Genomic DNA, 72,089 nt, shown 5'->3' on the forward strand with positions numbered 1-72,089 from the left:
CATTGTAGCTGGTGCTCAGTTAACAATTGATGAAAAGCTAGAGGTAATGGGACAAGGTCACATAAAATTTCAGGACCACACAAAGGATATAGGCCTTTCTGAATTAGCTTAAAACCAACAGATGGCTTTACACAGAGGAACAAAACAACCTGACACAGATTCTTAAGAAAGACACCTATGGCTCCTTGTTGATCATGCTGAGCCTGTAAGGCAGCACTTGTGGAAGTAGGACGACTAGTAAGAGGCAGGCTAAGAAAGCTTTGGTGGTAGGAGTCATAATGACAATGGTAGTGCCAGCTTAGAAGTAGTTATGTTCTGATTGTACTTTGTGGTTATAACTGACAGAATTTTCAGATGACGTGTTTAGAAAGTAAAAATAGGGAACTGGAGAGACAGCTTAGCTGTTATGAGAGAGGTATGCTCTCAGAAGACCTGACTTCCCAATGTCTAAATTCAGCTCCAGCTTTGAGGTCAACTGTGTGCCTACACACACCTACAAATAACAAAAAAAAATATTCAAAATAAATCTAAAAAATACATCAAACTTTTTTCAAAGTAGAAATAAAGAGAAAATTCGCAGTGGACTTCAAGGTTTTGTTTTTAAGTCATTTGAAGAATGGTATTATTTATTATACTGGAAGAAAAAGAAAACCTCAAAAAGAGGTTTGGGTGAAAGAAATCAATATTCTAGCTTATGACAAATATAGTTTGAGAACCCTAATTTATTTGTAAGTAGAAATACAGAGAAATCGTGTGTGTGTGTGTGTGTGTGTGTGTGTGTGTGTGTGTGTGCGCGCGCGCGAAAAGCTGTCAAAAACAAGTTATGAATCCACCTAAAAAGTAAACAGATCAAGAAAAAAGCTTTAAAAATTGGATTGTGCCAGTCATGGTGGTGCACACCTGTTATCCCAGCACTCAGGGAGGCAGAGGCAAGCTTATATCTGTGAGTTCAAGGCCAGCCTGGTCTACAAAATGAGTCCCCACCTCTTCTCCCATCTGGTTACACTCCTTTTCTGTCTCTTATTGTAAAAGAATAGGCTTCTACATAACAAAACATAACAAAATAAAATACAATAAGATAAAATAAAAACCCATAATGAAGTTGGACAAGCCAAGTCGACATAAAAATAAAACAGACCCAAGAATAAGCACAAAAACCAGAAACCCAGGTGTTTTATATGTTTCTTGTACCATTTTGTAGTGATTTCCTTCTTTTAAAATTAAAAAAAATTTAATTTATTATTATTTATCCAGATTACATCCCAATTGTTACCCCCTCACTTGTATCTGTCCATTCCTACCCTCCCTCCATCTTCTGACCTATATCCCTCCCCTAGATCTCTGACATAAGGAGACCTCCTCCCCCACCATATGACCACAGCCTATCAGGTCTCATCTAGATAGCCTGCTTCCATTTCTTCTGTGTGCCCCTCTCCACCAAGGGGAAGTGATCAAATTGAGGGCACCAGAGTTCATGTCAGAGGCAGTCCCTGCTCCCCCTCATACAACTGTGGAGAATGAGCTATCTGATGGCTAGATCCGAATAGGGGGGGTCTAGATTTACTGCATGCATTGTCCTTGGTTGGTACAATAGTTTGTAGGAATTTTTTTTCTATGATGTTGTTGAAAATATTTTTCTGGGGCTTTGAACTGTGTTTCTTTCTCTATTCCTGTTTTCCTGTTATTCTTAGATTTGGTCTTCTCATAGTGTTCCAGATTTTTTTTTTTGATGTTTTGTACTCGGAATTTTAAAAAAAGATTTAACATTTTCTTTAACCAATGTATTCATTTCTTCTATCATATCTTCGCCACCTGAGATTCTTTCTTCCATCTCTTCAATTCTGTTGGTGAAGCTTGCCTCTGTAATTCCTGTTCAAATTACCAAATTTTCCATTTCCAGAATTCTCCCGGTTTGGGTTTTCTTCCTCAGTTCTACTTCCACATTCAGGTATCCAACAGTTTCATTCATTTCCTTGAATACTTTGTTTGTGTTTTCCTGGAATTCATTAGGGGATTTATTCATTTCCTCTTTAAGGACCTCTACTGATTTAAGGTCTCTTTCTTGTACTTCAACTATGTTGGACCACTCAGGGCCTGCTGTGCTACGGTTGCTGGCCTATAGTGGAGACATATTGTCCTGGCTGTTACTGATTGTGTAGGCATCTGGAATTGAGATGATTGTAGGTTTAAGTGATGACATCCGGTTTTGTCTCTGTTGGGTGTGTGTTTTGTTCCTTTGTTTCTGTTCCTCTTTGAACTCTAGGAGAGCGTGGTGGCTGTGTGCTGCCTGGTAGGAATTGTCTGTGGACCTTTTCCTCTGGCCTGCTCAACTGGTATGTTCACAGAGGCTTCCTGCTGGTGTTGGAGGCTGACATAATGGGATAAGTTGGGGGAAGGACGATTGGGGGAGAAAAATCTTTGCAGTTCATTGGAGATGGGGTCAGAGAAGAAAATGAATCCATAGCAAGTTTTCTGCTATAGAGCTAGGGATGAGACTGAGGGGGTTGGATCTGCAGCAGCAGAAGGAGAAGTATGGATCTGCAGCAACCCACTTGTTTCCATGGTAGGAGAGGCTCTAGTGTCAGCATAGGGTGCCTGATAGATTTAGGGTTAAGGGCATCCACTGGAGAAGGGCAAGGTGGCCACACATGTTCTGTTGCAGAGCTGGAGTTGAGACTAGGGGATTGAGTCTAGAGGAACAGAGGGAGAAGAGAAGATGTGTAGTCACTCTGCCTGTGGTCATGAGTTTAAGTGAAAGCCATCACCTCAGTGCTACATCACTTGTAGTGAAGATGCCAAGGAAGCAGGGAGGTTAAGTGAATCAATATTGAACGATGAAGGTGAAGAGAAGTAAGTGTGTTGAAGCAGTTAAAGTGATAGAAAGGGGAGTAGTGTTACCATGGAATCCAAGCTGGGTGTGGAGGGATGTGACACCAAAGAATAAGAGTAGTAAAAAGCTGGTAAGATCATCCAGTAAGAGCTCCCTGCATGATCCAAGAATTGTTTGGAGTTGAGGGATTAGATGTGGAATAGTAAGTGCCAGGTAGAAAGTGACACACCTAAGCTTAAGATTGTGTTGGAGGCAAGTTCTACTATGTAACTGCTAAAGAGAATGATTGAAGTAAGCAGAGATAGCACCAAACCCTTGGAGGGTTCAAAGGTCTGAGGCGCTAGAGAACTAGAAAGATCACCTATTCTGGACATCAGAAGTACTAAGAATTGTAATACTTAAGATAAAAGAAGAAGAGGTGAGTCAAGTGCTTAAATCTTTGTGCATTGAAGGAGCAATAGAACAATATATATGTGACAGCAGCAGGTATTTTGCAGAAGCTATCTGTGATGCTCGTTGCTTTTGTTTAATTTACACATAAGTCATTTTTGTTTAACTTTTCCCCAATTGTGGTATAAGCTCATGGAAAAGACCATGTCATCTTTTTTGTAGCTAAGCTGGTGTTAATCCTCCAGTTAGTTTGTAGATTGACAGAGACAGAAGGATCTTTCTTTCTTTCTTTCTTTCTTTCTTTCTTTCTTTCTTTCTTTCCACATGCAGCAGCGTTTTGCCTGCATGTATGTCTGTGTGAAGGTGTTTGGTATCCTGGAATTGGAATTACAGGAAGTTGTGAGTTGCCTTGTGGGTACTGGGAACTGAACTCAGGTCCTCTGGAAGACCAGCCTGTGCTCTTAACTGCTGAGCCGTCCCTCCAGCCCCAAAGAACTTCTTTCTTAAGTCTTTTCCCCCTAGAATTTCTAAAATAACAAAGAGAATGGAGGTCTGTTAACAAAACTCCAACTAGCACATTATCCACAACTCCAATTACTGGCTATACTTTTTTTTTTAAAGGAAATCAAGTCACTATTGTAAAAAGACTTGTGTTTCCATGGTTTCCATGATTACTGTTGCAATGTTCAAGATAGCCAATGTATGGACTCACCGTAAGTGTCAACCAACAGATGAGTGGATTAAGAAAACACATATATGCAATGTAACATTTTCCAGTTATAAGGGACAGCTTTTGCCATTTGTAAGAGCGTGGATGAGCCTGGGTGAACATTATGTTTAAATAGTTAAACAAATATATAAACTAAACCAGGCACAGGAAGGCAAACACCATGTGATCTCTCACATATGTGGAAGGATAGTGATGACCAAAAGGCTGAGGTGTTTGAGATGGGGAGTAGGAATACCTGAGGACTGTTTTCAAAGGATGTATATTCACAGTTAGATAGAAGAAATAAACCATTTGTAGGGATGAGGAAATGTGTTACTGGTTAAGAGCATTTGTGGCTCTTGCAGAGGACCTGGGTTTGATTTCCAGCACCCATATCGTAGCTCACAATCATCTGTAACTCCAGTTCTAAAGAATGTGGTCCCCTCTTCTGATCTCTCTGGGTACTAGGCACACATATGGTGCACATATATAAATACAGGCAAAACACTCAAGTGCATAAAATAAAATAAGTAAATCTAAGAAAGACAGATCACTTGTAAAGCCAGCTGACCATAGTCAATAATGTCAAACTGTATACTTTTAAAATGCCCAGGGAGTTGGTGTTCTATGCTATCACCACAAAACTTATAGCTGTGAGAGGCAATGTTTCTGTTAATCAGCTAGTTTTAGCCATTCCTCAATGTTTGTATACTTTAAGCCAACATATACATAATAAAAAACACAATGTTGTCAATTAAAAATGAATGAGTTGGGGAGGTGGCTCAGTTGATAAAATATTTGCCATGCAAGTATGAGGACTAGAGTTAGGGTCACCAGAATGCACATAAAGCTGTCCAGGCAATTGTGAAGGCCTGTGTTTAATCCACGTATGGGATAGAGACAGAGAATTCCTGGGGTAAGCTAGGTAGCTACACCAGCTGAATCTGCTAGCTTTGGGTTCAGGGAGAGATGCTGCCTCTGCAAATAAAATAAAGAGTGATTGGGGAAAAAAGATGCATGACTCTGTCCTATGGCAGGCATGCACACACACACAAACACACACACAGGAATACACACAAATGAGACAGAGAGAGAGAGAGAGAGAGAGAGAGAGAGAGAGAGAGAGAGAGAGAGAGAGAGACTGCAGTTGTGTTTCCAGATATGTCCCAGGACTTGTAGAAATCACATGCATGTCTGAAGGTAACACCATCATCAACTCAACATTATTGCTTATTTTCAGTGTCCAATGAAAGGAAGCCTCTAAGTCCAAGCAAGAATGGTTTCTTCTAATCTACAGAGTTTTAGGCCAAAGATCAGGGCTTAGGCAACTCAAGCAGCTGATGTTTCTGGTGCTTTAAATTTCACTGTGTGTGCCAATTGTAGCAATCAGTCAAGAAAAAGTTTAAGAAACTCTACAATAAAATGATGGTTGGTTGCCTAGTTGGATTTTCAAAAAAATGTTTACCAAACCGAACCTGCAGAGGAAAGGGTTTTATTTCAGCTCCCAGACTGTACTCCATAACCCATCACTGAGGAAACCCAAGGCAAGAACTAAAGAAGAGACTATGGAGAAATGTCGCTTAGTAGATTACAGCCTATTTTGTTCAATTACCATTCTTTGTTTATTTTTTGAGACTGTGGCTCTCTACGGGGTCCTGAATATCGTGGAACTCACCCTGTAATCTAGGCTGGCCTTGAACTCACAGCATCCTGCCTCCCTCTGCCTCCCAAGATGTGCCCCAGTACAAATTAACTGTCATTCTTTTTGTTTGTTTGTTTTTCCGAGACAGGATTTCTCTGTGAAACAGCCCTGGCTGTCCTTAAACTCACTCTGTAGACTGGGCTGGCTTCCAACTCACAGAGATCCACCTGCGTCTGCCTCCCTAGTGCTGGGATTAAAGGCGTGCACCACCATGGCCCAGTTTAACTACCATTCTTACACAGCCTAGGCCTATCTGTCTAGGGAAATCACTGCCTACAGCAGCCTGGGCCATTCCACATCAAGAAAATGTCATCACAGACTTCCCCACAAAACAGTCTAATGGAGGCAATTTGTCCGTTGAAGATCCCTCCTTCCAAGTAAGTTTGTTAAAAAAAAAAAAACAAGTTGACAAAAAGTAATTAGCACAGTTGGTATGGTTTTACCAATCTTAGGCATTTTCATATTTTAAGAACAGGAATATGGGTGGATTGGGGTCCAGGGGGTTCTGCTCAAACTATCGAACTAACCTCTACTCTGATGTACCCAATGGACAGGACATTCTCCATAGTTATGTGGAGAGTGGGGACTGACTCTGACATGAGCTCTGGTGTTTCATATTTGACCACCTCCCCTTGGTGGGGAGGCCTGGTGGCACTCAAAGAAAGAATAAGCAGGCTACCAAGATGAGACTTGATAGCCTATGACCATATAGTGGGGGAGGAGGTCCCCCTCGGTCATAGACCTAGTAGGAGGAGAATAGGCTGAAAGTGGGAGGGAGGGAGGGAGGGAGGGAGGAACAGGAGGATACAAGTGATGGGATAACAATTGAGTCGTAATCTGAATACATTAATAAAATTAAAATAAAAAAAAAAAGAATGGGAATAGCTGGGTAGTGCTGACACACATCTTTAATCCCAGCACTCCAGAGGCAGATGCAGGAGGATCTATTTAGTTTGAGGCCAGCGTGGTCTGCAGCGTAAGTTTCAGAACAGCCAAAGCTATGCAAAGAAACTCTGTCTTGAAAAAACAACAAACAATCAAACAAGTGTGAAGTTCTTTAACGGGAAACCACATCCAAGTGCAAGAGAACAGTTTTTTAATAATGGAATTAGTATACCCATCATGATAACATTATAGAAGCAAAGGGCTGATATGCAGATGTCAAATTGTGCAAGTCACACTTATGGTGTAATGGGGCAATAGCAGATGTAATTAGATTTTTAACACTATAATGGTTCACAACAAATGGTCCTCAAAGGCAGTGCAGTGGCAGCAGTAGCAGCTTCACCTGGGAACTCATGAAAAGACTGAGTCTCTGGTCTTGCTCTAGACTTGTTGAATCAAACTTCAAGGCAGGCCAGCAGCACTCCGTCTTTACAAATTAGTATTCTGATAGCTTTCTGAGTTTGAGAACCACTGTTCCTCAAACCTGTGAACCTAAGCCACAGAATTTTTTTTTTAATGTGGCTGAGCTCACTGTAAGCTGATCTGTTTCATTGTATGGATCTGGTGGCTCCCTATAGCTCACTGTAGGCTGATCTTGTTCACTATATGGATCTGGTGACTACTCTGGGCATGCTCTGAATGTAACAGGTGCCTTAGTCTGATTACAATGCCAGGTCAAGTAGCAACAATAATGACTAAATAGGTAGTAAAGAAAGATACTTGTAGCCTTGTCTACAAAGTGAGTCCAGGACAGCCAAGGCTGACTCAACAACCCTGTCTTGAAAACAAAACAAAACAAACAAACAAAAGGATGTTTGAATATGGAATAGACTTTGCGCTCCACCAACCAGCCTAAAAGGTCTTTTCATGTTTACTTTTTTTTTTTTTTCGGTAGCTTTGGTTGGCCTAAAACTCACTAGGTAGACCAGGCTGACCTCAAACTCACAGAGATCTGTCTGCTTCTGTCTCCCACATCCCAGGACTAAAGTTGTGCACCACACCATCTATACCCCACGTTAACTCTTAGAGCAGGTCAGGAGTGATAAATGTGACTATGTCTTAGCAGTAAACTGCTTATTTGGACAAAGAAGAGTTGCTTTCTGATAAGCATCACAGTACTCACCTTTACTGGGTTGTTTTGATTTCACTACAAAGTATCATAAGCTAATATCTCCAGGCACTATTGTCTTTATAGACTGTCACTCATTTAAATAGGTACTTCAGTCATATCAATAAAGCAGTGTCCATCTCTGGCAAAGTCAAATTCAAATGGTTGGAAATTACTCCGCTTGTCTGCCACCTCCTTCATTAGTCCAGGAAATGAGGGTTCTGTTGCATTACTCAGGAGTCTTACGTTGGTTGTTGATTATTTTTATCCTTTAAAAGTAATAGAGATTGCATAATTTTATATGATCTGATTTTCATTCCGATTTGAAAGTCCTTCACATCAAATTAAAATTCCTGTGGGTCCTTTAACATGCTTTGAATTAAAGTTTATGATTTAATAACTAAAGGGTACGGAGGGAATGCAAGCTGACTCTCTGAATCTTTCGTGATATGGAAATTTCCAGAAGATTCACAGCCTCTCCAAATTAGTGTTTCTTGTATTTAACAGACAGGATAACGATGGGGGAGAATCTATCCCCTGAGTCAATATACCTGGGATTCTACCTAGGATTTAATGAAAGAGAGTTTAGTGCAAAGAAAGGAACAGGGGCAAGGTTGTTGTCCTTGAAGTACTTAGAAAACCAGAGGGCTAACAGAGTGGGGAAGGGGATGGAGGAATGTCTAAAAGCCTGGAAGCAGGAAGTAAATCACTGTGAATACAAGCTGATGTCCTAACTCTAAAGCAAAGACCTTTCTCTCTCCCTTCCTTCCTTCTTCCTTCTTTGTCCTCTCCTTGATTCTTTCATCTCTCTCATTTCTTCCTGTCTTCTCTCTTCCACTTCCCACCATTTCATCATCGCCTACATAATCCAACAAGAGTTCATTCGATCTCTCTTGTTCCCAATAACAGCCATCCTTAGAAGGTCGTGTGCCTGGGACTTCAGAGCCTGGCTACTTAGTGTGCTCTATGGGCCAACTGCATGGGGATCAGCTAGGAGCTTGTTAGAAATGTGGACTCTTTAGAACCTATTGATTTAGGAAACCTACATCTGCCATTTAACCAGATTCCCAGATGACTTATGTGCAACTGAAAGTTTGAAAAGTACGCTCTTAGAGGCTTTTTCCTTTGCCCACACCCTTCACCATCAAACAAAATGAAAAAATGTTAAAGAGATGTTCCCACTAAGAATTTGCCCATCATCTAGAACAGTCTCTGGGTTCCTGACCTTTACAAAAAACCCTCCCCAGAGGCCCTGAACCTTCTTCCAGGATCTATACTTCACTAATTATCCAGCAAGTCCTCAGGCCTGTAAACAGAAAAGGGAGCAGAGTGGCTATTTAGAGGGTAGAATCACTTGGATCTGTGGGAGAAGTTTGGGGGGGGGAGCTGAGAGATTCACAGCCATCACACACACAGGCCCCAAGGCTCCCTCGGTTGTAGAAACCAACTGGTAGTGTGTGAGGAAAAGAAGAAATGGCTAAGTCCGCGCCTTGTGTTACTCCAAGTTCCAGCCGGGAACTGTGCTGAGCCCCCTCAAACTAAATTCACACCTGGCCTCCTAAGTTGTTATGACAGTTTGTTTGGGAAGATAGAAGCAAGAAACCTTCTTTTATTTAAACATTTGTTAGTTTGATATGTAACTTTTAAACATTCAGGCATATGGTATGTGGGCCTCTTGTTTGTACTCTTGGCTCAGTCCTGCAGATGTTAGGGGTGAGGCTGCTCAGCACAGCATTCCCCCCCTCCCTTGTCTTCAGGAGCCTGGCGGTCTGCCTAGCTCCCTGAGCCAAGCCACATTCCTTTCTTGCTTGGAAATTTTTCCTAAACCTCCTAGCTATTCAGTGGCTTTCTTTTAGGATTTCCTTAAAGGAGCCATTTGTCTATCTCTTAATCATGCCTTCTTCGGGCTTCTCTCAGTCTCACAGTATGTGCCTCTTTGGGTCCAAGATCACACTAGAAGTAGCATTCTATGGTAAGCACCCACTCAGTGTAGAGCACCAGAGCACCGAGGCCAGGCTCTCTAACTTACCAGTTGGTAACCTAAGCCTTATCCTTGAAATTCTGATTTATTAAAGGCAAGGTCCAGAGTTTTCCATTTCTAACAAACACCCTGGCGACTCTCATGCTGGTAGCTGGTGGGCCACACTTACAGAACTGGGAAGAGAATAGCTTCCTGGTCCCTATGTGGCCTAGTTCCGTTTATAGCTCTGTCTTGACTACCAATTAGCTGTTTAGCACTGATGACACACACGTGGCTTGGAGCTTACAACATCCCCTGCATTTATTAGTGTTTTGTGGAGGACCGTAATGGGTACAGGGAACCTAATAAAGTGTAAGGCACCACTCTATTCAGGAGGAACTTGCATTCCATCCCTATTTATTTATCATCATTCAGTACTGTCTTTAATAGAACTCAAGAATCCATTTTGGTTTGTGAGCGAAGAGCCTTGTTATAATAAGACAGAACGCAAATACATGATTTCTTTTCTAGTGAAGGACAAGATACTACTCCTGAGAGAACTGTCTCTTTCCATTGTGCTACCTGAATAAAGAAGGAAAACATCTTTTTGTTTCTGTTTAGCCGGGAATTAATGTGATTACCAGCTGTTGCTCCTCACGTTCAGACTAATCTCTTGGCCTGCACTTTCTTTGATACAGCTTGGTCCTGAGATTAGAAACGTAAACAGTTTGCTGTTTAGCAAACTCCAGGCATGACTATCAAGGCTGACATCCCTGGTCCGAGAGTGTAAACCTCCCCGGACACTCTTGTCAAGGTTTCTCATAAGCTGAGCAAGTAAGGGGCCTCTGAAGGAGACTTTGTTAAATACATGGCCTTTTGTCTTCAGGACATACTGAGAGAATGAGGGAAATATGTATTTTTAACAGCTCTCCACCGCCACACCACACCTCAGTCCTCGGGCTTGTATCTCAGAAGGATCAATGCTGCGTTTGTGATTCATCATCTAACTGGATCCAATGTTAAAAAAGTCCTGATCTGAGTCCGAGAAGGGACTTGGGTCCATGCTCACTAGGAAAGAGAGACTGAAGGTCTCATTTACAGACATGGGCAGATTCTCCATCTTAACCTTTCTTCTCTCTACTGACACCTTAGGAAAGACAGAAGTGGACCTCACAAATAGTCCCCGGGATGCTTTGGGGACTTGTGAAGTGAAACCACACTGGACTGCCACACAGAAAGACCTTCTTTTGAACTTCCTGGGCAAGTTGCCAACCAAATTCTCTGGGATGATTTTAAAGTAGAAAGCCATTGAAAGCGGTCCCAAGCCTGGTTTCTTTCTGCTCCTTTCTCCACAAGGGCTCAAACTGGTGTTAGAGCCCTCACACTGGGAGAGCCCCATTCTCAGCCACCTAGCCCAGTGTGGGTGTGTGTGAGATCCCTGCCCAGCCATCCAAGGGCTGACTCAAGGACCTGAGAGGCTGGTCTGCACATGGTACTACAAGCAGCATTTCCAGCCCACACCTCCTGAGCAGTCAGCCAAGAGGGTGGATTAGGGAGTAGAGAAAAGGTGAGAAGGCAGCAGGGTAAACCAATTGTCCCATCTCTTCTGTTTCCTGCCAATGATGACTTGCAGATTTTGCCCAGACAATTATTATTCTAGTCTACCAGTCACTCATGAGAGTGCAAGGGCCTGATTTGAGGCTCTCTGCTGCACAGTACAGGTGAGGGGAAACCAAACTGGTCCTTGGTAGAAATGCTGCCTACCTAATAAATAATCTAACCCTGCTGTGGGCATGTGGCTGACAAAAAAGTGGGGATTGGGATGGTAGAGGGCCCAGTCATTAACAATAATCAGAACTTTCATCATTCCATTTAGTATTTTCTCTCATTTTCCCAGGCTGTATATTATGTACACACATACACAGAACAGGGGGCAGGGGAGTCTCACACGCATGTCATAGAACTCTCTTTGTACTGTTTACTGTTGATGGCTATCCAGACCCTGTTTAAATGCTCCTGATGACAGGGCCTGAGGTATACAAAGTCTACAGGAATAAAAATATCCCAGATACCAATCATATACAGCAGGCATACAATGCTGAACTCAGTCACACTGGATCTTGTAAGGAACCTAAGTTTGGATGAAAACAGAATTGCCTTATCAACTTACTGACCTTGAATAGCTGTTGCCTTGCAGAGTTCTTGATGTTAGGGCATTCGTACGTGATCAGGGAAACAACTCAGTTTTGCTTTGGAATGCTATTATAATCTCTTCTTTTAAAATAGATTTTTTTCATTCAATATATTCTGATTGTGGTTTCTGGTTTCCCCTCCCCCAACTCCCTCCCTGCCCACCCAAATCCACATGGTTTTTTTCTCTCTCATACATTAGAATACAATCAGGCATCTAAAATTAAATAAAATAAATCCAGAACAGGGCAAAAAAAAAAACCAGAAAAAAAGATCCAAAGAAAAATCACAAGAAACATACAGATGATGAGACACACACAGAGAAAGTCCATAAAAACACAAAATTTGAAATCATAATATATAAACAAAAAACCTGAAGGTAAAAAAATAAATGCTCAGACAAAACATTGAGACAAAATACACCTCTGAAAAGACCCTTTCATCGGCCATCTACTGTGGTTATCTTCACTATTGTTTCTTGTCTCTTCTGAAATGGCAGGCTTTTTAAAAGGGGGGTTCCAAATACCCTAGTTAGAAAATTTTTAAGTAATTTGTAATAAGGTGCATTTTAAAGGGAAATGAAGGCACACGGAAGATCGGGTCTGCAGAAGACAATTGAGGGGAAAGTGAATTTTCCTAGGGACATGTAGACTCTAGAATACCCATGTGCCATTTTTGTAATTAAACTTTCCTCAGGCATTGCTTTGCTTTATTCTGAGAAGCCTGCCTTGGCTGTTTCTACTGTGCTTCTGAGTAGATTTCAGTTCCATGAAAGTATCAGCTAGAATTCTGATCAAGTCGTCAAAAATCTGACTCCCATGGTCTCAGAAGACAATGAAAAAGAATGGTGTTTTTGCCTAACTGGCAAACTTAGAAAGGATTCTGGCTCCAGTCAGATTTTTGGAGGTTCAGTGATGTCCTGAAGGCCAATATTCTTCACGTGTAGCCTCAGCTTCTCTTTCCTCTAGTAAATGGCTTTAATTCCTTAGCTTTTTTATTTTAAGACAAGGTTTCTCTGAGTAGGTCTGGCTGTCTTGGAACTGACTTTGTAGAGCAGGCTTGCCTTGATCCCACTGAGATTGGCTTGCCTCTGCTGTTCAAGTGCTGGAACTAATGGGGTGCATCACCAACACCAAGCAAAATAGCTTTATTCTTAAACAAGGTGAGAAAACATTGGCAGCAGTTTCATTTTCTAACTCTCAGATTTAGCTAATTCAGTCAGAGCAATGTTTGATAGGAGTTACCATAGATTGACTACCTTTATTTATATCATGTGTAACTGATAAGTACTTACACCATGTGGGCATAAGCTCCAGGGATGGATTTCTACCCAAAGAAACATTTGAGTTGTTGCCGGCAGAGAGAGTAATGGAGGATTGGAGGGAAACAGAAAGTTCTCCAGAGACACAGCCATCGCTGGGACCCATACACATACACAGGCACCTAGGAAACAACCAGTATAGGCTGCTCCACCATCAATCACAAATGGACTAAACCAGGAGATTTCTTTTAATCAAATACCAAAAAGAGTTTTGAAATCAATGACACCATTAGGAAACGGATGGAGGAAATTCTACACTGGGTGTCTAGGAAAAGAAGAGAACTATGGAAAAAAAAAGTCAAAGGACATGGTATCAAAGTGGCAGAGCTACAGTGTGCTTTAAAAACCATGTGCTAATAGTAGTTGCAATGCGTTGTAGTCATGTTTATGGAGCCTGGTTTTAGATGCTATCTTGATATTATATGTATGTATCCATCTAATCCTCGCAACAACCCTATGATGTCAAAACAGTTATTATCTTCATCAACATCTCTACTGTACAGATGAGGAAATCAAAACTCAGGGAGGTTAACCAGGTGGCACAACATCACAGAGCTGCCAGATGACAGAGCTGGCATTCAACCCTCGGTGGCTCTTAACCTCCACAAAGACTATTCCCAAAGTATGAAATGAATCACAGAGATAGCAATATGCTGATGGCTCTAGGAATAAGAAATGGCAGAAGGGACGCCTATGTCATTTTCCATGGCTGCCAGCCCTAAGGACCTTGAAGCACAAAACAAAACAAAACAAAAAAAAAAAAAAAAAAAAAAAAAAAAGAAAAAGAAAGAAAAGAAAAGACCTCACTCTGTGGCAGAAGTGGAAAGGGGATAATTGTGACCAATAGCATCCAGGTGGCAGTGGACTAGGTGGATGACAGAGCAGCTGAGGGCAAGTATTAACATGGAGTTGTTGCCATGCTGAGCACTAACTTGCATGATGGCTGTATGCCTCAGTTTCTACTTCTGTGAATAAAGATGACTGCTGCCTCGCGCCCCCCCCCCCCCGCCCCTTTGAATCATTATGGAGATTAGACAAGATAATGTGAGATGAAACACTTTACACAGAGAAATTCTGTTATAATTATACTCTCTATAGGCACTTAAAAGCATACTTTTACTAAAGAAAACCCCTGTTTTCCTAAAGAGTGCTGCTATTCTGTATCTTCTGGAATCAACTTATGTTTCAAAAATTACATAGTCAATGCAGGTAATTCTAAAAACAAAGGTGAACACTAAGAAGAAAACAAAGAGATCATTTTGAAAAATCTACTGAACACTTAAGTTAAAAAAAATTAAAGATGGTTTTATTCCTGTCATTTTAAAGTTAATAATATTTCACATTAGTATTTTTTCTTATACACATATACTACCTTTATTGTTTTGCAGTCCACTTTTTTTCCCATTTAGTACACAATGAATATAGCTATTGAATTTTTTTAACAACATTGATTTGCAAAATTTTTGACCATGATCCATAGTAAAAAATTTTATATATATCATATATATATATCAGAAAACACACACACACATTCCCCAATGACTGTTCTTTCAATATACTTATTCATAATTTGCTTTTATAGTGTGTACTTTGAAAAACAATTAGTTCATTGGTTAGATAAAACCACTGCAGAGATTTGCCTTAATTATTAATAAGCCTCTAATTGTTTGAGTTCATTTATAATATTTTACATTCATTTCTTTTTCATTAAACTACTAAACACACACATATATAGCTACAACTTGCTCTCTTTCCTGGAGAGAAAGAGGCTATTTCATACCTGGCTCCCAGGCTAGGAACCTAGAGATGCACTAGACTGATTTGGTTCTTGCAGTTAGTGCCCTCTCCTTCTATGATGCATAAGCAGGTGCTACTGCCTAGAGATTAGAAGAGCCCAGGAACTCATATGATTCATATGATGGGCTTATTCCAAGTGAAGATCATAAAAGGTTTCTTTGAGGGGTTGTGTTTAACCAGAATAAATTTCTTGTGGTGAGGGGTAGGGGTTGGGATGTCTAGGATCCTGGAATGCAGGCCCAGAAAACAGCAGAAAAACATCACAGTGATGTTAAGACCTTGGCTCAAAGATGGTAAACATGACCTAAGAGCAATGGGTGAAGTGTGGTCAGGTCCTAAGAAGAGGGTCATAAAAACTGAAATTAGAGAGCTTGAAAAGGAGCAGGTCATTGTGTGCCTCCCATGTCAAATGCACTCTGATTTTGCCTACACAGTTAGTGACAGCATGGGGCAGGTGAGGACCAGCAGCAGTTATGGGTGGGAACTTTGAATGGCCAGAGACTTTGGGGGCTAGCATGGTCCTCAGCTTGAAAGGGGCTCCATACTATGCTGGCACAGCTTTTGTCCTGTTCCAAGACTTATTTTAGGGAGGGACTTAAGCTTCCAGAGAGGAAAAAAAAACACTGACTTGGCTTCAGCACCTAGCTAAATGTTTTTTTGTTTTTAATTTACTTTATCTATATTTATTTTATGTGTGTGAGTCTTTGCCTATATGTGCGTGGTACCTTCATAGATCCAAAAAGTGTCATAGCTTTTGGAACTGGAGTTATGGGTGATTGTCAGCTGAACCTGGGTCCTCTCAAGACCAGCAAGTGCTCTTAGCTGCTAAGCTGTCACTCCAGCCCCAGCACCTAGCCAAGTCTTGACACAGCAGGCACTCAGTACATGTTTATGAAGCCAACCAATGAATTTATGGGCATCCCCAGGCCTCTAGGCAAATAACAGAGGTAATTTCTGACAAATCAAGATTGTGTCTTCACAGTCTCTAAAATGTGATTCTCTGTCCTCATGCTTACACAAGAGAAAGGCTTTTATGTGGAGAACGAAGAGTCTCTCTTTCAGCTCCTTCTTTTTGTGTGAAATCACAAATAATTTCTCAGAAACCATTATGTGTTCTTTTTGGTCTTTTTTTTTTAATGAAATGGCGTGACAATTCACCAGCTGCTTTTTGCAATGAAAAGAGAACACATCGTGATTGCCAGAAACAGATGTTGAAGAGGCCTAGAAATCTGATTTTTCCACATCAAGGGCCCTGTTGTGTATTAAACTAAATTGATGGGGTTACTGGATGCTAGATTGCTGGTTTCTTTGAGGTTGCTCATTGCCTTGAAGAATGGAGAGTGAGGATGGCCATTAGAAAGGATGGGTCACAGAGGAATCTCAGATGGAAGTTTGCTGGCCAGAACCTTGTGGCATGGTATGGTTTCCATGGAGCAAACACTCTTCCCCTGCTCTGCTCTTCAATATAAAGCTTTGCCCGGAGTAAACTTGACAGGGACATTTTATTCTGTTGGTTAATGAATGCCTCTCTTGACTATGGTCCAGCCACCTAGGCTTTGAGCTTTGGGATATGGAAACTATTCCAGCAATTAGTGTAGGACAGAATATGAAGACTGAGGAGATGTCTCTGAAAGAGACAGTAAAAGTCTCCCTAAGGTGAACTCCCAAGTGTAGTCACCATATAAGAAGCCAGTGTTCTTTGTAAAAACAGTTTCTCTCCCAGGGCTGGAGCCATGGAAATGATGATTGACTACATAGGGCAGTTGGCTTATATGGAGAGGTCTGATTTCTCTCTTAACAAAAGTGCCGTCTACATTTTCTTGAGCTTTTCACTGAAGTATTGGGCGCCTACAGGACAGACACAACTCAGAAGTTTACTAATGGATGGCTTTGCATAAAGTCTATATCTGTAGAAACAGTCCCCAGAAACAGAACATGTCTGGTACTCTGTAAGACTCCTTTGTGCCCCTTCCAACTGCTCCTCTCCCCATGATAGGTCAGTTTGGTCTGCCTTTAAAATCTACATAAATGGAATCAAGTGCATGTGCTCATTGGGGCCTGGCTTCTTTCATTCAATGCCACATTTGTTAAATCCATACATATTTCCATACATAATAGTGGTTCTGTTATTCTCAGTGCTATAGAAGCACCCGCTGTGTGCACATATTTTTCATTTGCCCACCTAAAGTGTAGGCTTTTTGCTCTTTTGTTTGTTTTGAGACAAAGTCTCACTATGTAGCCCAGGCTAGCTTGAACTCATGATCCTCATGTTTCTGCCTCCTGAGTTCTAGGATTACAGACATACAACGTCATGTCTAGTCCTTTTTCTTTCCTCTTTTGACAGACAACTGGGTAATTTCTACTTTTGTCCTGGTGTAGCTAATGCTGATTTAACTATTCATTTTTGATGAATTTATGTATGTCTCACTGGTAGAGTCCTGCAAGTAGAATTGCAAGGCCATAGGCTTGAGTGTATTGCACTTTAGATGCTCTCAAATAGTTCGCCAACATGGCTTTAGGGATTTCCACTCTCTAAGCATCCTTACAGATCCCCCTGCCTTTCCATGAATATCTGATTCTGAGTGGGCAGGATTTCACTCTGATAGCATCTTCCCTACTTTCTCTTAAATAAGATACTTCTGCAGCCATAGCAGTGTAGATTTCTCAGCAGCTAAGGTAATAAATTAATCTTTACATAATGCTACCTGGGATTGGTAGAGGGATGGGTATCCAAGTAGAAGAAACTAATTTGACTATTTGTATTTGTATTTCAGGAACAGAGTTTCCAAATGCTCCAGACTCCCTAGGTATTGAAAGGTGACAGAAAGTATGAGTGACAGCAAAATTTTCTTTCTGAGGAGGATCATAAGCAGGTTCTAAATGCTGTGAGAATCGGGAAGAACTGTAGAGGAGGGTTGGATGTCTTGGCTCAAACTGTTGTTCCTTTGTCTACATTGTAGCATGGGATGATTTCCTAACATCTCTGGGCTTCATATGTCTCAGCTTCCAAGTAGAGATATTATTAACATCGACTGTATATGTGGTAGATTGGTGAGGACTGTAAGCTGATTCAGGCTGAGCTTTTTGAATAATGTACAGCATCACCAAGCTGAATGTGCAAATACTATCTCCAAGCATTGGGGTTTGCTTGCTTGTTTGTTTTATTGTTAAAGATAAGAAATGCACTTGCAAAAGATTTTTACCAATCCTACATCTGACAAAGGGTTAGTATCTAAAATATATAAAGAACTCTAAAAATTAAGCACCAATAAACCAAATAATCCAATTTAAAAATGAGGCACAGAGATAAACAGAGAATTCTTAACAGAGGACTATCGAATAACTGAGAAATGCTTAAAGAAATGCTCAACATCCTTAGTCATCAGGAAATGCAAATCAAAATGACTCTGAGATTCCATCTTACACCTATCAGACTGGTTAAGATCAAAAATTCAAGTGACAGCACATGTTGGTGAGGATGTGGAGAAAGGGGAACACTCCTCCATTGCTGGTGGGAGAGCAAACTTGTACAACCACTTTGCAAAGCAATCTGGTGCTTTCTCAGACCCAGCTATACCACTTCTGGACATATATCCAAAAGATGCTCCACCACACTGCAAGGACATTTGCTCAACTGTGTTCACTGCAGCTTTATTTGTAATATTCAGAAACTGGAAAGAATCTAGATGTCCCTCAGTGAAAGAACAGATAAAGAAACTGTGGTACATACACACAATAGAACACTACTCAGCTATCAAAACCAAGGAAATCATGAAACTCGCAGACGAATGAATGGAACTAGAAATGACCATCCTGAGTGAGGTAACTCAGATCCAAAAGGACACACATGGTATGGACTCAAGTATAAGCTATATGTTACAAGATAAGCATATTACAAATCACAGACCCAAAGAAGCTAAGTAACATGGAGGGGGAAATAGAAACTTCCTCAGATGGGGAAATAGAATAGACAGTGGGCGAAGAAGTAGAGTGGGAACTGGATAGGAGAGGGTCTGAGGAGGGAAATGAGGGGGGTCAGATGTGGTGAGATTGGTGAGGGGACATTTGAGGGTCTGCAGAGAAAAGGAAGACCAAAAAAATTGAGAAAAGAGAAACCAAAGACAGGGGCATCACTGAGACATGTTGGAGACCTGCTACAGGGTAGGCTACAGGGGGGATATGGGGAGGTCACTAGCTGAGCCTTCTAGCAGTGGGAGACCCAGAGACTGAGGAGACCACCTTCTAGCCAGGCAGGACATACAGTGGTGGGAAGGGAAACACCAATCCACCTACAAAATCGTTGAACCAAAATGGAGCCTACCTACAAGATTCATATAAATTAAGATAGAGCAGAGATTGAGGGATTGTCCAACCAGTGCCTAGCCCAACCTGACCCTCACCCCATGGGAGGGAGCCAACCCCTGATACTATTAATGATACTCTGTTATGCTTGCAGACAGGAGCCTAACTTAACTGTTCTCTGAGACTACCCACCCAGCAGCTGATTGAACCAGATGCTGAGACTCACAGCTAAGCATTAGTCAGACCTCAGGGAGTCTTGTGGAAGAGTGGAGGGGAGGATAGAAGGAAACCCAGATGACATGAACGCTGCAAGAAGACCAACAGAGTTAACTAACCTAGGCCTATAGGGGCTCACAGAGACAGAAACACCAACCAAAGAGTATGCATGGACTGGACCTAGGCCCCCTACACATATGAAAAGGATGGGCAGTTTGATTTTCATATGGGTTTGCTAGTAAGTTGAGCGGGTGCTGTCTATGACATGGACCCTGTTGCCTGCTTTTGATCACTTCACCCTAACCGGGCTGCCTTGCTTGGCCTCAGTGGATGAGGCGGAGTTCAGTCCTGATGAGACTTGATATGTTGGGGTAGGTTGGTGGTGGGTGGGGTGGTGGTGGTGGGTGGCTCCCCTTTTCTGAGGGCAAGATGAAAGGCGATAGAGTGGGAGAGAGGGACCAGCAAGTCAGGTGGTGATGGCACATGACTTTAATCCCATCACTCAGGAGGCAGAAGCAGATGGCTTTCTAAGTTTGGGGCCAGCCTGGTCAACAGAGCAAGTTCCTGGACACCTAGGGCTACACAGAAAAACACTGTCTCAAACAACAACAACAACAACAAGGATAAGTGAGGAGGAAGAGGAGGGGAGGAAACGCACTTGCTTATTCAATTACTCATCTACTATTGAATAAATATCCAAATCTGATACTCCATATGAAGCCTAACATGGAGGTCAACACAAATGACAATGGTAGTGACGAATGCTAAAAGAACTACTGTTTACTACTGCAGTGGAATTTGGAAGGCTTCTCAGTAAACAAACCACTGCATCTCACTCCTGAGAAATCTTGTGGCACCTGGGGCTTGGGTGATGGCTCAGCACATAAGAGCACTGGCTGCTCTTCTTGAGGACCTGGATTCTATTTCCAGCACCCCCATAGGCAGCTCACAACCTCTCACTTTGGTTCCAGGGCATCCCATACCCTTTTCTGACCTCCTTGGGCACTGTGTTGTACAGCGGCATACATTCAGGCAAAACACCCCTACACATAAAAAATAATAATAAAATAAAATTTTAAACTGTCTCACAAAAGGTAATAAATAAATAAATAAATAAATAAATAAATAAATAAATCTGGTGGGAACTGACTAAATGTCAAAGTTCCAAAGCTGAAAAAAGAGGGGGAGTTTTGTGTCCTTTCCTTTGAATACAATGAGTGAATGCCATTTCATTCACACATATAAATGAATCTGGACACCTCTGGGCCACAGCAGCGCCATTGTTTTTAATTCCCTCAATTTTTAAGGACGTTGTATTCATTTCTCCAGTGCTCTGTGAGCTTCTCCACTTAGATAAACTTGACTGCTAGCTAAGGGTATAAGACATTGGAAGGAAAAGCCTGCTGGAGGAGCGACATGACTTCATCAAGAATAAAAGCTAACTGTGGCTCCTTATAGTCTCTTACCTGTGAAGAAAGTTTAAAGCAGGTGGTGAATTTTCAAGGATAATGCAGCAGGCTTTGTTTACATCTTTATCGCTGGTGAACAACAGGACAGCTGGCCAGTCTGCATGGGATCATTGCTCACTGTGTGATTCAGTGGTCAAAGCAGAGCCCATGGGACCTGACTCTTGAGGCCTGAGCGTCACCATCAGCTGGAACTTCCTTATTTTTTTTCTGGCTGGTGAACTTGGCATTGCACACAGCAAGTACAGTCAATAGTTCAGTGTTGGAGCTAAATGGACACAGAAAAGGCCAAATGAGCAGTGGAATACAGTGGCAGAGAAGCAATAAGAGAAGCCATGGAGCCAGTGCTAGTGGAAAAAGAGGAACCTACTGAATATGTACAATGCTGTTTTTAGCATTTATCTACATTGATTCCCCGAATTCCTTCAACATTCCTAAGGAATATTTTCTAGCCTTATTGTGGAACAGAGGTCATCAAAGCTGACCAAATTTACAAAGGCTTAATTTGCAGAACTGCTATCAAAAATCTCCCTGCCTGCAGACTCAATTTTTAAAAATAATACTCTGCTTAACCAACAGCTGGAATGTAAACTTTAGGGACTAGAGTGCCTGCTTTTCCAGAGGACCAGTGTTCGAATCCTAGCTCCCACCTGGCAGATCACAACCAGCTGTAACTGGATTGCCCTCTGCTGGCACAAGTAACACACAGAATGCATACAGGCAAAACACTCATATAAGTTAAATTAAATTAAATTAAAAACAAAAAGAGGAAAGTGAACTTTAAGGTGCACTCAAGGTCAGTTTCCAGCATCTACATGGGTTGGATCACAATGACCCATAACTCCAATCTGATGCCGTCTTCTGGCTTCTGTGAGCATTGCAGTCATGTGCAGAAACCCACACTCGACAGGCACATACACACTTAAGTTAAAAAAAAAAATCATTAGCCAAAAAGTGAACATTGTGATACAAGGACAGTATATAATTGCCAAAGAAAGTTCTACAATCTAGTGGGGCTATTGAAATACATTTTCTTATGGTTTTCTTTGAACAGTGAAACAGACCAGAGGGAATCTGGAGATGAAATGGATAAATTAAGGTCTCTGGCCAGAGTAGGTTCTCATTCGATGATATTTCCCCTTCTATGTGGGAACATCAATTGATTTCTTTTTTTAAATTTTTTTATAATTTATTCAGATTACATCCCCACTGTTATCCCCTCACTTGTATCTTCCCGTTCCCCTCCCTCCTTCTTCTGCCCTATTCTCCTCCCCTAGACCTCTGACAGAAAGAGTTATTTTATAAGAAGGGGCTTGAGAAAACACTAGTTCAAGTTGAACCTTTTGGAAATCTGAAACTAACGTTATCTTAGTGTTTTCTGCTCAGGAAGGAGGCTACTAAGTGGAGGTACCAGCCCTTCCTCACTCCGGGTGACAGCTCTACCATTTTTGTTAAACCCTGTAAAAAAAAAAAAACAATTTGGCACTACTGTACCTTTATGTTCTTTTTGCCTGTTTTCAAATTTTTCTTTTCTTCATTTCTTTAGCTTAATTTTTAAAATTTTCTTTTATTAATTTATTCATATTACATCTAAATGGTTATCCCCTCCCTTGTATCCTCCCATTCCTCTCTCCCTCCCATTTTCCCCTTATTCCCCTCCCCTATGACTGTGACTGAGGGGGACCTCCTCCCCCTTTATATGCTCATAGGGTATCAAGTCTCTTCTGGGTAACCTGCTGTCCTTCCTCTGAGTACTACCAGGTCTCCCCCTCCAGGGGACATGGTCAAATATGGGGCACCAGAGTTCATGTAAAAGTCAGTCCCCACTCTCCACTCAACTGTGGAGAATGTCCTATCCATTGGTTAGATCTGGGTAGGGGTTTGAAGTTTATGGCCTGTATTGTCCTTGGCTGGTGCCATAGTTTGAGCAGGACCCCTGGGCCCAAATCTGCCTATCATAATGTTCTTCTTGTAGGTTTCTAGGACCCTCTGGATCCCTCTACTTTGCCATTCTCCCATGCTTCTCTCATCTAGAGTCCCAATAGGATGTCCTCCCCTCTGTCCCAGTTTCCTGGTTAGTGAAGACTTTCATGGGACATGCCCCTTGGGCTAGTACGCACATTCAGAGACCCAGAGCTTTTCTTTAGCGTAATTTGATGTATTCCTTGCCTGTTGTGATGAGACTGTTGATTTTTCTAGCCTCATTGTCAATGTTATGAAGCTAGACCATAAATTTTCCTCCAAGCACAACATTAGCTGCATCTCATAGGTTTTGCTGTGCCATACAGCCATGCGTTGTTTAATAGTGAGGACTCATTCTGAGACAGTACGTGATTTTTGTCAGCATCATAGACTATATGTACACAAACCTAGGTGGCATAGGCCAATTACTGATGTGCTCTCTTGATGCAATTAGAAAATATGAACTATTTAAAGATGCTACCAGCATAACATCACATGCTGCTTCTTGTGAGCAGAAGGGATACACTCTGAAATAATGACAAGTAGTATAGTAAATAATTGGGTAGCATAGTTATTTATTATGATTATCAATTATTAGATACTGGACATAATTGCATGTATTGGGCTTTTATACAACTGGCAGTACAGTAGTTTCATTTACACCAATATCACTGCAAATAAGTGGTATGTTGTGACAGCTAGGAGGTCATTAGAGGATTGTATTTTTTTTCTTTTTTAGCTCCAGTATGATCTTATGCAGCAAGCTCCTGGGATCTTCCTGACTTCAATCACCAGCACCTGGGATAAACATGTATCTTGCTCTTCCCAGCTTTCCAAACTCAGTTTGGAAATGCTACCTCGGTGCTTTCTGCTCAGAAAGTTTTCAAACTTCTTGCCTATCCATCAAGCACTTTTACTCCCTAAGCCATCTCCTCGGGCCCATTTGGGTTTCTAAAAGAAAATATTAAATGTCCATCTTTCTCTCTTCTAATGTTTCTGTTTGTTTGTTTGTTTGTTTTAAGGTCTACTTACTTTGCTATTGCTGAGCCTGCTCTAGCTTGATTCGGTCAATGTTCAACCTTTACTGTGCATCTACCAAAAGGGGAAGGCATTGTTTCAAATTCTTCCAAGGACGTTGGACTTACTTCAACCTTTCTCAAAGACATCTTGGTCCCTTTCGTTTCTGGCCCCTGTGTAGTTCTGAACTTCATGTTTTCTGTTGCCGTGCTGGCAGACTTCCAACAGCTCCATTTGCCTTCATTGTGCCCTACTTGTCAGAGTCTACTTGGCTTCTTAGATTCTTGACTCTGAGAATTATCTGATTCTTTTAGGAGGTGCTTGGGTGCAGGATGCCAGGTTCTCCTCGGTGAATTCCCCTTCTTTCTGGGGTCCCAGCTTTTAAAATCTTGGTTGTACTGGAAGCTCTCTGAGGCTTCCAGGCATGTTCTTTAGACCTATGTCTTACCCATGGAAGAGGTGCTTTAGTGAATGTTTGGGATGCTGCCTTAACTTGAATCAGCTGTAGTTTTCTTATTAATAAAATCAAAGCATATAAAATATAACTCATAGGGTTATTTGAAGCTGAACTACACATTAAATGTATTTGATAAGCCTGAAAGATATTTAAGTCTTTATTGTTGATGTTCCTGAAATCAAAATTCTAAGTGGACATGACAGTGTAGGTACTTCCTTTGTATAAGTCTACATGGGAATATTAATGGAAGTTATTTCTGTTGGAAACATTGATGGTTATATTTATTAATTTATTAAACTTTTGTCAAACAACTTACTCGGTTGTGGTGGTAGGAAGTTCTAGATATGTACCAACCATTTTCCTGAGGGATCTTGAAAAGGCATAATGAAATGCGTGGACCATGCTTCTTGCTTATGTTCATCTCCCTAGTGAGCAGGGATTTGTCTAAAGAATGGAAAGGGATGGATAGTATATTCTGACATCTGGGCCATTGCTGTTATTGCCAGCCCATTAGTTAATAACCTTCAGGTATTTCTCTGGCTGTTCTCTGAGCACATTCCTCATTGTTTGAAGCCAACATCATTCTTCCAAAAAGTTCTGCCTCAGCATGGTTTGCATGGTCTTTTTGAGAAGTCCACTTTAGCCATCCACAGTTGAGTCAAAGAAGGGTGAGACTGGCTTCTAATTTACAATGGCTGGCCTTTGAAAGATCAACTTTTTATAGTTAGAGCTTGTCTACTAGTCTAGTCATTTCAGAATTCTGTCATTTTGTGCATACAAAGCCCACTGTGATTTGAACATGTTTCACAGGTCTAAACAATGCAAGCACAGACCATGCCTCAAATATGCCTCAAATATAGACACTAGCTCAGAAAGGCACCAGTGTAATCCAGGAATGCCCATTAAATTTTTAGTTCCCACCAATATCTTGAATTGGAGTAAATAGCTCTTTGCTTGCCCTGATGATGAAGTGGAACACCAGGCTAGGAGAGGAGGAAATGAAAGCGGAAATCCTAGAAGCTAAAACCATGGTTTACATTTGCAGGGAGTGAGGAAAACATTGTCAAAATGTGAATAACAAGCTATATTTTTCTATTAATGAGTCAGAGCACATGGTGGTGGCTTCTGCATGACCCTTTTCCTTGCTGAAAGAAGGGATGTTAACAAAGAGCAGGGGGTGTTTCTATTATCTGTGTGTCCTGACAGCCATGTGTTGAAAGTTTGCCCTCATTTTGATCACTTGTATCAGAGCTTCACAGCTTGTCAAGAAAGAAATGGGGGTGGGGTGGAGGCTGTGGCTGGTGAAATGATTGGGCAGGTAAGAGCATGTGCAGGCAAGCCTGGTGCCCTGGGTTGGGAATAACTAAGTGGTAGAAGGAGAGAGTTGATTGTGGAAAGTTGTCTTTGACACACAGCAGACAGACAGACAGACAGACAGACACACACACACACACACACACACACACACACACACACACACACAGTGTGCAGAGTGGATGCTTTCCCACCTCAGAAAACAACAACATGCTTAAAAGCCTGTTTTTTTTTTAAAAGAAAAACAGTATTAAGTAATTAAATTCCAGTATTAAGGACACCTGTTTCAGCTTCATTGCTATTCTTAGAATGTCTAGAAGTCATTGCTCCAATCGCTCAAACAATAATTTCTTAAATAAAAAACAAGCTAATAAGGTGAGTATTTGGTAAAAGTTTATCTCTTGGCACTGATATTGTTATTGTTTGTCAATAAAAAGATGAAGCATTAAATGCTATTATTTACAGTGGCTTTTGAGACTCCATGTGAAAACTGTTTCAAGGGTGACTTACACCTAATTTTTATTTAGCATATTAATCAGATAGCCTATGAACAAATTGGCTTTTCTTTCTGTATTCTAAAAGCTTGGAATGCACATTTACACTTTTTAGATAGAATTCCTATGGTTTCTGGCTGGAATGGAACTCTCTATGTAGATCAGGTTGGACTTGAACTCACAGAGTGCTCCTGAGTGCTGGGATTAAAGATTTTTGCCACCTTACTTGATTAAAAAAAAAAAAAAAAGAATCAACTCTCTTGGAAGGAAGTTAGGCAATATGTATTAATAGGCCTCAAGAGGTCCTTGTCAGAGCAGATAAAATTTAATTCAGCTATGTTTAAGAAATAGGCAAGGCTAATGATATAACTGAGTGATAGTATAAGGCCCTGGGTTCAATCCCCAGTTCCATAAATTTTTAAAAAAACAAAACCTATAGTCTTTTGGTATCTACAGTAAAATACTACTTGTCAGCGCTAACATTGTATTGAGATGAGGTCAGGAGTCCTCTTTCTTATGAAGTTGTTTAAAGTTAACGCCATTTCAGCCGTTCTTGTTGATTCTCCTTCTTCACCCCCTCCTCTGTCTACCCCTCCCCCTGAGTCCCCATTCTGCAACGTCACATGTGTCACCCGTCCTCTCTCTTCTCCACTTAAGATCTCTTTTCCTTCTCTCATAGTTGCCTTTAAGGTACTTTTTGTTGTCGTTGTTTGGCATGAAGTTTGTTGGTTCTGGCTTGACAATACCTGGCACACAGAAGATTCTCAATACTGAGTTTTCAATGAATGGACTGAAAAGTAAAACAACCAAACCAAACCAAACCAAACCAAACCAAACACCTAAAAACCCAAAACATACTAGTTGTGATGGATGCTGTGAGTGCTCACAAGTATCTCGGGAGGCAGAGGCAGGCAGATCTCTGTGAGTTCAAGGCCAGCCTGGTCTACAGAGGGAATCCAGGATAGCCAAGGCTGTTACACAGAGAAACCCAGTCTCAAAAAACAAATTTTTAAAAAAGAAGAAAGAAAAGAATAAAAGGGGAAAAAGCAGGATGAAACACCCATTTCTCATGCTTGGAAATATTACCAACCCACAGTTCTCAGTTAAATTTTCTTCTGCTGTGCACTAAGACTGCAAAGAGCTCTGTAGCCCTATGATATGCTGGGTTCTCAGAGTACCTCGTACCCAGTGACTATCTGGTGCAACACATAAAAGCTGTCAGACTTCCTCTCAACTCAGACAAGCCACTTTAGCTGTACTGTTCCCTATGGGATCATCCAGGCCTTTGCTTGAAGGACATGTTGGCCAAGCCTGTTTCTATTTCTCTCTTCTCTCAAGTATTAGTGCAGCCCAAACAAACCTCTAAATTATACTTTACTGGGACCACAGAGGGAGTTAAGCATAGTATATGCTAAATAAAACACTAGGCCCAGCAGCCAGAGACAGGAAAGGGTACACAGTAACACAGGATTGTTTTTCCCCCAGACCAATCAATTGGTTCTTTTGTAAGCCTTTGTAGTCCTAACAGAACTGTTCTTCTATATGAACCTGTGGATAGAGATCATGGGAGGAAGTGCAGAAGGGCCTACAGATTTTTATCGATTTTATTTAGTATGGGGGCCTAGCTAAATGAGTGGACTTTGAATCAGACAGATGAGATTTCACAACACTGCTGTTTTAACTTTTCTTTCTTGGTTTGGATTTTGTTGTCTAAGAAATGGGATTCACCAGAATGACTACCTGCTTCTTATACTTGTTATGAAGGTCAAATGTGATTTTTAAAAAAAGTCCAGTTCAAAGCATGGCACGGGTTTATGTTTAATCAGAAGGAGCTTCTGTGATCTTGAGATCAGTGGAGATTTCTAACTTGCTCTGGACTGGGAAATGACTCTTAGAGGTTCAGATTTGGCCATGATCGTGTTGGCAATTGCTGAGGATCTACGTGGTAGACACTAGAGGCCCCTTCAGATTCCTCTCAAGGAGAGACTGGAAAGCAGTGTTTACTCTCTCAGGGCTTGCCTCACCCACAGGGAGCCAACACAGGTCTAAACCCTTGCCTACATCTGATGGAAGGGAATGGGAGAAAAATAAAGGGCCAGTTATTTCGGAGTCCCGTGGGCTACAAAGTCCCCTCCAGGGCTAGCCATTTCAAACCCAGTGCTACTGAGCCCACCCAGGAGAGTTGAATGTTCACTGAGATTTTTGTCCAGTTTGCCCCCTTCCTTCTGCTCTACGCTACCTATGCCTCTTTTCTCCTACATAAGGTTAGTCCTCATAAACTTGGCTTCACATTCCATCTCAGGGCCTGATGGAGAGACTCCAGTTGGCGTAGTCTGAAAGCACAACGAAAGAGTAAATGTTCAGGCTCCACCTTGTATATTTCCTACTTCTTTTCTTCCTCCCATTATCTTTCAAGCTTACTTCTCTGTGTGTATGTTTTTCTTGCCATATTGGGAGCACTGCGTTTCAGTGGCCTTTTGTACATTGCTTGTCCATGAGGTGTCAGGTCGAGGAAGAAGCTTATTTAGACAAGTTGTCAGGTTGAATAAGAGAAGGAAAAAGGCTCTCAAATTAAGACTGGAGAGATGACTCAGAGATTAAGGGCGCTGACTGCTCCTCCAGAGGTCCTCAGTTCAATTCCCAGCAACCACACGGTGGCTCACAACCATCTATAATGAGATCTGGTGCCCTCTTCTGGCTTGCGGGTGTACGTGCAGCCAGAGCAGTGTGTACATAATAAATAAATAAATAAATAGATAAATAAATAAATAAATCTAAAAAAAAAAAAAAGAAAAAATCCTATATTAATGTGTTTTCACACGCAGTCACACATAGGTAATTTATCTGGAGCCATGTTCTAGCCTGTTAGTTTGGCATAAAAGTGCTCAGACAATGGGGCTATGAGCCGGATGACTATCAGAGTGGTTTTTGTTGGGAGAAAGACAACACAATTATTTTATGGTGATTGCTGCCATTTAAATCTGTGCACACAGTTGTGGGGAAGATTAAAGAAAACGCTTTACGCAGGTAAGGGATCATCTAGCATAGCCTAGGCTGCACTATGGCACAAAAAACAAAATCTGCCCCACATGAGTAGAAAACTCAGAGGGAAAGTACAACATTTGGTATTTTTATTGATATTTGATAATTCTCTTTGCATCTTTGTCCATTCCCAGAATTGTAGCTGAAATCCAGACAAGGACAGTACAAGAGAGGCGTGTCAGTACAAGGCAAAGAGGTAAGTGAAGAGCTGTAAAAAAAAAACTTTGCAGCCTGGAAATGGCTATTTGAAAGGTTTGTTGAATCTGGTTGACTTAAGAGAATCTTGCTGAAATTGTGAAGAAGACATTACTTTAGGTCTGCAGCTGTTTCTGAGGCTAGAATTTGGCACAGTAATGGGGCTGTGACTTCCGGAGACCTTGCTTTTCCTATTTTCTCTGCCTTTTATTTTTATTCCTCCCACAATCAGAATCATCAAATGACTCTTCTCTAGTGGCTGGAGCCTGAGAGCGGAAGGGGACAGAGGAGGAACATTTCTGACAATCATTTTGTTAAGAAAAGCCAGGATTGGGAATCAAAATAGCTGTCTTCCCCCAAACTGAAAAGGCAGATAAAAGTCTCCCGATACTACAACTCCCACCCAATTGAGAACCACTTGCCCCAGACCAGAGCAGTGCAAAATTGAGCTGCAGAGACCATTTACAACAGCTCCTGTGGCCAGCCTCTGCTCTGCCACTGTTCCAGCAATACCTTAGAAAGAGGTTTCATAATTGAAGATCTAAACATTTGATAAATTAGTGTAGTGGTTTATTTTTGTCCTTTGTAAAGAGTCTGAAATTTTTTACCAAGAAATGGAAAATTGATTACCTATTAAAAGATGTTGAAAAGCGGGTGTGGCAGCATATGCTTGTAATCCCAGCAGAAAAGGGCAGACATCTGTGCGTTTGAGCCCAGCCTGGTGTACATAGTGAATTCCATGATAGCTAGAGCTACATAGTGAGACCCATTCTCTTTTTTTTCCTCCTTTATTAATTTATTCTTGTTACATCTCAATGGTTATCCCATCCCTTGTATCCTCCCATTCTTCCCTCCCTCCCAATTTCCCCTTATTCCCCTCCCCTATGACTGTTCCTGAGGGGGATTACCTCCCCCTCTATATGATCATAGGGTATCAAGTCTCTTCTTGGTAACCTGCTGTCCTTCCTCTGAGTGCCACCAGGTCTCCCCGTCCAGGGGACATGGTCAAAGGTGAGGCACCAGAGTATGTGAGAAAGTAATATCCCACTCTCCACTCTACTGTGGAGAGTGTTCTGTCCATTGGCTAGATCTGGGTAGGGGTTTAAGGTTTACCGCCTGTATTGTCCTTGGCTGGTGCCTTAGTTTGAGCGGGACCACTGTGCCCACATCTGCCTATCATAATGTTCTACTTGTAGGTTTCTAGGACCCTCTGGATCCTTCTACTTTGCCTTTCTCCCATGATTCTCTCAAATGGCTGAGAAACACTTAAAGAAATGCTCAACCTCCTTAATCATCAGGGAAATGCAAATCAAAACAACTCTGAGATTCCATCTTACACCCATCAGGATGGCTAAGATCAAAAATTCAAGCGACACCACATGCTGGCGAGGATGTGGGGAGAGAGGAACACTCTTTCATTACTGGTGGGAATGCAAACTAGTACAACCACTTTGGAAATCTATCTGGTGCTATCTCAGAAAAATGGGAATAGGGCTTCCTCAAGACCCAGCTATTCCACTCCTTGGAATATACCCAGAAGATGCTCCAGCACACAACAAGAAAATTTGCTCAACCATGTTCATAGCAGCCTTATTCATAATAGCCAGAACATGGAAACAGCCTAAGTGTCCCTCAATAGAAGAATGGATAAAGAAACTGTGGTACATATACACTATGGAATACTACTCAGCTATTAAAAACAAGGAATTCCCGAAATTTGTGGATAAATGGATTGAGCTAGAAATGATCATAATGAGTGAGTTAACCCAGAAGCAGAAAGACTCAAAGGGTATATACTCACTTATATCTGCATATTAGCCCAATGGGCATGTCCCATGAAAGCCTTCACTTACCAGGAAACTGCGACAGAGGGGAGGACATTCTAGTGAGACCCATTCTCAAAGGAAAAAAAGCTTGTATAACAGAAGATGTTTAAATTTCAAAAGAAGTTACCGAGGGGCAGTGATGGCGCACACCTTTAATCCCAACACTTGGAAGGCAGAGGCAGGCAGATCTCCATGAGTTCGAGGCCAGCCTGGTCTACAGAGTGAGTTCCAGGACAGCCAGGCCTACACAGAGAAATCTTGTCTTGAAAAACAAAAGCCAGCTAGCCAGCCAGCAAGCAAACAAGGCGTTACCATTTGTTTCCTGTTGACGGGTTTGCCGGGGTAGAACTGACTTCACAGGTGAACTTTTCTATTGTTGTCCCCCCCACCATCAATTAAAATGGGCATTAGCTGCTTTCTCTCGATTGGCTAGAATTTGTAAAACTAGAAATATCTAGTTTGGGGGGGGTCTCCATTTGATTCCTTCCAAAATAATAGGAAAATGTTCACAAACATGACATAAGGAGCAGGTCTCAGGCATCGTGGTAGGGAACATCAGAAACACAGATCTAAATAGCACCACTTCTGTAAATTATGCCTAATTATTCCTGGTCTAAGGAAGGAATAGAGAGAGCAATCAAGACTGGAAAGCAGGAGAGTAGGGAGAAGGGACTCCCAGGGTGTGCTTTTTTTTTGTTTTTGTTTTTGTTTGTTTTCCAACCGGGAGGCTGGGTGCTGACATGTACTGTCAGTAAGTCCTTACAAGAAGCAGTTCAGGTGTGCTGATAGAAGTTATAATACTGTTAAGGGAGTTGTTCAGGTCTCATAGCTAGGAATTGGCAGAGACAGAGTCTGAACACAAGCAGTCTGGTGCAAAGGATGCTCTTCACCTTCGTCCTCGGAATGCGGCAACCAGCTAGGGTTGAGCGTATGGAGGTGGTGCTCTTAAGGAAGAGTCCATGAAAACGCTTCCAATGAGATGCCGTAAAAAAATCACGAAACGAATTCCCTTGCTTATGACATGATGTGTATGTATGGAAACCTAATTAGTGCACAGGTCAGACTGCTGAGAGTAAAGCAAGAGAGCTTCCGGTGCATGGCTGCGTGGAAGAAGAGAAAACACTAGCGTAGGATGGTGGCATTGTAAGTGTTGCCATAGAGATTGGGTTCAAATCTTGATGTTCCCTGAGACAATAGCGGGCAGTTTGCTAAACAGGGTGTCAAGGTTAAGGAGGTGGAGGAAACATGCCAGTTCCACGAAGATAAGCAAGTTTCTCCGCTTCCACATTTGCAAAAGCCTCTCACCTCCTCGTGTATGCTGGGTATCGCTCCAAGAGAAAATACAAGTTGACCATAGAGGCTTCCTGAATAGAAAGTCTGCAGAGATCCCAGAGAATATGAGACCCAGGGAATACAGCCTAGGAGCTCCAGCCTTCCAGGGGCCAGCTCGGGCTGTCTGGAGCTTTGAGCCTGCTGAGCCCCTTGCCAAAGGGTCAGAGGATCTCGGCTGTGGGCAGCAGGCAGTGGATGCTGATCTGTGGGTTGGCAGTTTAGAGCTTTCCTAGTCATTGTAGCCTCTGCTTTTGCCCTGTATGCTTTTGCCCTGTATGCTTTTGCCCTGTATGCACTGTCCCTAGGCCCCTAGCTTTTTTGTTTCCTTATGTTATCCTAATAGAATCTTATAGATTCCCAGGACCCGTGAAGCCATCCCCTTGCTCTAATTACACCAATACCCATTGCCTTTCACACTTGGCTTTTGAACATGGGGCATCTGTTCACAGTAACCTTCAGGTTGGCCTAGTTTCTGCTGCTGATTTCTCATGCCTATACCAGCCCTGTCCTGTCTGCTCTATCCCTTTCTCTTTTCTGTCCTCTTTCCCCCCTTTCTGCCTGTCCTTACATCATTTAACATTTATTATGTATATTCTGCTAGAGTCAGTAAGTTATATAGATTAATGTAGTCATTCATAACTTATAGCTTATTTAAAAGTCCTGAAGCAACTTGCAAAAAAATTAGGACAAGTGCCTGCACGATAGCTGATAAACTGAAAATACTCGTACACACACACACACACACACACACACACACACACACACACACACACTATAACCTTCTAAGTCTGTATAATGGTACTTGTATATAGGTTTTCAGGGTTGGCCATACACAAAGGACTACAGACACCTGAGGAGCATGTAAAGCAGAAGAAAGTCTTTAGAGAAGAGCACTCCAACTGGCCATGTTACTTTTTATAACCTTAATTCCATTAGCTGAAAATGAGACCCATTATACCTCATCCACGGATTTCTTTGGCAACTGAACAAAAAAATGAATGTAAAAATCATATAACAAATTTCATGGTTGCTTAATAAACCACTATTAACATTGGTGTAAATAATAGAGTGGAGGGGCCGAAGAGCAGCCTCAGTGTAATCGTGAGGACCAGAGTGTGGGTCCCAGCAGCAATGTAAGAAGACAGGCATCCTTTTCTGACCATCTCCCCTGGATGGGGAGGCCTGGTGGCACTCAGAAGAAGGATAGCAAGTTACCAAGAAGAGACTCGATAATCTTAGAGCATACATAGGGGGAAGAAGTCTCCCTCAATCACAGACATAGGGGAGGGGAGAAGGGGGGAAGTGGGAGGGAGGGAGGAATGGGAGGAAACAGGGGAAGGGCTAACAATCAAGATGTAATATGAATAAATTAATAATAATAATAAAAAAAAAGAAGACAGGCATACTGAAAATGCCTATAACTCCAGCTTGGAGAGATTTGATGCCTTCTTCTTTCCTCCTCTGAGTCATAGACATGTATGAGTGTGCATTTCCTGCACATGTGTACATACGATATATACATACTCACATAGTTAATGTAAACTTTAAACAAAAGAAAGAGGAAGAGGTGAGGAGGGTAACAAGATGACATTAGCGACAAGTTAGTTAAGTATGCCTATCTATCAAGGCAGAGGGGAAAGGCCTGCCTTGGGGCTGGAGAGATGGCTCAGTAGTTAAGAGCACTCGCTTCTCTTTTAGAACCCATGTTGGATTGTCAGAACCCAGAAAGAGGCCCTCAACTCTTGGTAACTCCAGTTCTAGGGCATCCAGTGCCTTCTTCTAGACTCCTCAGGCATTGTATACATATGACAGACTGACAAACATGTGGAAAAACCCAGACTCAAATAGCATGTAAAACAGAGTGTTTATTCTGCAAAAACAGCCTGCATGCAGGGGTCTACCATCCATACAAAATGTCAGCGACCCCAAGGGAGAGCTTGCAGACTCCTTTAAGTGCTTCTAGTGGAATCCTATCTGTGATAAATGACTCTATTGGGGATTGGCTGGTACCTGTGGGGGCCTCCTGGTGGTGCTCTAGGAGGCTGTGTGACTCTAGCCACTGGCTTTTTTTTTTTTTTTTAGCAATGTTGGGTCTTCTCACCCATACACATAAAACATGTTTACAATGATTAATACCTGTGACTACATATCTTCCAACAGATCATTGGACCTTCCAAAGTTGAGCATAAAATCCTTAAATGAATGAGTGATCAACAAAGTGCCCAGTGCTGATCAGTGTTTCAAGGCACTTGCTGTATTTTAGCCACTCTGTACTTGACCCTCCTTCTTCTGTTTCTGAATGAATTTTGGATGGAGGACAAAGAGGTGAATGGTACATATTATTGAACCATAAGCAATCTAACGGCAGTGGCAATATTCATAGGTGGACTTTGGAGGAAGCAATGCTTGGGCTGATGTTCCAACATGACCTCACGTGCATTGGTAGCCTGCAACTTCCTTTGCTCATTTCATCCTTTTGCTTTTTATCAAGTCTCTGAGCGAATCAAAAGCGTGCCAACAAATTTGTGGGGTTTTTTTGTTTGCATTTTCTAGAACCAGTTCCTGATGTTTGTAATCAAGATTGGTGCTTGGTATAGCTACAGCGGACTTATCTCCTTTAGCTTGTCATAGGCCTGTAGGCTCCAAATCCAGTGGCCAGTCCCAGACGGTTTCACCCCAGTCCCATCCACACTGTAGAGACTTGGTTAATGATATAGCCCACTGATATGTGTGTGTGTCTTCCTTCTGGAGTGGTTAGTGTCAAACTCCCATTACACAGCATTTGCTTTCTGACTGTTTTGGGCTATCAGATGAGAAGTGTAAGGGTTGCCCTTGGACAAGATGCAGTTGGGTTGTGACTAGTTCCTTTCATCCTCTGCTAAACCATTTGTGTACTTGCTTTAATCTAGAGAAGACAAAAGCGGCTAAAACCCTTCAGTGGGTTGAAGGTAATACTGGCTTTCAGCTACTCTGCCTTCTCTTCTCACACACTGCACCTCTGTCCCAGTTTATATTGTTGTTGTTGTTGTTGTTGTTGTTGTTGTTGTTGTGGAAAAGGACAAGGCAAGGGTGAGCGCTGCTTTAAAAAGAAATCCCAGGCTCCCTGAAAGTGCTCAACAGATCCCAGATGCGTACGAAGTGCTCTTGTTTTGTTTTCGAATTTCAGATGTTAATTATAAGGAAGAGAATTAGGCATATAAAACAAATTACATTGGCAGCGTTTACTTCACTTGTGCACAACGGGGCCCAGGCTCCCCTAATGAGATGTGACTGCAGATCATTGTGCTTCCTGCAAACAGCCAATTGCTTCTGCTGTGGCAGAGTCTTCCTTGTGTTGCCTGAGAATTAGCTACAGGTGTAGCAGTTGACTTTAGAGAGCATCACTGTCTAGGGAAGTGTGGTTAGGTCAATGGCAGGAAGAAAAAAACGGTGGGGGAGAGAGGGAGGGAGAGGAAAAGAGGTTTCAGTGCTCGCCGGTAATTTCTATTTGCTTCTTGTCCTCTGACCACAGGCGCTTAATCCAAGAAAAATGCAATGCATCTATCTCTTTTCTGTGGAAAGTAATTTTATGGCTGCTAGCGGGTGCAGACAGTGAATGGTGTCTTCTTGTCAGTGTTTAATAATATTAATGTCTGTAGCCAAGAGCAAACACCCACTCTTCCATGGGTCGAAAACTGTTTGTGGGCTAATTGAAAAACAATACATAATGTTGTTCTTAATTAGAATTAATTACAAGACCCCAGTGAAGAAATAAGTACATATGTGAGATGCTAAGGCTTCACACTGTGATGCTAAATTTCCTTAAGAAAGCTGCTCCTTATTCTATCACACCTCCTAAACCTACAAGGTTCAACAGAAGCAGCTCTGGTAACCAGTGGAGTATCTATCTGTCCCTAGCTATCTCTCCGGGTCCTTGGTGGGCATATATTGACAATTTTGACTTAAGCATAGGTAAAAACTGGCTAATTGGTAAACTAGAAGGCAAAACATTATTAGGACTGAAGAGCATAGAGGAAGGAACTAGTTTCTTTTTTTTTTTTTTTTTTTTTTTTTTTTTTTTTTTTTTGTCCTACCAGCTACTAACTGGCCAAAGACTCTTAGGACTCAGTTCTTTCACCTGTCAATCAAAGGGTTCTTTTAGCTCAAACACTCTGTCTGGCTCCCTAATTTTCCAGTCCTGGCATTCTGCCTTGAAATTTCTAACTGTGAATTGAAATGAAAGGCAAGTTTTTTTTTGGAAATACAGAATATCCGAGATAAGTGCTCTTTATTGGATCTTTAACTTTGTTTAGGGGGCAGTCAGTGGCAATTAATCTACACAATAACCTGGTTTTGTCAAAGAAGTAACAAAAGAACCACTGAGCTAAGTCAAATGTGCAATTATTTTGCAAACAACCATTTAAGAAGTCTTGACTAAATACTAGTTCGGATGAATCAGGCTATGTATGCTCTGCAAAACAATATGCTGGTTTCATGTAGACACCGCCATTGTTTTCTGCAGGATTGCCAAAGTCCTGTTTTGAGGAGTCTGTAAGTAAAGGCCAAGGGGGAAGTTTGTGGCTAAAGAAGCCTTGGAAATGCTGAATGACAGCTCTGCAAAGTGTCTTCATAATAAGATTTTTTTCAAGTAAATATCCCAACAAGTAGTCTCATTGTTTTCCTGGGACATATATTTTGCAATATTTGATCTTATTTCATACTAGAACCCTTTTAACATTATTTTTTTTTAATTTTTTATTTATTTATTTATTTTTCTTTTTTTCCTTTATTAATTTATTCTTGTTACATCTCAATGGTTATCCCAGCCCTTGTATCCTCCCATTCTTCCCTCTCTCCTCTTTTCCCCTTATTCCCCTCCCCTATGACTGTTCCTGAGGGGGATTACCTCCTCCTCTATATGATCATAGGGTATCAAGTCTCTTCTTGGTAACCTGCTGTCCTTCCTCTGAGTGCCACCAGGTCTCCCCCTCCAGGGCACATGGTCAAAGGTGAGGCACCAGAGTATGTGAGAAAGTAATATCCCACGCTCTACTCTACTGTGGAGAGTGTTCTGACCATTGGCTAGATCTGGGTAGGGGTTTAAGGTTTACCGCCTGTATTGTCCTTGGCTGGTGCCTTAGTTGGAGCGGGACCCCTGGGCCCAAATCTGCCTATCATAATGTTCTACTTGTAGGTTTCTAGGACCCTCTGGATCCTTCTACTTTGCTATTCTCCCATGCTTCTCTCATCTAGAGTCCCACTAGAATGTCCTCCCCTCTGTCTCAGTTTCCTGGTAAGTGAAGGCTTTTGTGGGACATGCCCCTTGGGCTAATATGCAGATATAAGTGAGTATATACCATTTGAGTCTTTCTGCTTCTGGCTGAACTCACTCATTATGATCATTTCTAGCTCAATCCATTTATCCACAAATTTCGGGAATTCCTTGTTTTTAATAGCTGAGTAGTATTCCATAGTGTATATGTACCACAGTTTCTTTATCCATTCTTCTATTGAGGGACACTTAGGCTGTTTCCATGTTCTGGCTATTATGAATAAGGCTGCTATGAACATGGTTGAGCAAATTTTCTTGTTGTGTGCTGGAGCATCTTCTGGGTATATTCCAAGGAGTGGAATAGCTGGGTCTTGAGGAAGCCTTATTCCCATTTTTCTGAGATAGCACCAGATAGATTTCCAAAGTGGCTGTACTAGTTTGCATTCCCACCAGCAATGAAGGAGTGTTCCTCTCTCCCCACATCCTCGCCAGCATGTGGTGTCACTTGAATTTTTGATCTTAGCCATTCTGATGGGTGTAAGATGGAATCTCAGAGTTGTTTTGATTTGCATTTCCCTGATGATTAAGGAGGTTGAGCATTTCTCTAAGTGTTTCTCAGCCATTTGATATTCCTCTTTTGAGAATTCTCTGTTTAGTTCCAAGCCCCATTTCTCAGTTGGGTTATTTGGTTTGGTGGGGTTTAATTTCTTGAGTTCTTTATATATTTTGGATATTAGCTCTTTGTCAGATGTAGGGTCGGTGAAGATCTTTTCCCAGTCTGTAGGCTGTCGTTTTGTTCTCTTGACAGTGTCTCCTGCCTTACAGAAGCTTCTCAGCCTCATGAGGTCCCATTTATTAATTGTTGACATTAATGTCTGGGCTGTTGGTGTTTTGTTCAGGAAGTTGTCTCCTGTGCCAACATGTTCCAGGCTCTTCCCCACTTTTTCTTCTAAGTGACTTAGTGTCTCTGGTTTTATATTGAGGTCTTTAATCCACTTGGATTTGAGTTTTGTACAAGGTGACAAATATGGGTCCAGTTGCATTTTTTTACACATAGACATCCAGTTAGACCAGCACCATTTGTTGAAGATGCTATCCCTTTTCCATCGAATGGATTTGGCTTCTTTGTCGAAAATCAAGTGACCATATGTGTGTGGATTCATATCTGGGTCTTCGATTCGATTCCACTGATCAACCAGCCTGTTGCTGTGCCAGTACCATGCTGTTTTAATTACTATTGCTTTATAGTACAGTTTGAGATCAGGTATGGAGACTCCAACATTATTATTATTATTATTATTATTATTATTATTATTATTATTATCATTGTTGTTGTTGTATATTGGTATTTTCCTTGCATCTATGTCTATGCATGATGAGAGGGTGTCAGATCCCTTCTGGACTGGATTTAGAGACAATTGTGATATGCTTTGTGTGTGCTGGGAATCAAACCTGGATCCTCTTCAAGAACAGCCAATAGTATTCTCAGCAGCTAATCCATCTCTCTAGCACTTGGAACTCCTCTTAATTTATATATCAACAGCCCAAGAAACACTAATATTCTATAGAATTTGAGTAATAATATGCTGCTAGGGCCTGTGTGTTTGTGTCCCTCTTAAATTAGTGTGTTGTAATCTAATCACCATGGTAAAGCTATTTGAGGGTGAGCATTTTGAGACATGATTAATTCCTGAGGGTTCTACCCTCAATGATGGGATCAGTGTTTTTGAAAGAGATCTCAGCAAGACCCTTTTCACCCCCATCATGTGGAAGTACAGGAGGACAGTTATGAGATCATTAGAAGCTTTTCAATCCCTTGTAATTTGGGCTTGGATTCCTCAGCCTTCAGCAGTACAAACAAGAAATTTCTATTACTTATAAATTACCCAATAAAGGTATTTTGTTATAGTAGCTCAAACTGACTTTGATCTATGTTATAAAATTAAAACTGTTTACTTCACCATATCAGCCAAAAAATCCAAGCAAAACAAGTGTAGACGAAAGAATCAGGAAAATACTGAGCAATGGTGGATGTGGATACATTTTTGTAGTGATTAGATTCAAGTAAGGGTTTGAAATAGCTTACCATTAAAACTGTAGTCATTAAGCTAAATTAAATGACTTCTTTTAAGTGTCAAATGCAACACCCAGTACTATGTTAAATTTGATTTTTTGAAAGATATAATGTTATTTTGTTGTTAGGCTAAGGTTTTCATATTGTATGAGTGAGAAAGTGATTAAAAAGATAGACAATGGTGATTGTGATTTTATTTTTTCTATTTTAAGTGCTACTCAATCAAACTCTATTAATATAGACAAAAAATCTTATTTTCTTTGTGCTATGAAAACAATAGCAGGTAAATTTCTAAGTGTCACGAAGAGCATTGTGGATGTTAAGTTGTTGTTATTACTGATATGAGCTGTGCCTGCACTAGCAAAAGAAAATCTGTTTTATAAATGACCATTAAATAGTAATTTCTCTAGAGAATAGAGAAACCACTGCAATGTACTTAGTAACACAATAAATAAAGATGCAAGGGTCACAGGTTCCCAGAATAAGGATATTTCTTATGTGGTGGGTATATTATTTTTCTCAAAATCATGATATATATATGTATGTCCATCATGCAAGCATACACCTTAGGGAGATATCTTAAGATGAGTAAGAGACTTTATTCCCAGTATAGTTTGTGTGCTTATTTCTTAGAGCTACCACACAAAACTCAATTTATTCTTTTCTATTTTGTTTAATAATGTCTTTGTTCTTCTTTCTTCCTTCTCCCAGTTGCTTGGCACCCACTCCCAACGATGTCAAAAGATGGCAGAAAGGAGAGAAAAAAGGGTGTTGTTTTTTTTTTTTTAAATCATGGAAAAATTTATCCGCAGAAGCTTCCTTGAATGCCCTGTAATTTTGCTCTCAAGTAGGATTTTTTAAACCCTAGCGGAATGAATCTTTGTCTCCCAGGGAAGGGGGTAGTTCCCTTCTCGGGTTAGTCAGAGCTCCTGGCTGCCTCACACCACAACTATTTCTCATCATAACGGTGACTGTTATGCTTCTACTTGAAAAGACATGGGATTTATGCTGTGCAGCGTGCACGAAGGGGACACTGGCCTGTAAAATGTGATTGATAGGATTCTCAGGGAGCTGTCTGAATGCCACATGAGTCAAAGGCCTGTGTCCTCACCCCCACCTCCCACCCAGGCCCCTCAGCAAGCTGACCCACTGGAAATGGATTTGATCACCTGAGGCCAGCAGGCTACACCTTTCAATTTCATTCAGTTCAGTTGTGGTGCCGTAGACCCGTAGCATCGCAAGTTGTTTGGGGGGCTGTCTGTGAGCTACATACACCTTTGCCATTGGCTCCTCCTTCCCAGCAGTCAAATCTTAGCTTGAAAAGGCGGGAAGAGCACTCTTCTACTTCCAAAGAGATGGCAGAAGTGAAGCCTAACTTGTATTTCATATTGTAATGAAAGAATGGTCACACGCCAGCAGGATATTAAAACCATAAATAATATCCCAAAAGATGGCTTTGCAAATGTTGTTTTCTAAGAGAAATCTTTCCTTATGCTCTGGATTAGGTGAGCGACCTCTGCTACGCAACGGCCTGAATTCCTTTTCCACGGCGCTGACTGTCATGGCCATGAGTGAATCCATTATTTGAAGTATCACTTGCCTCTTGTTAGTCCTTAATTCCACGAATACAAAAACTCTTCTGTTATTTTTTTTCCCCCCAGTACCCTGGGCAAGACTCTTCTCTTCCCCTCTTTTTCTTTTACTCACATCTATGTCCTTCTCTTCCTGAATAATTTAGACCAAATGCATTAGGTGAGGAAAACTGAGATAAGTATATGCAGTGGAATGGGGGAAGTATGTGGAAGTCTGGACCTGGAGATGAAAGCCCTAGCAGGGCCACGAGGTTAACCTATGCCTTCATACAGCTGAAGGACAAGCCAAGCCACCTTGTGTCCCATGGCAGGTAGCTCTTGGGGCATCTTCAGTCTCTTTGGGCTTAGCTGGGGCCATAACCTCATGAGTACACCTAAAACCCATCATTTAGATTGATACTTTTCATTGTTTCAATCAGTTCTTGTGTCATAGTGGACACAGATCACTAATTAGTTTACTTTGATGATACTAATGTCTATGCTGATTGGATTTTCAGCTGGATGTTTGGGAATCATAAAAATACATGTGTATCTGTGTGCGTTCACATCCATGTCCTGTAGTAGAGAGACTGCAGCCTTCTAAATCAAATTCTACTTCCAACCTCAGTTTCCTCATTCATAAAACAGGGTTAGTAATAACTTGGTTAGTGAGATTGTGATGATTACATACAATAAGCGGGTTGTGTTTATCCATTATGGATGTCTAACATCGATATTCCAGTGTGTTTGTGTGTGTGTGTGTGTGTGTGTGTGTGTGTGTGTGTGTGTTATACACAGAAGTCTTATGAGGCTAATGGATTCCCTCTCAAAATTGTATTTTTAAAATTCACCAAAATAGTTGGCCATGGCAGCATATGCCTTTAATCCCAACACTTGGGAGGCAGAAGCAGGTGGATCTCTGAGTTAGAAGCCAGCTTGGTCTACAGAGTGAGTTCCAGGACAGCCAAGGCTACCAAGGAAACTCTGTCTCAAAAAACAAAACAAAATAAAATGCACCAAAACTATAGCATTAAAAAAGGAATGACTTATTGTGAAGTTTAGCCATAAAATATTAGTACATATATTTGTGATTGAATAATTTATATTTTTATTCATTTATCTAATAAAATATAGTAACAGATTGACTCTACCTGTTGTAATTTTGAAGCAAAGGTGAGTGTAAGTGATATACTGAGCTATAATGAAGCCTGATGTGATATGAATGAATCTGTGACATTATTAGTGACAAAGACATAGGTACGACCAATAGTGCTATGGACTGTTTTACATTCGTAAACAGAAAACACTAAGTGTTACTTAGAATTTAGTATAAACAAAATTGCCAATCCTCTTTCTGACTTTCCAATTCTTTCCTCAAGTCTTGAATCCCAGGTTAAAATGCTTATGCTATGAGAACTGTGCCCTTCTACAAGTCTCTGAACTCTTTCATGTTCTCCAAAAGTAAGAAACAGCATCTCCCAGGACAGCTGTCAAATTCCTGTCCTTCCACTGCCGTTTTCAGGTTCTCCCTCAGTCCAGAACTGTGGAGGTAGCGCTTGTGGCTGCCTACAGCACTCTCTGCTCTAAGTGTGATGTGTTTGGGGGCATGAAGAAGAGCCTGTGTGTGCTTATACGTGGAGAGACTTTTGAAGTGTCCATCCGGTGTTTCACTGCTTGCACCTGGAGGATTATTTTGTGTGTGCCCAGAATCCTTTACAGTTTGCCATTTCTGGCACTGATCATGGGTGGGCTTGCTTCTGAGGAAACTAATGCCACCATAGCCTCTTATGTTTAAAAAGAAAATCTCCCTAGCCTCCAGCAAGCTCTTTGTCCTCTGAACTTTATTTATACACACCCCACAGTTGAGGCATCTGTTTCTTCATGTTAATCTCCCCCCCCCCCCCAGTTTCTGATCCCAGAAGGAAAGCTCCAGCCTGTAGGTAGGCCTGAAGAAAGAGGGCGGTAGTAGAAAAACTAGAATTGAAAAAAGAGACTTTCCATAGACCTGTGGCCCAGGCAGATGCAAATGCTGCTGCGGAGGTTCCATTTTATTCCTGACCTCCCCTCGAGGTTTCCAGGGTAGGCTCGGGAGGAGAGCTGGGAAGCCTGAAATGAGCAACCAGTGGCCTTCTGCTCCGGCTGCAGATGCAAATGAAGCAGAGAAATGCAGACTCTGGCAGGAAGATCCAGGGCATCTCCATCTGGACAAGAGAGAAGCTTGCAAACACGAGGATAGTTTTTCTCTTTGCTTTTGTAATTGAAAGGAATAAATATTATGTGCGTCATTTTGCTTGTAAGATGGCTTCTCTCCACTCAGAAGGAACCGTTAAGAAACAATGGGAATCCTGTAACTCTGCAGCTTCTGTGGCTATCCTGGCTGGGCTAGCCACTGTCTGGGCTCTTTGCAACCTCCCTGTATCTTTTTTTTTTTTTTTTTTTTTTTTTTTTTTTGAGAGTGAAACGTGGAGGAAACTGGGTCACTTGGAGGTAAAAACAAAAGACAAAAGAAGAATAGATGGAATCCTGTAGTGGGTTGTGAGGCGAGATAGAAATCGCCAACGATCAGACTGAGGGAGGACTCCACGTTCTCTCACATTAACAGTGGAAATTATCCACTGAGAGAACAGAGGGAGCTATTTGTAACAGAAGAGAGAAAGGATGTTGTGCCAGACTGCCACCCTGCCTGAGGAAAGGATTTCCCATCTAGGGCATCAAACAAGAGCCAGTAGTGCTCTGTGGCCCCTGGTTCCAAGAGGACAGGGGATGAGAGAATGATTACTTAAAAACTGAAGTTAGCCCTGGTAAAAATCAAATGAGTAGTAAATGTTTTGGACTCCTTGGGAGGAAGCTACATATATCACCAAAACCTTGGAATCATCAGCATTAAGCCCCTCTGTGAGCCGAATCGGCTTCATAAAGTCTTCTTTCTCACTGTAGCTGACTCTGGCTCAAATCTTGCAGCTGGTTTTTGCTGTACAACACAACCAAGTGCCCAGTCTCACACCACTGGGAATGGCAGCGTGTTTATCTGTGAGCTAAATCTTCCCAGACGACTAGTTACGGCTTTACTTGGTTCAGGGATGTATTCTGCAGCAGCGTGGGCCTTCTGTGGTGGGAGAATGGAAGGACAGCCTGGAATCACGTCTCTGCTCCTGTTTCTTCTGATAACATTGTCCTCTCCTATAGATAAAAGTCTACATTCCTGGTTTCATTTTTATTGGACAAAGTATAAATTGGGCAAGGTTTATTTAAGAGCTAACTACTTGGTAGTAGAGAGGCGATAATGAAGGCCAAGCCTTGGGTTTCAAGTTGCTCACTGTTCAATGCAGCACACCATATTGTCAGTCAGCCACTACTTTATTGTCCCTTATTAGATGGGGAACAATTAATTGTTCTAGACGCCATATCCTCTACCTTGGTCTCTCTTTGCCATTTCCTCTGTCTGTGTCTGTCTGTCTGTCTGTCTGTCTCTCTCTCTCTCTCTCTTATCATGAGTTTCTCTTCAATAGATTTCTTTTTATATGCCCATGACAACTGTTGCCTTCAGAGGCCAGAGATCAAAGGTCAGATGCATCCAATCTCCTATAGTTGGAGCGACAGGCGGTTGGGAGTCATTTCGGGTGGGTGCTGAGTTAAACTCAGGTCCTCTGGAAGAGCAGTATGAAGTCTTAACCACTGAGCCATCTCTCCAGCCCTTAGGCAGGACTTTTGACTCCTGATCTGGTGTTTGTTCTGTACTAGAACCCCTAGGTTATGTTCAGAAGTTCTTGCCACTCGAGAGTCCTTTTTATTTTAATTTTGCAGGTTATGCCACCCAAGGCATCACTTAGGCTAAAATATAAGACAGTTCTACTTATGTGTTGGTGTGAAATAGGGGTGTGTGTGTGTGTGTGTGTGTGTGTGTGTGTGTGTGTGTGTGTGCATGCGTGATGCTTTTTACATAACCATGTATACATCTATGTGCGTATATCAGGGAAGGGGAATTTCAAAGTCATTTTGAAGCATGAAACTTCTAACATCTCTTGAAGTTCTGCATAGCATAGTAGCCAAAAACATGGCCCACTGCATAGTTTCAGACAAGTTTGTCCCTTCCCACTGCCTCAGTGTCTTACCTGTAAAATGAGATTGATATATTTAGTAGGGAGTCTTAGAAGATTAAATGGAGTCAACTGTGTAGACTACCTTGGTCTCTGATCCTGCAGTTGTATCACACATCAGCCACTGTCACCAGCCAACACAAGCAGTATCTGGTGAAGGGCGCCTCAAGATGGCTGTTCTTTCAGGAGCCAAAACAAATAAGATCAGGAAGACTTGAACAGCTGGAATGCCATCATCTCTTGTCACTTAGGTTTGGATTGTAGCTCCTTTTTTTTTTTTAACCTTGACAGAAATCCAGTCAGGGAAAAATGTTGGAGTGATGGGTACAAACATGGCTTGGGTAAGTTGTCTGGTGTCCTACTTAGGGTTACTATTGCTGTAATGAAGCATTGTGACCAAAAACAAGTTGGGGAGGAAAGGGTTAACTTGCCTTATACATCCAAATCATTGTTCATCACTGAAAGAAGTCAGGACAGGAACTCACACAAGGCAGGAACCTGGGGCCAGGAGCTGATGCAGAGGCCATAGATGGGTACTGCTTACTAGCTTGCTCCTCATGGTTTGTTCAGCCTGCTTTCTTATAGAACACAGGACCACCTTCCCAGGGGTGGCCCCACCCACAATGGGCTGGACCCTCTCCTATCACTAATTAAGAAAATGCTCCATAGGTTTGCCAACAGCCTGATCTTATGGAAGCATTTTCTCAATTGAGGTTCCCTCCTCTCAGATAACTATAGCTGTGTCAAGTGGACATGAAACTCATTAGCACATCTGGGTATGGTGGAATAGTTAGTTTTTGAAAAATGTGTTACTGTTTCAGAAGAAATAAAGTAATCTGGGCTAGAATTTCCAGCCCAGCCGAATGACCCTTTTCTTGAAGTGGCTGTAACTTTGCTTGTACAGTGGAGATGTAAAGGCAGAAAGCATGATAAGAGAACAAAAGAAAGAAGAATATGGCTAGCCAGATCAATAGACACGGAGCACCTACCCCCTGCCCTGTTTACAAGGACCCGTCTTCTAATTTCATTTCTATTATTGTGATAAAATATTCCAGTATAGTGCAACTTAAGGGAGAAAGGGTTTAACTATAACTTCGGGCTACAGTCTGTGACTTCAAGGAAATCACAGTGGCAGCTGGTCACATCACAACCATAATCAAGATCAGAGAGAAAGAAATGCATGCATGGTTAGTATTCATCAAGCTTTGTCTCCTCTTACTTAGTCTAGGACCCACTCTCAGAATGTCTTTCCACCCCCAATAAAGCCAAATGAGAGAAATCCCTCACAGGGTACCCGCAGACCAACCCAATCCAGAAAATACCTCACTGAGCTTCACTTCCCATGTAAATCTAGGTTGTGTCAAGTTGAGAAGTAGAACCTACCAGAACAATTAAACTCCAGGAACTGCAGACATCCAACAAAGGAGCTGAAAGGGAGACAGTGGGGAGAGGGATGAGCATACACAGAGGCCGGAAGTACCTTAAACTCAAACATGGCAGAATCAGCATCCCTGTCCTGAATCCAAATGCAGGATGGGGGTCTTTTAAAGATGGGTTTAAAGAGTGATTTCATTAGAGGTCCCACACCTTGTCTAGCCTCAGGAGAAGAAGATGCACCTAGTCCTACTTGATATTGTTTTGATAACCATGGGAGGTCTCCCCTTCTCTGAGAAGAATGGGAGGGGACATAGAGGAGGGGAGGGAGGGGGAGAGATAGAGACTGGGAGGAGAGGAGGGAAGGGAAGTTCTGACCAGGATGTAAATAAATACTTTTGATTTCATAAAGCATATCCAACGAGATACATGTGATAAGGTCACATCCTGGGTTTCCATCAAGTTATCATCCTGGTTAGATCATGGCAGAGAATAAACAATTTCGACTAAATTATACATAGTCCTTACACTGGCCCTTCAGCAGATAAAACTTTGTTTCATTTTGTTTCATGCATAGAGTGGTAGGCTAGCCAAGCCTTGAAATTCTGCCTGAGTTAATGGGAATCATGCTCCGAGGAAGACGTGACTTAGAAACGCACAAATCATTGCCATGACATTCATACTGCAGCTCTGAGTGCATTCAGTCTCCTCTAGGGTTGCGAACCAGGGAAGGCAACTTTTCTGCTTGATGTATTGTTCTCAGGGTCTGGGTGGGTGAGGCTAAGCATACCATAGTGGCTTCTTTTGTTGCTTCCCAGCCTGTGGTTTTCTTTTACTGCCCACAGAGGCTTCTTTTCTCAGGTGAAGGCATAATTATCGTTTTTTTTTTCTTTTAAAAAAAAATAGAAAACTGAGCCTTGGAGTAGTGTGGTCACTTGCCGTTTAAAGGAAGCAACTGAAAAGAGGAGAGAGCGGTAGAAACTACTGCATTAATCTGTGGTTTGGGATCAGAGTGGTATCATTGGAAGTGACAAAGCACGAGTGGCTGATCTTTGGATGTTTATGATATTCTGGTGGGTTATATTTAAAGCCATAGTGCCAAACCAGTTCACCTTGGCAAGAGGTGGCCCAAAATTCAAGGAGTGATTTAGGATACTCCATGATTTAAAAAAAAAAAAAAAAGTGGGCATAAAGGAGGAGAGTTGAAGGAAGAGGCAGAGAATGGTCAATGCGTGAGAACTCTTGTCAACTGCTGCTGGGAAACTGAGCTGGATGAGATATTTGACATCTGAGAGTTTGACAGCCTGGGAGTTGCTAACACAGGAGAGGATAATTTAAGTACAGCAAGTGTGGCTAGAGACCCGACTGGAAAGGGGTTCAGAAAGACTAGCCGAAGAGAGGAGGTAGAGACAGCAAAGATAGATACATTTCATTTTAACTTAACTTACAAAATTCATCAGGAAAATGGAGTCTTAACTGGAGACAGCAACGGCCGCAAGAGAGACTGCTAGTGCTGAGCACCAACTTGCGATGTTTCTTTTTCCGCTAGTTTTAATTATTTTTGAAGGCCGGGTCTTGAGATGTAGCATAGGATGGCTTTGAACTAGAAATCTTCCCAATTCTTGCTCTGCTCTAAGTACTGGGGTTGCACACATGTCCTGTGATGCTCAGCCAGTTCAGGATGATTCTGTGTAGATAGGATTAGCCTGGAGGGGATATGCTGATGGTGGCAGGTAGGATATCCTTGAGGGGAGAGCTGATGGGACCTGGTACCCAAGAGGGAAGTGGTGGTGTCTTGCAGCTGAGAATAGAGAGTGAAGAGTAGAGATTCAGGGAGGGGAGGAAGTTAGCAGCAGGCTTGGGTGCAGTTTTCACTTCAGATCAGATCAGTGTTTTTCAGTTAAGGGGAAGGAAGGTTGAGAGATGAACGAGGAAGATGTGTTCCACCTTGGTTTATTTCAGAGAATGGCTAAGAAGCTTAAGGAAAAAAAAATTGCCTTCATGTTTCCCTAGTCACAACTCCAGCAATCATGCCTACACATGTGTACGGGCACAGTTTCCTTTTGTAGTGCAAATGAAAGAACGGAGTGGCCTTGCACATGCTAAGGAAGCACTTTACCATCAAATCAGATCTCCAGTTACCCATGACTTTTCAAGAACAATTTTTGGGAAGAACTTAGCAATTTCTCATGTCATCTTTGAAGAGATTTTCTTTCTAATCAAAACACCACATACCAATCACTACTCAATATGCGTTCTCTCCCTCATGAAAAACATCAAATCAGGTCTTCTTTACATTAAACTCAGTTTATAATGTATCTCTTTCCCTTTGGATCTTGTAACCTCTTTTCCTTTTGAGATACTGATGGCCTCCATTTCATTTCTGAAACATTAACATGAGAGGTGACTATGAGTCTTATTGTTTTTAAAACTATCTGTATTATCTCTAGGCCTGGCTAGCGATCAGTCAAGACGTAGACACTTGTTATATTTTAAAATAGCCTTGTTTAACCTGGGGCAGGGCAGATATCAATCCTCTAAACTTCTTTCCATGCGAGGGCCTCAGGCATGGGATCCCTGCCTCAATCCCATGCCATCTGCTTCTAATAACTTCTATCAAGCTACCTCCCATCTATAATCCCAAATACTTGCTCATGTTCTTCATCTGGGCCGGATTCTCCATCCAGGCCGGCCATGTGCTTCTCCTCCATCTAACCCATGGCGGCCTTCCTCTCTTCACTTCAGGTCTCTTTCCTTTTCCTGGTGGCGGTCCTTCTTCTTCCCAGAATTCCTCTCTCTCCTAGCCCCACCTATCTCCTTTGCCCTGCCCAGGTAGGACGGCTTTTTATTAAGCAAAAGGTAGCTCAGACAGCAAGCTGTAATTAGCATCAAAATTCACCAGACCATCCCCCAACATCGTCCAAATACTTCTGCCTATTTCCTTGCATACTTAAGAAACTTCAGTAGCTGCTCTCATTTTGTTTTCCCTTATACAGTGATTGTCAGGCTTGTGTACACATCAGAATCCTTGGGAGAATTGTGAAAACCCAGAGCATGTGGCCCCATTCACACAGCATCTGAATTGATGGTTCTGGGATGGAGACCAAGCAACTGCATTTCTACAAGGTGATGCTGCTGCTGCTGGCTTAGGAGGCATCCTTTGACTAATGTTGTCCTGATAGAGTCTATAATGTCTTCACTCGTTGGTAATTTTTGAGTAAGGAGCAGGCAGCTGCAAAACCTCTCACTGGACCTGCGGAAGTGGTGTGGAAGATGAGCAGGGAGAATGGTTCGCTGTTCTCTCCAACCCTCTCTCTTGCCCACGGAAGCTCCTGGGTGACTCCTGGCAGAGGAGGAGGCCCTGAGCTGGGTGGACCTTTGGTCTCCCCTGTCATAGCATCTCTGATAATTCTTCTGTTTGTCCTTATCTGAAAACAGTCATGACTGCAGCATCCCCAGGCTGCTTTCATGTTTCAAGTCTTGATCCTTTGTGCTCCTGCCCAACCTCCTCTCACCCCAAATCACGTTTCCCAGCTCAGATGCCTGATCTTCGGCTTTCTCCTGTCTAGGGCCAGTTATTCCCAGTGAGCCCACAGTACAGGACGGATGGGCTTTATAATAACCCCTGCAGGCTGCCGTGGGGCAGGTCCTCCCATTGCAGTCTGGTGAGCCTTTGATTTCTAAACAGATTAGCAGCACAGAGAAGTGCAGCCTACAGGAAAGGGTGGAGGGAAAGGACCAGCTCTCCACATGACACATGCCTGTGGTACATTGTGACTGGCAGGTGAAGAGAAAAATCTATTTGCGGCTCCCAGCAAGCTACATGCTTTCTAAAACACTTGCGCGGCCTAAAAATATCACAAAGGGTGAGAGTAAGGAAACTTTAGCATGGAGTATTTTCAAAAATTTAAAAATAGAAAAGCCTGCCATAAGTGAGTCACCAGTTGCTATCCTGCTCGCAACCTACGGGGCTTTTGGGATTCTTAGCAGACAACAAGTGGCCAGTGTGACAGGAACAGTGACATTAGTTCTGGGAACAGAGTCACACTGCCAATAATACATGGATGGCTGAATCAACTTGTGGAGAGAACAAAGAAAGTACCATGAGGTGGGCAGCACTGATTGAGATAAACAATAAACCATTCTGGGAACTAATGAGAGATCCAAAGGTGTGGGGCTCCCTTCTGCTTTGATGTCATGCTTGCTTAGCCTTGATCTCACATCAGTGAGACCTATGAAAGGACGTTACTGTGCTTGCTTCTTCCAGTTAGGCTGCTGTGTCAACCTGCCCACCTCCACAGCCTCTTCATTCATCCTAAACTCTGTCCAGTGAACAGTTTGTTCTTGTTTTCTTCTTGCTGCATTTCTTGGGAAAGACACAGATGCCTTGCCCATGAATGAGCTTCCCTGATATTGGATCTGCTAAGAAAATGTATCTGTCTAAGCCCCAGCATCATGCAGAGGCTAAGTAGCTTTACATTCTCTAAGGGAGCAGGATTCTCTCATTGGGGTGTGCTTAGTGGGGAAGGGTTTAAGCTTGGGAGCATGAGTTCTCACAAGCTGCAGGCCAAGGAGGAAATCCAATTAATTGTCTAGTTCCTCTACAACAGCTGAAACAGAAATGATGTTCCATAAATACTTACTGATTGATTAGATAGGAGATGGACTGAGCCAGCCTTCTTGCCAAACTGCTCTACTCACTATCAAGGGTGTTGGCTTGGATTTGACCGGAGAGGAGATATTTCAGTGAAAAGTGAAATGAACTGTTTGAGGGTACACCAAAGTCTGGCAGGTTACCAACACAACATTGCTAACCATCAGATTTATCCTCTGCATGCCAGAGATCAAGGCCAGCTGTTCCCAGAGAAACAATGAACAAGGTCACTGTGTCAACAATATCTTGTGTTGAAATACAATTGTAAACTGACCTCAAAGTATGGCCCTGTTTCCCTGAGCAGCCTGTGAACAGTGTTAACGAGCCTGTGTGTGTGTTTGAAAATGCCTCTTCTCAAAGACAAGTTGGTTGATAAATACTACAGGTTGCTGAATTCCCATGGCATTCTGAAAATTCCACAAGACTCCACAGCATAGATAGTGCTAAGATGTGGAAAGCTCACTATATTAAATGTAACTAAAAGTGCTAAGGGTATTTGTAGATCTTTAGACACACACATAACCTGCACAAAAATGTCTCTGACTCAGTTAACTTAGATGGGAAAGACTGGAGGACTTTCTAGTGTCTTTTTGAAAAGCTTTATTGGTAAGAAAGGAAAAAAATGGTATTTTAATGTATACCTAAGACTAAGAAGCATCTAACATAATATATACAGTTAGGAGGAATTCAGTGACTTTCTCAAGGCTTGTCAGTAGTTTAGGGTATTAAAGTGAGAAACCTAAACTCAGAATGTAAGAGAAGCTCACAGGTTCTTCAATGGTAAACCATTCATGGCTGAGTACCCATGACTTCATGGAAGGCTAGGAGTCTTTTTTTCTTCTTCTTTTTTTAAAAATATTTTTTATTAATTTATTCATATTACGTCTCAATTGTAAGGCTAGAAATCTTATATAAAGGATTATTACTGAGTATCTTTTGCATACGTTGAATGGCAGCAGACACTTCATATACATGGACATAACTAATTCTTTAAAAATATTCCTTTAGAGTGGGCATTAAAAGCAAGCTTTTTATTTATTTATTTATTTATTTATTTATTTAAGTAAACCAAAGTTCAAAGAAGTAGCTAGACTAGCACCTGGATATATTAATTACAGTAATTTGACTTAGGATAAAAATGGTTGGTTTCCAGTATCACACCCCAGACTGTCAGCTAGATTCAGCCAGGGCCTCAACAGATAGATAGGCTAGACCCTGCCCTTTATCTACCACCAGAGTACAAGGGCACTGAGTTGAGAGAAGATAGAGGCCACAGTGGCCTTGGTACATAGAAGAAGGTTACACACAGCCTCTTTGCCTACCAGGAAACCCAACACGCTTGGAATAAAGAGTTCTAGTAAGAAACCTAAATTATAAATTAAAACATTAATCAGCGCTCGCCTTTCCCTAAATCCCTACCTTCCTCCAAACTACCTTTTGAATTAACCTAGCTTTCTCGGGTTACAAAAGGGCTCTTACAGTATCTTTAGAATGGCTGGAGAAATAAACAAAAGTCTAATTCCCCTCAGTCCCAGCATGTGAAGGAAGAATCAACAGACAGAAGTTAAAGAAGGCTACTTTAAGGCAGCTGTTGTGACACGTGCCTATAATCCCAGCACTTGAGTGATTCAGAAAACTCAAGGTCATGTTTGGCTAATCAATGACCTCAAGGCCAGCCTGAGATACATGAGATTCTGCCAGGAAAAGAGAGGAGGGTAAGGGAGGCATGGAGGGAGGGAGGGAGAGAGCCACTCTAAGCCAAAAAGAAGGACCAACCTTGCAGCAAGTGCACGTGTGGCTCTGTGAGGTGGGTTCCTTCAGAATGAGCTAAGCTCTTTTCTTTGGATGTGCTTAAACAGAAGTCTACTACTACTTTGAGATTTGCATGCATAGTTTGCATTGAATGACCTCCAAGGGCCTAAAAGAATCTAAGAGTTCTTTACATATGACACCAAGGGAGAGATGATCATTAGGTGACTGGATTCTTTGCTTTTTCTAACTTGTCATTAAGCAAGTAACGCCTTTGTTTAGTGTGTGTATCCTATACATCAAGACTGACTGCAATGGTGATGAACCTTAATATTTCTTCAGTTGAAAAATAGAGTTCTAGGGGCTGGAGAGATGGCTCAGAGGTTAAGAGCACTGACTGCCCTTCCAGAGGTCCTGAGTTCAATTCCCAGCAACCATATGGTGGCTCACAGCCATCTATAATGAGATCTAGTGCCCTCTTCTGGCCTGCAGGCACACATGCAGACAAAGCACTGTATAATAAATAAATATATTTAAAAAGAAAAAAGAAAAGAGAATTCTAGGCCAACTCTGGTAGACTACTCAGTGCCAAAAAGAGGACTTGGGGTGCAAGATTCTCCAAGCCAAATGAAGATGCATGGTGCTACTTACAGGACACTGGAAAGAAAGAAGAGTGGAAGCCATCAGGAGGCAGGACAGTCTGTCCAAGTCTTCTCCAGGTATTGTCTGCTGCTGTTTGCTGAGGCTCATCTGTGAATAGAGCTTTGAAAGTACACAGACGTCATATGGAAAGTCAGAACACTGTCTTCTTAATGTGCCTTCTAATGAAAGACTGTGGGTTTGGTTTTGTTTCTGTCTGACAAACTTTATGAATAACTGTGGGTTTGGTTTTGTTTCTGTCTTACAAACTTTATTAGACCTGGAAAAAGGGGGACAAACAGGTCCTGTCTCTTCCCTCCATTCCTGTTTGCCATTGTCATTGATGGGACAGTTCACATGGTTGGGAGAGGACAGAAAGGCCTTGATCTTGGGCCTGGCACAGAGACAGGCCGCACAGGCAGAAAGCAGGGGAAAGCTGTCCAGCCAGCCAGGGGCCAGGACCTGGTGGATCAGCAGCAGGTCCAGCAAGTGGTAATCAGCAAAAGAGATCTGGTCCCATATGAGGAAGGTTTTGTCTCCTTGATTCTGGCATAGCAGTATCTCAAAAGGCTTCAGGTGTCCAGGCAGGGCCTTCACATGGGCATCCTTACTCCCTGATATTTGGTGTAGATGAGAGTGATGTATCTGCAGCGAAGGTCCTTCCCATCATTCACCATATCCACCAGGGCAACCTCCCTCTGATCTTTCCCATAAAGTCCAAAGGAGTGGCCCAGATGCCTCAAGATGCCATTAGGTTGGTACAGGGCGAGGTCTCCATCTTCAAACGTGGGGCGATTCCCATATGTACAGACAGACAGACTTGAGCAAGCCTTGCATCCAGATATCTTTGGTCACTACCTCCTCCTTCCAGCTCTGATCCTGGTCAGCCAGAAGCATGCACATGGCCTCAGAAGCACCCTTGACCTGGGAAGTAAACAATGGTGTATGGCGGCGTGGTTGCTATGAAGATCGTGGTGTGGACTCAGTGCGGCTAGATGATGAGGCATCTTTGATGTGCACACCAGCCAAGACTATGGTTTTACTGAGGAATCTTTTCTCAGCGTTAAAGCCTTGCGCTCAGCCAACTCTTTTATTCCTACGAGAAAAATCCTTAATGCATTTTCTCAAATACACATATATTAAAATGAAACACACACCGATCCTATGATTCAGCAACCCACTTTAGGGTATGTACCTCATAGAAATGGAAGTTCCGTAGTTGAAAACTATTCATGGTAGTTTTCCTCATAATAGACTGCAGCTGTCGCCAACTCTTAATATGCGTCAATAGCAGAATGGCAAGGAAACAGTGGTGTATTTATTCAACGAAACACCATGCAGCAATGAAGCAATAGTGACTACCACTGCGTGAAGCAATGTTGATGTAGCTCATTCGCATGAGATTGAGTGAGGAAGATTAGACAAAGACAGAAACTGCCCAATCCCATTTTTGTGAACTCCCCAAAGGGCAAATATAATCTATAGTGAAGGAAGTATAAACAATAGTTTTAGGGAGGAGAGTATGAACTGATATTGGACATGAAAGACAATTTTGTGATTTCTATAAATGTTCTGTGTCTCAGTCTATTGGTATATAAGAAGAAACACTTAAAGGATGCTGTTTTTCAAATTTTGCTAATATATAAAGCATACCTCACTTTAAAAAAAGAGACCATGGTTTCTTTCCCCTGGAAACTGGGTTTTGCTCTGGATTCTTTCAGCATTCCACGTTGAGTGAAATATCCTAGTCTGCTGCTTTGGTGAACTTGTTCTAAAGCAACAACATTATTGTACTGATACTAATGTAACCACCAATTATGGAAGATACTTGATACACCATATGATGATATCAATTTCAAAATGCCTTAAATTAAGTTTTGACTTTCATATCTGCATTCTGCTTCCAGCTCCACCAATTATTATATGTACATGATGCTTTTGTCTTTGGTGGTTCGATGTTCTTATTAGTAAAATGAAGAGCTATTCATCAAATCATTGAACAAATATTTATGGAATGCCTACTGTGTGTAAGGCACCACTTTAGGTGGGCCAGGGGAGCTGATAAATCACTCTCTTATAGAACTGAGAGATTTGACTGAGCTAAGGCCATGTGAAATTCCATAAAACAAAGGGCTGGAGGAAGATAGAAATTTGTTATGAAGACGTGATGATTCTAGTTGATGTCACATTCAGCACAACAAGGTAATGGTTTGCCCCAGGAAATCTATTATTTTGCTAAAATAATTCTTCTCAGTCTTCTGTATATATAAATATTTGCCTTTAATTGGAAAATCGACTTTGTACTGAAATGTTCAATTTCAAAAGTCCTTTTAGATGATAATGTGTTATGAATTGAGAAATATTTAACATATATTGAGTTGGCTATAATAAAGTTGTTCAATATTTGGAACTCAAATGTGTTCTGGGCTTAGTTTAGTTACATTTCCTTGTACCAAAAACTCTGCAAAGTGAGTAAACAAGTCACAAATTATATTATTTTTATGGATTTTAAAACATGTCAATAAGTAATACAATTGTTTCTGTATATATGTAAGCATTCATGATAATGGTAATAAAAACATCAGGGCATGCCTGCTTATATGCTGTGTCAGATTATAGGAGAGTGTGTCTTACATTGGGTATTCCTGTAGTTGTGCCTAAGACTAGCATTTCAGTTCTCAGTGTTTATAGACCACTTTCTTTCTTTCAGTGCAAAGGAAGCAAGAATGTACTGTTGACACCACTACTGCAGGCAAAAGAGATCAGCTTTATTGGAGCACTGAGAAGTAATTATTTTAAGTGCCTTTATACATGCAATTATATACATGCAATTGTCCTGCTGTATTTGAAGTTCCATGGAGTCAACCAAATTTGGACAGAAAACACCATGGGGAAAGGAAAGTGCCAGAACCTTAAAACAAGCAAACAAACAAAAATCTGTGAAACTTGTGTGATGGATACAATGTCAAATCTATGTAGGTTTTGTTTTTTTAACCAATATATTTTATTACAAACTTATTAACCAAGCATAAGTCCCTTATAACCCGACTAACTGAGACAATAGGAAAAGAAGATTAAAGAATAACAAAATCAGGGGCTGGAGAGATGGCTCAGAGGTTAAGAGCACTGACTGTTCTTCCAAAGGTCCTGAGTTCAATTCCCAGAAACCACATGGTGGCTCACAACCATCTGTAAATCTTTAAAAAAAAAAAAAAAGAATAACAAAACTGTAAGGATATCAGTTCTGAGGAACGATTCTCCTGGTATTGTCAGTAGGATTTTTTTTTTTAACCTGGAGTAACCAGAACCCAGAACATCATCAGGAGCCCAGAGCCCCAAAGCCTTTTCTCGAGTGTTTTTTTTCTAGGAGTGTCTTGAAGTAGAGCGATGAACAGTCAAAACTATCCCAAGTCTTTAAAGGCCCCGCCTACAGTTTTGGGCTCATTTATATATCTCCTCCCAGAGTCTGTTCACGGATCTTTTTAGCTGACAACAATCAAGCTCCCACACGAGGTAGTTGGTCTTCTAGTGGATTAACCTCACCTGCTCTCACAAGACAGTTCCGATCACACACTTGGGATCATAACAAGAACAGGTTTCTCTCTCCTTCAAATCTATGTAAATGAAGGGATGGATAGGGGCACCCTTTTTGTAGCTCTTGCCTTTTCAGAGCTCCTCAGGCTTTCTCCAACACTCATGTGAGCATTCTTGGCCTTCTGTCTTGTTCATGCACTGTGCACTTAGGCACATGCTGTTTGCATATCCACAGAATGTGGAGCCACATTTTTGTGACTATTTCCTAAACAATGCAGTAGAACGAGTTACACAGCATTCCCATCACATGAGATATTTTAAAACATGGAGACATGGTTTAAGGTACACAGGAGCATACTGCATAATCTTGCCTGTCAACTTGACAGGATTTCGGATCATAAGAGACATATCTCTGGGCAGGTTCCAGAGGGTACTTCCTGGAAGGAGTAACTGAGAGGATATGGTGCTGCCCAGAATGTTTTTGGTCTGCCCAGTTTTGCTCCCTGGTGCATGCATTACTCTGTTGCTACTGTTGCTGTTACTTGCTTTAGCTAACATTGCAAACCAGCTTCTTTGTCCCTCTCATGTGGAATGAAGTCCAGTGACTTGCCAGGATGTCTCCAGGCCTTTAGCACTAGATTGGGACTGCTGAGTAATTCAGATGAGTCAATGGTCAGGGACTATGCTCCCTGTCTCTCCAATGTACCGAAAGCTATCATGTAGCTAAATATATTAAGTTGTCTTTGGGGTGTTTAATTATTCTGTTTGCTATTGTCTTCTAGAGCGAGGATTCTCAACCTCTGGGTCACAACCCACTGGGGTTTAATGACCCTTTCCCAGGGGTCACGTAGGAACATCAGAAAATGCAAATATGTACATTATGACTCATAACACTGGCAAAATTAGTTATGAAGTAACAATGAAAATAATTTTATGGCTGGGGGTCACCACAACATGAGCAAGTGTATTAAAGTGTGGCAGCAGTAGGGAGGTGGAGAACCACTGCTGTAGAGACTCTTGATTGGCAGACTGCATGAAAATACTGTACAAGCTCATTTAATTGATTTTTTTCTGTGTGTAGCTATATGTACATGGTTGTTGGGGTATGCGCATGTGTGGAAGTCAGAAGCTAACAATGGGAATCCTCCTCAATGGCTCCCTATCGTACTTTAGGAGACAAGATCTCTCACTAAGTCTGGAGCTTGCTATGGCAGCTAGATGGCTGGCCATTGAGCCTTTGAGTATGCCTCTCCCCACTCCCCTTACGAAGTCCTGGAGTGACAGAACGTACGTACAACTTTTATGTGCACTATGAGTCTGAACTCAGGGCCTCGTGCTGACTCCATACGCACTGTAAACACTGAGACACCTCCTCTACTATGTAAAACTTGTGAGAGGTGAATATTGGTTAATTTGGGTAGGTAGTGGGGTTGGGGTTCTCCTACAATCAACGATGTCTGACTGTATAGTGGCTCTGTCTCCCCTGGCTCATGTTTCTCTTGGAGGTGTTCATCTGCCCTCCCAATCAATTCCTTAGCGTTTGGGGGGCTAAATGTACTTTCCAGGGTTTTACGGGAAGTCTTTTGAGAGGCTCTACTTGGGCCCTTGAGGTGGGATACTGAGTATGGGAGCATGTGACTTGGGAAAAGAGGGGAAGGCAAAGAAGGGGGCATCTCTGCAGGGAGGTTCCCTTCTCCCTTTTGTTTCTGAAGAAAGTGTGTGAAGAAAGGACCTTAAAGTGTGATTGCACAACAAAGCTGGATAGCAGGTATGAGACTGTTGGTAAGATTAGTCTTGATACTTTTCTGTATTCTTGAACTATTTCAAATTAAAAAAAAATTAGGTTGCATCAGCATTAATTTGTTTCGGGGGGAGCTCTGATTGAATAATTATGCAGAGCAGCTATGTGTCAAATAGTAATAAAATTTGCCACTAGTTCTTAAATTAAGTTAATGTACCTAAGTATAATTTCGATGGAATTTGACTAACAAAATATTGAGTTTTATCTAAAACGTCATGGTTTAATTTTTATTCTAGTTGAGAGATCTCACTTGATAAACTTTTGATTATGTTTCCAGTTGTCTCATCCGAGCACTTTGTAAACAGGGGTGTGATTTATCCATTTTCTGCTTGGGAAAACTGTTACTCCAAGGAATTTAGTAATTCATTTGTGATCACTCAGCAATGGAAAATCAAGAAAACAATACTGCCTTCTGCCCTCATCTTTTATATCGGCGATCCCCTCACCCTCCAAATGATCTAGAATACAATCCGGAATACACATGCACGTGAGTTGGTCAGCACACGGGGTATGGGGTGTGAGCGAGGTGTAGGGATTATAATATTGACACTCTAGGGTGTTATAATCTAATAAATATGGAAATAAACACACCAGCCATTGCAGTCTATGTGACTTTCCCAAGTGTGAGGCAATCGGCACAGTAGACTCTGTCACAGAGTACCAGCCACAGCAGCTACCACACACTTGTTTCCCAAGCATCCATTGTGTGCAGGGACTACTGTTAGCACTGCTCGTTTCCCGACTCTGCCAAGGTTGCCAAGTCCCTTTTAACCTTTCCTTAGATGTATGTGCACGCACTGCATTTTGTCCCCTAAGGGACAAAGGGCAATTTGTTTGTAACAGGGGATGTTTTGAAGAGCAGGCAGAGCCAGATCCAACAACCACAAAACCCAGTTCAGCTGAACCTTGAGGATCACCCCTCCTTTGTAGGAGTTTTTGAAATTTTGTGGCACCACACAAGTCAAACATTTCAAGCAGCTGAACTTGCAACTTGGACTCAGAACCATACTTTCTGGAGGGAACTTGATCGGTTGTTGCAATGGTCAGTGGGTAAATACAGCAGAATAACAACTGTGCACCTCTGGGCCTTTGACACTTATGACTGATGGAAAAAGCCATTTGTATCCCCCTGATTTACATGTAAAAAGCCCAGTGCAAAATTACAGCTGAAAGGTTTGTTTCTCTTTCTGCCTCTTGTAGCTGAATGACATTTTAATGGAGGCATTCTTATAGCACAAAGGCAAGTGGCTTGGCCTCCTCTATATATTTTCCAGACCCATCACTGAGTCCAAGAATGATTAAATATCCCTTCCATCCTGGGGTCCTGAGAACTGCCCCCTAATTCCCAGGCTGCTCTTACACAGTTAGCACTCCCAACACATTCTGTTTGGCCTCGAGTTGTCATAGCAAGCAGTGTTTGAATAAAGGAGCTCAGCATTTCAGTGGGGGAAAATGAAACCAGGAGGACCTCCAGCATTAGCTCCCCCTGTGGCTTTGGTGAGACTCAGAGAAAAACTTGGATGTTCTGGATCACGTACCAGTGCTTGGGTTTTTCTTTTACCTTTCATCACAGGCCAATTTCTCCCTCCATGACTTCCCAACAATGGTCAATGTTGCATACCAGTGTCTGAATGACAGTCTCCTTCCTGGAAAATTGGATCTGGGACAGTGTTCACAAATCATTTCTCCTCCCTCTTTTTACCTACACACCCCTAAATGTTGAGTTGCCTAATCAATGGAACCTCAAGTCTTTCGGATTACGACTTTAGAGCATCTCTTGCACCTATTCCTGGATTTCTAGTCTGTTCTTAGGGTCTCATTTCAGTTGTAATACAGAAGTCTGTGATGTTTCTCCTGTTTCCAGACTCCTGTCTTATTCTACTCAAACAAACACATTCCTCACATTGCACAGTTATCTCCCTAAGGAACACATCTGACCTTGTCACTACCAGGAGCCTTAAGATAAAGTTCTTAATGTGTCCTTGATCTTAAGTACCTCAGCTTCTAAGATATCTGTAACATACCTCCCCACATCCTGTGTGGCTTGCTTTGTTTGCAAGTACCGTGCTTCAGATAAAATACACTGTATGCTGTTTGTTAAATCAACAACTTGGGCCCCAGGGACCATTCTTCCATTTGTTTATGATTTTGTTATTATTTCTACCCACCACCTACCTACAGGCACACACACACACACACACACACACACACACACACACACACACACAGACAGACAGACACCCACCCATAAACTCACAACACACATAGACCATACACCCCCACACAGAGATACCCACAAAGACACAGACACACAGACATATACACACAGAAAGACCACAAACACACACACACACACACACACACACACACACACACACACACACACTGACTCTGCTCTTCCTTAGAAGACTCCAGTGAGCCCGGTTCCCTTCCCTTCCCTTCCCTGGCACCACCACAGAGGAACTTCAATGTTCCACAATTGGAACATGGTTTAGGCTGAGTTTCCCAGTAGCAGAGGCCAGAGTGAGCATTTCTAGGAAACAGACTGACTAAGAAGTATCTCCAAGGTAAGCATTGTGGGAGGAGGAAGCATTAGTAAGCCACGTCCCACCCCCAGAAGGAGGGTGACTTTGGAGCTGTCTCTGGGGCAGCTTTAGAGACAGTAAAGTAAAAAAAATCTTAGAACACACAGGGGGAAAGGAGCTGGAGGGTTTACATTTATTTCTATTTGTACTTTATACACATGGTAAACACAATTGCCAGGCCTTTTCTTTCTTTCTTTCTTTCTTTCTTTCTTTCTTTCTTTCTTTTTCTTTTTCTTTTTTCTGGTGGTGTAAGCGAAACAGACTTTATCCAGCAGCCTTCTTACTATGGAATATGGGTGGATACTGTGTCTTACAACCCCTGCCATTATGGCCTGGATACTGTCTAGAGTCCTCTGCTCCGCATGGCATTGGTCTTGTGACTGGAGAGCATGTATGTAGATCAGAACCACTAAGCACAGAGCAGGTGCTCAAAGATGCTTGGTCCACACATGAATGGAGGAATGTGACTATATGATCAACTGAAGAGGTGACTTGACACTATACATCTTCTAGCAGTGGCCTTAGAAACAGGCGCCTTCCATAGTCAGCACCACCAGATAGGCACAATTGTCCTGCACTTGAAAATATATAGTCCTTCTTGTGCGAGAAACTGCTGTACGGTTCAACTGAGAAAAGAACCCCAGGGACCTGAAAGGAGTAAAACGTATTTATACTCCACTTCAAGCAAATGGTTCATGGAAGTCTGGCCTTCCCAGCTCAAGAGTCTGGAGCCAGCAGGCAGCAAGAGCATGAGGCTCTGCAATACGGAAGCAATAGGTAGCTCTGGATACTCTCTCATCTGAGAGCAGGGAGGGACCATGCTCCTTCAGGCCCAGGAGGTATTGCTGGAGATAAATCTGTCGTCCTTGCTGTTCTGCTTGACACTGAAGATGAGAGGAGTTTGTTTCATTGCCCAAAGCCTCACCTGACTGGCTGACCTGAATGACAAATGGCAGAGCCAGGTTGTCATCCAGGACTGGAAGCTCTTGCCTGTTTTGACCTTTTTTCATTACTTACAGCGGTGCATCTTTCAATCCTTCTTCCTGGTATTCCAAAGACCTGCCCATTCTCTAAACACTTGCTTAAAGAAGAACTTTCCTAGAAGCCAAGTGTGGTGGCTTAGCTGGCCTTCCCAATATGAGAGAAGTAGAAGCAGGAGGATCAAAACTTCTAGGATATTTTCCACTGCTTAAAAAGTTCGTGGCCTAACAAACAAACAAACAAACAAACAAACAAGCCAACAGCCCTTCTAACAAAACTGAGGAGTAATTCACATAAATAGAAATGGGACATTTTGAAGCATACAGTTCAAAGGATTTTGTCACGTTTGCACAGTCACATGTGGTATGTATAACCACTGCAACCGACAAGTACAGTATTCCTGGCTCCACACTTTTTTTTTAACCTTGTGTCCATTTGCAGGTGACCCAGCACTTCCCTTCAGTTCCAGGCACCCACTGGTCTGTTTTCTGTCACTGCAGATTCGTTTTGTCTGCTTTCAAATATGATATGATATAAATGGAATCTTACACTGTACTCGTTCCTGTTGTCTGGTTTCTTTCACTTGGCATAATTATTTTGAAATTCATCCAGGGTCTTGCATGCCTAGTGTGTTCCCCTTTCTTGTTGAATAGTGTTTCACTGTATTAGTGCATAAAAATGTGTTCACGTATTCTCTTGTTGGTAGACATCTGGGTTGTTGCTAATCTTTGGATACTATGAGTAAAACTTCTGTTCACATATTTCATTATAAATAAAACATTTTATCCAGGGCTTCCTGCACTCATACATTTCCATTTCTTTTGGGTAAATGTCAAGAAGTGGCATGACTGAGCCATATCTAACTTGTTGAAGAGCTACAAACTGGTCTCTAAAGAGGCTGCACCATTTTCTAGACTTGCCAGCCATGTAGGGAATCTATTTGCTATACACTCTTACCAAACCTTGATATTGTTAAATGTTACTCCTTTTTCATCCTTTCCTCTCCTCCGTGCAATGCTAGAGAATCACTGAGACGTATTCTCAGCCAAGGCCTTTCCATTTTTCTTTTCTCTCTCTCTCTCTCTCTCTCTCTTTTTTTTTTTGGTAGGCATGCAAAGCCCATACTCTGGGCTTACTTTGCATATTGACCAAGAATATCAGACTTTTTTTTTCATGTACTGGTTGGTTTCTCTGCAGATGTGTCTACTAAAGTATTTTGCCCATTTTTATTAGGCATGCTTGCATTATTGTTGAGTTGTATGGGATGCATATTCTGGATACAAGTCCTTTGTCAAATATATGTATCATAAATACTTCCCCTTTGTGGATTTTTTACCTGTCATTTGAAGAGGTTGGGTTCACATTTTGATGCAAAGCAATTTATCTTAAAAGCGTGATCTATGATTTACATTGTCATTGCCATCCAGGAATATTTTTGGTGAGGAATGATTCACATTATGTCGTGCTGGCTTTGCACTCACCATTTAGCCTAGGCTGGCCCCAAGTGCTCTGTCTTCCTGCCTCAGCTTTCCAAGTACTGCAATTTTATGTAGACATCACCATGCTTAGCTTACCTAGAAATTTTTGCCTACTCCAGTGTCATAGAGATGCCCCCTCTCTTTTTTCTTACTCTTTCTTACTATTTAAGACTTTATATTTGAGTCTATGATTTTCTCTTCTGTGTAATAGTCCTGGATATCATGGAACTCTCTTTGTAGACCAGGCTGGCCTTAAATTAACAGAGATCTGCCTGACTATGCCTCTTGAGTGCTGGGATTAAAGATGTGTACTACCACTAGTTGCTTATGACTATGATGGTTTGGATTTTTGTTTCTTTTGCTTTCTGAGACAGGGTTTCTCTCTGTAGCCTTGGCTAGCCTGGAATTGATCTATAGACCAGGCTGGCCTTGAACTCACAGAGATCTGTTTGCCTCCCAATTGCTGAGATTAAAGGCATGATCCACCATATCCAGCTCTATAGTGTATTATTTTAAAAAGCACCTCACGCTTTCCAAAACTCAGGGAACACTTTCATGCTGATGGCTGAGATAGCTTGATTCCATAGATGTGTGTGTGTGTGTGTGTGTGTGTGTGTGTGTGTATGTGTGTGTGTGTGTGTGTGTGTGTGTGTGTGTGTGTGTGCGCTTGCGTGCGCTAGAGTAGGAGGACCCTTGCCATATGAACTATCTCTTTTAAGATCTTTTGTGCTTCTCGGGCCAACCTCCATTAGCTCAAAGCCCAGAGCCTAGGGAAATGTATAACTGCAGAATGACATTTAGTGAAGTGCTCTCAGAAACTCAAGCTGCCAGGCCTAAGGAGATGACTCAGTGGGTAAAAATTCTTGGCATGCAAACCTGAAAACATATGTTTGGATATCAGGAATCCTCATGTGTCCATAATCTAAGTATTCCTGTGTTGAGACAGGAGGCAGAGACAGGAGGATCTTGCAGAAGCTGGTGGGCCAGCAGAGCATCAGAAAAGCAAGAGAGATTCTGCCTCAAAAACAAGGTGGAAGCTGAGAACTGTCATCCAGGTTGTCCTCTGACCTCTGTCTGCATGCATGCTGTGTTATGTGGGCAGCCTTACACATCAACACCCACACATGCAAATCCCACCTGTGCATACACACAAATAAATAAAGAAAAATAGAAGTATAGGGATCAGTGGCCATGGGATGACTTTTGACCTTTCTGACTGTTTCATAGTCTGAAGTAATTCCCTCGAGGCTGAGCATGTTGCCACATGCTTGTAAGACCAGCTCTCCAAAGGCCAGGGCAGAACAAGTTGAAGTTTGAGGCCATCTTGAGTTGTGTGGAAAGATAAACCTTTCCAAAAGATAGATGACAACAAAAATAAGTAAGGAATAAAATCAATAAAACCTCCTCTGTGCGACTGTGCCTAGGATTAAAGAGAGGGCATACACAAGCAAACCCTTAGCAAAGTCATACCCACAGGAGGCTGGAGGTAAGCAGGAACTTTCCTTCCTCTCACTGTTGCTGCAGCAAGATTATATTTTTGCATTATTTGAATTCCAAGTAGAAGGAGAGCCTGGCCTTTATTTTTACAAAGAAGTGTGGATGCCCCATGTTGTTGGCCCTCTGTAAATTCTTTTGAACCTTTACTTCTAAACTAGAGCCCATGCTCTATTTGACAGGTCCCTGTTCTGGTACGATGAGACATGGAGAGCTATGCCGATAAGATCAGAGGTGACCAGTAGTCATCTGTGTGACACAACATCTTTGGCAGGCTTGTGCTGAGTGATTTAAAAATGAGTCTGTGCAGGGCGTGGTGGCGCAGGCCTTTAATCCCAGCACTCGGGAGGCAGAGCCAAGCAGATCTCTGTGAGTTTGAGGCCGGACTGGTCTACAGAGTGAGTCTAGGATAGCCAAGGCTACACAGAGAAACCCTGTCTCAAAAAAAAAAGTGAGTCTATATGGGAACTTTCTATTTATTCTCAGGAGCAGGGACAGATGAGAACTATGGGAAGGCTAGACTCTTTATTGTCCCAACTCACACGGTCACATCATCTCCTCTCCCAAAGTCAGAAACTGTGCCACTAAGTGAAGTTCAGTGGAAGCAATAGAAGTGAATATGGGTGTGTTTTGAAGCATGTCGTTCTGAGCTTTGGGGCTGGCTTCCCTTTCAAATTTTAGCCATGTGACTGGATATATTTTTCCCCAAAAAAAATCTTGTCTGGAAAGTAATTATTTAACAGCAGGAATGTTGATAGGGTGCCTGATTCAGGTACAGTACAGAAGTCCCTTTTCAGCTCATGGTACCTTCTACAGTTTACCTTTTCTCTACCCTCCAATGGTAATGTTAATAGCTCATGAATTTGCCGTGAGGGTTAAACTGGTTACTACAAATGTGTTTTGAAGAGGACCAAGTGCATAGTAATCAACACAGTAAGTGCTACCTATTACTGTGTTTTTCTGATTGAAATTGCTTTTTCCCTGTCTTTGAGTAGGTGTGCACACACTGGGTAGTACCCGAGTGTTAGGGAGGGCCTTATCTGCACTTAACATTTCTCCTTTGACCAACCTTGGAAGTCCTTAGGTAGCAGATTAGTAATTAACAGCCGAGATTTCTGCTAAACTCTATTGAATGTACTGAAAGTCTCTCAGTTTCTATGGCATTTGATGGTTTCTTGGCCCCTACTCCCACACCCATCCTTCAAGAGGTTCAGGAAGTGTTGATTGACTTTATGAAAGGCACCTTTCCAGCATGACTATTCCGTTCCTGGGGTTCTCCGTTCTCTATGCCAGGCCTCGGAGCAGCTCATCCAATCAAGCTAGTCCTTTCCTTCACCCTCCAAGATGGTATGAGGAGAAGGTGCAAATGAAGAAGTGGTGACAGGAGAAACAAAGAGGCTTCCTTAGGAGCACTGAAGGGGATATTTCCAGGGCTACTACTTCCAACAATTACGTTGGAGCAAGCCTGTGCCCTAATATGAAGTCAAAAGAGACTGCCATCTTGTCTGAAGATGCTCCAAGCTAACAAAAGGCCTGTGACATGTAATATAACTTGTGGGATATAAGAAGATAATTCATCCTTTCCCCCAATCTTCTTCTCCAACACACTTTCTGAGAAAGCACTCACTCCTGGATGAAACTTTAGGCAGGCCCCGTGGGCTCTCATCCCCCTCTAGTCTCAAGTGTAATCTAATTTCAGTAAATAAAGTCTAACCTGGAGACTTCAATCTTTTAGTAGATGCCAAGCAACTTTCCATAGCCCCCCCCCAAGCCCCTGCAGGTCAGTTTCCAAGTAGGAGTGGCACAGGGGCCAGAGAGAGTGGCACAGTTGCTGTCCTCTGTAATCTCTTTTCTCCTTTCACTAGCTCCCCTGCCTCTCCCAACCCTGCATTTAGCTGCCATTTTTAGTCCTTTCATGGCTGGCACCTAGGAAGAGAGAGAGAGACAGCACTATATAGAGCCTCTCGCCAGCCTGGTGCAGTTGCTATTAGGCAAGAGACTTGTCAGTACAAAGCATTCAAAGCTACCTCTCATTTTGGCAGCTTTCAGGATCTCTCTGGGACATGCATGGCTGGGCATCTCTCACTAGCAAGCTTCAGATGGGAGTGAGATTCCTGTAGATGATTTTCTTTCTAAACAGAACCTAGTGGAGGCTATTCAGTTCTCATTGCTTCTAGGGTCCACAACTGTGTGCCCAATCTGGCCACCCCAGCACTAGCAATGCTGCAGCTTTCCAGGACATTCACCTCCCCTCAGTCTGCTTTCAGGGCAGCTATAGATATGGATCTCTATACTTCATGATGAGAGAGTCTGGTCACTTGCCATTATGGCCCTACAACTCCAGAGAGCTCAATTCAGTTCTCTTAAAGTCCTTACCACTTGCTTCAAGTGAAGAAGTGCCGTCTTCACCAAAGTTGTAGAGGCCATGGTGTCAGGGATTTCCCTCTCTCTCTTCAACTTTGGATGAATTTCTTGGCTTCTTTGATGCTTCCTGGATTCGTGATGGGTTCTATGACTACAACATTCATCTAAAGCCATTTTTTTCCTGTTGTGTAAACTGCCTTTACTTAATAATGTAGCATTCATATAGCAAAGTAAATCAGTCATTAACTGGAACTCACTCTGTAGACCAGGCTGGCCTGGAATTCACAGTGATATGACTGTGCCTGCCTCCAGAGTACTGTGAGATTAAAGGCGTATACCACTACTGCCTGGCCAAGAATGCCATTTCTTAAAAAAAAAAAAAAAAAAAAAAAGTAAAGTGTTTGTAACTAAGTCACAAACAATGAGAGATATTTATTCATAATGAAGTAAATAAAATGTATGCCTTCTTTTGAAAAAACAAGGCAAAACAAAACAAAAAACCCAGAAGACTATTTCAGGTAGGAACTTTTACCAATCGTGATACATTCTTGACTCTAGTTGACCATGTTTAAGATCTAAACTCTGTCGGAGAGAAGATTATATGAGAGGGATAACTTAGTACTAAAAACCCTACCCCCATTGCCAACTAACTATAAGTGATAAAATTCTCAGTTGTATATTTTTCAAGTAGAAATTCTTTTTGGTCCTCAGTTCCTACAAGTCATCCAAGTACAAGTAACTTTTGCACTTAGAAAAGAATTACTTATGAATTATTACTTATGATTGATCTACTTTGCTGTATCCATGCTATATTTATATAAAGGCAGTTTATACAATGAGGTGTAAAAATAGTTCATCTTTGGGTTTTTGTTGTAATTACTTATTAAAAATTGTTTCCTCCCTTTTGCCAGGTGTTTCCCTCCATCCTCAGATATCTCTTGACTTCTATTTGATCTACAGACTCTTGGCATGGAGACCGCTCTGTGTTTCTCTGGCATGACAAAAAGCCAATTCTTGTTGACTGTGACGATTCATCATAATGAGGATGCCATAGTCATTACAATTATATTGGGCATAAGATATTATCTATCTAAGGCTGACAAAGTCATACAGATGACAGACTGTTTTATGAAGCTCAGTGACAGGGCCTTGTGTGGCATAATGGAAGAAAGGCAAATAGAGTACTGTTGGCTCTGCCCTGGCTCCTTCCCACATTCTCTCCATCTTCTTGATGCAAATAGCTTGCTGATGGGCAGCCAATAAAATGCCTACTCAGAGTCCTTAAAGGTAGAACAGAAGGGAGCATAGCCAAAGCTGGATATGAACCAAGGACAGAATCATTTCGACTTATTCCTGCAAATGAAGAGGGTCTACTTGCTCATAGGTCTTGACATGAAGTGGCAACATCTCTAGGCTTGCCTGCCAGTTTTTCTTTTGGCGTTAAGCCTTCTACATGTATAACTGGGTTCTGTGAAATGGTAGAAGAAATGTGGCTAATTTCAGGAGGAATAAGCCTCCTTCCATACTGTCAGGTGTGAGATGAAGTGTTAATTTCCATTGATTGGTCCCACTGACATTTTTTACTCAATGACTGCACCATTTGGAGCTTTATTTTATTTCATTTCACATACAGAACTTACCATTTATCCATACTTATAGTCTTTAAGAAAGTGATTGTAATGGATCATGTATTGAAAAAGGAGCAAGTTAATGATATTTTTGTATATATTTTTTATTTTTTTTTTTAGATTTTTTTTTGTCTCATATTGCTTTATTTGGATTTTTCCTTACTGGTCTTTTCTTTGTCTATTATGATTCCTGATTGTGTGTGTGTGTGTGTGTGTGTGTGTGTGTGTGTGTGTGTGTGTGTTGAATTCTTTTTTAAAACTCTGGTTTGTTTGTTTGTTTGTTTTTTATATTTGCCCGTTTATTTTCTAAACTGAGAAAGAAGGTATGGGGTTTGATGAGTGGGAAGGTGGGGAGTATCTGAAGGGAATGGGAGAGGAAAAAATGTGAATAGAATATATTGTCCAAAAATGATTTTCAACTTAAAAAATTAACAACTCATATGCAAAGTTTCTTTGTCAATGTATCGTTAGTTATAACTTTTATAGGAAAAACATTTTCATATATTCCATTAATGATTTGAAATACTGTGATTGCTCTCAATGGTTTTGGTTTCATATAGGGATGCATACTATGATGTATGCTGTGCTTTAGATATTGACCTTCCCTCAAAGTCCTATGGGTCAGAGACTTGATCCTGAAAGCTATCGAGAAATAGTGGACCATTTATGAGCTTGGGTCTAATGAAAGGTCCTAAGATCACTGGAAGTGTGTTCCTAAAGGAGACAGAGTGAACCTAGACTTTCCTGCTTCTTGTTCTTGTTCTTCTTGCTCATCATCTTTTTTCTTCTTTATCTTCTTGCTTCTGGACCATGAAATGGAAATTTTACTCCACCATGTACCTCCTACCTGGAAGCCAAAAGGTGGGTCTATCTGATCATGTACCTGGAATTTCCAAGACCATAACCCTAAATGTACCTTTATCCTTTGTGAGTTGATCATTTTGAGCATTTTACTGTAGTTATGGAAATCTGTTTAACACACATATTTCCATCTACAGTCTTAAAATATCAAGTAGTTCTCTCTTAATTTTATCTAAAAATATTCTAGAAATTTGAAGAAAATAGAAAAATGGGAAAAGAATAAGATATCTTTAGGTTGTTCATTGCTACGTAAGCCACTGTGAAACTATTTTCCACCTTAATGCACCAATGCCTTATTATATTACATGGTTATTGGGGTGGTTGGAATTAACTAGTTAGGATTTTGGCTCAATATGGTTTGGGCCTAAAGTCACTCATCTATGCATTCAGTTCAAAGTAGAGCTGGAGCTGTTATTTGAGGGCACTTTGGTTCCTTGTAGTCTTTGTGCTATTAGCTTAGACTTCATATCAGCCCCATGGCCTTAATATTCTAACAACATGAAAGTAGAAGATGCCAGAGTTCTAGGTCTGGGCTCAGTTCTTCGAAATTAAACTGTGTCAATTCCAGAGTACACGTCAGCAGAGATTTAGTATTAGGGTAAATAGGTTGCACTTCTAGGTGACAACAAGATTGTAGAACTACATATTTAGAGTGAAAAGAATGGTTGGCACTCACATTTAGTGACTATAAAACAGTACAACACAGAAAATTAAATAACAGGAATTAAAGAAAATACAAGAATGTATTAGAAGAGTCTTCAAATGTTTGTTCACACATGTGTAATCCATAAAGTGTATGGCAGTATCTGACAGAGCTTCTTCAATAGTGTGTTTTTAAATGAATGAATCTGATAGTGTTTCTGGGGCAGAGATTTTCTATTAAGAAAAACAATTATTTTTCCTAAGCACAATACCATCATCCAGCCTTCGCTGTGCTTAGGAATGGCCTGTGAGTTGTAGCTAATAGGAATTGATTGGAAGTTCCATTTTAATATCTGATTCCTAGAAATTTCTCATGTGTTGTTCTCCCTCTTCTTTCCATCTTCTAGATTCCTGGAATTGAAACAACCTCCACAGTGCCCTTACAGTCACTTTAAAAAGAGTCCAGCAAAAAATTAGAAGCAATCTGGGTCCCCAGCTTACCATTTTTTCCATACTCAACAAATTAGAAACATGCATGCAGTATGGTCATGCTAACAATAGGTAATTTTGCTTGCCTGGAAGCAATAAAATACGTGTGTGTGTGTGTGTGTGTGTGTGTGTGTGTGTGTGTGTGTGTGTGTGTATGTATGTGTGTGTGTGTTGATAGAAGCCAGAGTTATCTGAATTTAAAAGTCTATGTTTGTTAAACTTCCATGGTTTCAATTATTATGAAACAG

At 41.7% G+C, this 72,089-nt stretch overlaps 1 pseudogene across 1 annotated transcript; it reads right to left on the reverse strand.

Moving 5' to 3' along the window:
- Positions 1-821: 821 nt before the first annotated feature.
- On the reverse strand, positions 822-54,902 carry LOC311601269 (glutathione S-transferase P-like; annotated as a pseudogene). Its single transcript has 3 exons — positions 54,285-54,902; positions 1,883-2,116; positions 822-833 (listed from the first exon to the last, which is right to left on the reverse strand). The product of its transcript is annotated as a glutathione S-transferase P-like (transcript).
- Between the last annotated feature and the right edge of the window lie 17,187 nt (positions 54,903-72,089).

This window comes from Acomys minous (genome assembly GCF_964271855.1).
Source record: "Acomys minous genome assembly, chromosome: 7".
NCBI classification, from domain to species: domain Eukaryota; kingdom Metazoa; phylum Chordata; class Mammalia; order Rodentia; family Muridae; genus Acomys; species Acomys minous.